General features: G+C 45.2%; 7 protein-coding genes and 1 non-coding gene across 15 annotated transcripts; 6 read left to right on the top strand and 2 right to left on the bottom strand.

Annotated features, from left to right (window-relative positions):
• Window positions 1–2,104: 2,104 nt before the first annotated feature.
• On the bottom strand, window positions 2,105–6,687 carry LOC101764907 (survival of motor neuron-related-splicing factor 30). 7 transcript variants are annotated; one of them, XM_004951306.4, is made up of 8 exons: window positions 6,410–6,687; window positions 4,834–4,911; window positions 4,147–4,254; window positions 3,900–3,979; window positions 3,722–3,797; window positions 3,151–3,336; window positions 2,857–2,985; window positions 2,105–2,650 (listed from the first exon to the last, which is right to left on the bottom strand). In XM_004951306.4, exons 1-8 carry the CDS (start codon window positions 6,473–6,475, stop codon window positions 2,480–2,482), a joined length of 894 nt encoding a protein of 297 aa, XP_004951363.1. In that variant the 5' UTR covers window positions 6,476–6,687; the 3' UTR covers window positions 2,105–2,479. The 7 variants fall into 7 exon arrangements, with proteins under 7 accessions (XP_004951363.1, XP_022684941.1, XP_022684942.1 ...); XM_022829206.1 differs by lacking the exon at window positions 6,410–6,687 and adding an exon at window positions 4,510–4,620 and having other exon boundaries at window positions 4,147–4,408; XM_022829207.1 differs by lacking the exon at window positions 6,410–6,687 and adding an exon at window positions 4,534–4,620 and having other exon boundaries at window positions 4,147–4,408.
• A 4,440-nt stretch (window positions 6,688–11,127) lies between these two features.
• On the top strand, window positions 11,128–15,435 carry LOC101764494. The gene is made up of 5 exons (XM_004951305.3): window positions 11,128–11,443; window positions 11,888–12,766; window positions 13,523–13,723; window positions 13,823–14,018; window positions 14,990–15,435. The coding sequence occupies exons 1-5, from the start codon at window positions 11,312–11,314 to the stop codon at window positions 15,169–15,171; spliced, it is 1,590 nt and encodes a 529-aa protein (XP_004951362.1). The 5' UTR covers window positions 11,128–11,311; the 3' UTR covers window positions 15,172–15,435.
• An 18,729-nt stretch (window positions 15,436–34,164) lies between these two features.
• On the top strand, window positions 34,165–39,831 carry LOC101764086. The gene is made up of 7 exons (XM_004951304.4): window positions 34,165–34,393; window positions 34,487–34,585; window positions 35,420–35,602; window positions 36,366–36,536; window positions 36,612–36,821; window positions 38,466–38,551; window positions 38,772–39,831. Exons 1-7 carry the CDS (start codon window positions 34,306–34,308, stop codon window positions 39,396–39,398), a joined length of 1,464 nt encoding a protein of 487 aa, XP_004951361.1. The 5' UTR covers window positions 34,165–34,305; the 3' UTR covers window positions 39,399–39,831.
• Window positions 39,832–46,654: 6,823 nt separating this feature from the next.
• LOC101763692 (U-box domain-containing protein 4) lies at window positions 46,655–49,574 on the top strand. The gene has a single exon (XM_004951303.3). It carries the CDS (start codon window positions 46,977–46,979, stop codon window positions 49,176–49,178), a length of 2,202 nt encoding a protein of 733 aa, XP_004951360.1. The 5' UTR covers window positions 46,655–46,976; the 3' UTR covers window positions 49,179–49,574.
• Window positions 49,575–51,316: 1,742 nt separating this feature from the next.
• On the top strand, window positions 51,317–55,716 carry LOC101763286 (G-type lectin S-receptor-like serine/threonine-protein kinase SD2-5). Its single transcript, XM_004951302.3, has one exon. It carries the CDS (start codon window positions 52,350–52,352, stop codon window positions 54,870–54,872), a length of 2,523 nt encoding a protein of 840 aa, XP_004951359.1. The 5' UTR covers window positions 51,317–52,349; the 3' UTR covers window positions 54,873–55,716.
• A 553-nt stretch (window positions 55,717–56,269) lies between these two features.
• LOC101762330 lies at window positions 56,270–61,582 on the top strand. 2 transcript variants are annotated; one of them, XM_012848642.3, is made up of 16 exons: window positions 56,270–56,539; window positions 57,023–57,148; window positions 57,343–57,504; window positions 57,614–57,664; window positions 58,134–58,268; window positions 58,364–58,387; window positions 58,501–58,612; window positions 58,976–59,101; window positions 59,201–59,250; window positions 59,516–59,674; window positions 59,782–59,877; window positions 60,195–60,310; window positions 60,439–60,562; window positions 60,708–60,821; window positions 60,911–60,991; window positions 61,085–61,582. In XM_012848642.3, exons 1-16 carry the CDS (start codon window positions 56,474–56,476, stop codon window positions 61,223–61,225), a joined length of 1,683 nt encoding a protein of 560 aa, XP_012704096.1. In that variant the 5' UTR covers window positions 56,270–56,473; the 3' UTR covers window positions 61,226–61,582. The 2 variants fall into 2 exon arrangements, with proteins under 2 accessions (XP_012704096.1, XP_004951358.1); XM_004951301.4 differs by having other exon boundaries at window positions 57,023–57,238.
• On the top strand, window positions 56,801–56,872 carry TRNAQ-CUG. The gene has a single exon. It is a non-coding gene; the product is annotated as a tRNA-Gln (tRNA).
• A 522-nt stretch (window positions 61,583–62,104) lies between the features above and the next one.
• On the bottom strand, window positions 62,105–63,242 carry LOC101761910. Its single transcript, XM_004951298.4, has 2 exons — window positions 62,564–63,242; window positions 62,105–62,462 (listed from the first exon to the last, which is right to left on the bottom strand). Exons 1-2 carry the CDS (start codon window positions 62,858–62,860, stop codon window positions 62,445–62,447), a joined length of 315 nt encoding a protein of 104 aa, XP_004951355.1. The 5' UTR covers window positions 62,861–63,242; the 3' UTR covers window positions 62,105–62,444.
• Between the last annotated feature and the right edge of the window lie 6,437 nt (window positions 63,243–69,679).

Here is a 69,679-nt window from a genome sequence, read left to right as displayed (position 1 = left end):
CCAATGCAGGTGAGCCTGACCCATGAGATCCGTCAGATATCCCGGCTGCGGTTCTCACGTGCAGGTACCAGTACCATTTTGTTTTCATCTCCTTTTGTTCTTTCTGCGGATGGAGGAGTTGCAACTTGTTTACAACTCCGGGAGCACGCCTGCAGATGCGACGCTGGTCTTCACCTTGTTTGTTCTTCAGTACAAAGGGATTAAATAATCTTCGATGAACTACCTGACATTTTGATTTGATCGTCGTGCAGAGCTCCCGGAGTAATGAGTACATGGCATTATGCGTGCTTATTCTTGTTCACATCCGGCTGATGCAATGTAGCAGCAATCAATGGCGTTCTCCTCTATCACATGTGTGTTTGATCTTCCATGGCATGGCCCCTATTTCCACCCCTGCGCTGCGCTTCCCTAAAGCACGTGCTTGAGATGACACTGACGCCAATGCAGGACGGCGCCGGCGACGCCCCGAGGGCCGACGGCAGCGTCGAAGCCCAAGCCCGGGTCGTCCGTCGGGGCGGCGGTGGCGGCGTCGACGGCCGTGCCTGCGGGGGCGACGCGGGTGGTGTCCTTCTACGGTGTCCATCTGGCGACCGCCCCGCCGAGGCCAACTTCCTGGCGAGGTATAAGAAAACGAGTGTGTACGACGGCGAGCTCTGGAACGGCTCCTACTTCAACTACTACAACAGCGGTGGCGCGACGAGCTCATCGATCATGGCGGACCAGCTCGCGGGCCAGTGTCACGCGCGGGCGTGCAGGCTGGAGCCGGTGGTGGAGGAGGCCAAGGCCCGGAGCGCGCTTGCCACGGTGCTCGACTACAACGTGATGCGGGTGAAGGGCGGCGCCGTCGGGGCGGTGAACGGGATGCGGCCCGACGGGCACGCGTTCCAGACATCGGAGGCGTGGACGGAGGACGGCGGCTACCGGTCGCTGCATGACATGCGGCCGCTCGGCATCTGGGCTTTGTCGCCGCCGGAGCCACTGATCAACAGGGTAACAGGGGAACTCAAGCCCATGGACCCTCTCAAGCTCCCCTACAATTTTTGGTGATGGATGAAGGAGAGGAAAAAGAAAGGGCATTGTCCATCGTAACATCAAAAACTAATGTCTACAACATAGAAAATAAATATTTGCAACATAGAAAATCACCGTTTGTAACATCAAAAAATATGTTGAAAAAAATTTTATTAGCCATCTGTTGATGATGAGGAAAAAAACCCGTCACAACATTTGTTTCGTATTGCATGGAACATTCAAATCTCTTAATAAAAATGCAACATTCAGATAAAACACTTGCAACATGTGTGTGAAACATATACAACATCGTAACATCTAGATCTACTTTACAACATCCACATGAAAAACTTGCAATATTCTTCTGAAACATCTGAAACACTTGAAACATACGCTTGCAACATGCAGCAAACCCTGGCAGGAGCACTGCACAGCGGGATTCGACGCTAGGAAACGGTGGAGGAGGATGGCGGCAGGTGCGGCCTCCCGCGGCGAGTCGCCCCCGTGCTAGAGAAGGTCGCGGCGGGCAGGTGTCGTGCCGGCGCGCGAGACGCCCCGCACTAGAGAAGGCGAGCGGCGGGCGGGTGACGCGGTGGAGGCGACCGTGGCGGTCGAATGCCGTGGTGCGGCGGTGGGGAACGTCGCGACGGCCAGTGCCTAGCCTGCCCCCGAAGCAAGTCTGGTGGCCAGCTCTTCGGGAGTAGGGTGGCCGGTGCCAGGCCTTCCCCAGCGCGGCCGTGGCGGTCCAATAGTGGTGGTGGTGGTGATGGAGATAGGAGCGCAGAGGATACGAGAATGAAGATGCAAGTGGATAAGAACAAGGACGAGGCAGCTGCGCAGTTATTATTTCGCTCGGAGTCTAAGACCGTGAGCAATGTTTAATATTTTGAACTTACGTCGGACGCCCGACTCTAAGCATTACCGAAAAAGAAAAGAGAAGGAAAGAAGAAGGCCGCGGACACTCACCGGTGCCCATGGTGGCAACTCTGAATAGGCTGCACCACCGCTTGCCGGCTTTGCCATTTCGACAGCCATGGGATGGTGGTCGGGCGCCCGGCTAGAGGAGAGGACGCGCAACAGAGTTTTGAACAGGTTTCAGAGCAGTAATATATCACGAGGAAAACCGTATAAATTTTACAGGAAAGCTACAATACTCCGGTACAACTTGTAAACTGACCAACAGCTGAGAGCCTGAGACAAGGGAACAGCTCCGGCAAACTCTACAACAGAACAGGCGCACCTCGAGACAGCAGAACGCCAGAATATTTCGTTAACAAAAATGAGCTGGGGGACACCAGAACGCCACGCCACAAACATGAAATCATTGACATATCTGTGAGATTTCTAGATTCGACAAGTTGAACATACTGAACAGGCGCCACTTGGGGGCCAGGTCGGCAATAAACCCCAGACATGAAAATGTTTGGTCATGCTCTCGCTAACAAATTAAGTGACGCATCAGAAGAGTCTATTCCTCGTCATCCAATGCGTCTGCAGACCCACCCTTGAGGTGCAGATGCTTCTCCCTCCTCTGGAAATCGGTCAGGCCTTTGCCACTCCCAGTGACACCCACCTTACCTCTGTGGTCATCGGGTGACTTGAAGATGCTCTCCTTCTTGCGACCGGAGAAGAACCCTACCTGAAAAACGAACCACCCAAATTCAGATGATTCTGTTATGTGATGAGAAGTCTAAACTATTGGTACGCCGATGCTAGGAATGTTTTCAGTCATGACATAACGTATAAAAGCTTGGGGGATAGGCTGGTACCTTGACATACAGACTCCTAACTTAATGGACAAGTGCCTAGCCAAATTAAAAGAGGGCCGAGCACAGAAAAGGCTACCTTTTTAGCTTTCCCCTTGGTTGTTTGAAACTGCTGCCATGCATTCTGCCGCTTGTTTTGTGCAAATTCAAGTTGCTCAAAGCGGGCTTTCGATTTGAAAGCATGTATTTTCTTACGCTTTGCAGCTTTCTGCAAACACAATGGCTAGTCAGAACACATGATACCTCAAGATTTCACTTAGCTGCAAGGCACATTATTTGTATGATTGCAATGTCTCGGAAAAAACTCTCAACAGTAATATACAACTTGATTGTTGTTATAAATACGCTGGAAAGAAAGGGTGAATTCACTTACAACATCCTCAGGATCACTTGGTTCAATACGAAGTTTGGCAGGCAAGCTCCGCGCCTGAAAATCAGATGTGGCTGCTTGTTCAATTTTCCTCTTTATTGCCATTTTTGTGGCTTCAGCTTCCTTTTCAGCTTGTCGCAAAGCATCAGCAGCTTCTTCCTCAAGCAGCCTCACATTATCTGGGTCCACCTATAAAAGACAGTGAAATTAACAATTTGGAATAGCGATATAATTAGCAGTAAAGAAAAATACGTGAATTACTATACAGCAATCACAAGATAAACGTAAAACAGGATAAAGATATAGGGAGGGTGCCATAAGAAACTTTAAACTGTGTAAAATGTCTACAGATGGAAATTAGCTTTGGCACATGTTCACAGGAACAACTAGCCTCACTTACATATTAGCTATAATCTTCTGTCAGCTAATTTGCAAGACCATCACATGAATAATAATATGAGAAACCATTCAGTTTTCTGCTACTAAATGAGTTGCTTTCTGCTCTATACTCATGTATGTATATACCTCCTCTATTTAAGAGAAAAAAATGTTACTTTCTGAAAAGGGAACATACCTCTTCCCTGTTTCCCCAGCCATCGTAGGCTACGTAATATCCATTTGGTGTCAAAGCTTCAACTGTTGCATTATACCTGCAATTCAGCTAATCAACATGTTGAAATGGAATGATATACAAAACATCGAAGACAATATCATATCCATGCAACAGGGGATAGGTATAAAGACACACTAACCATTCCCCATCTTCGCTCCACACGGCTTGCACTCTAGTCCCAACCGCAAACTTATGTGAATGTGAAAGGTCACCCAGTCCCTGCCACAAGACTAATTGTGTCAGAGTAGTGTAGGAAGATAAGAAGCCATGATTTTCAAAATAAGTAGTACACAGAACATTCCGTTCATCTATGTAACAATTCACATGTACTCCTGGTTTATGCAGTTAACAAAAGGTAGCTGCCATCTAATGAATAATAAAGCTACCTCTGACTGCATTCCAGCCGAATAATTCGGCGGTGATAGACCTGCAACGTTCTGGGCACCCTCAGCTTGCTTTGCAGTTGCTAAAAGCTCTTCTGTTAACATAATGACCTGCAGTGGTCACAAAAAAAAAATAGCATTAAGCATCACAAACATAAGGAACGCCTCAGTATTATTAAATATGCGCCCATTATTGAGATCCAACTTAGAACAGCAGCACCGACACCCAAAATCAGGAGGAGGTACTCTAGCATGAGACACAAACCTGCAATCAATCAAGATAAAGGGTAATGGACAACTTGGAAGGCATGGAAGTTTATACATACTGTTCATTACTACTAATAATTTTGCTCAGACAGTCCCTACCATTGTTTTAACCAACCTTCTCACCTTTCAACGCTACAAAAATCTAAATTCCCCAAAAATAAATCTTCTGTTGCAAGCTGCCTGATCATGCTACCTTGCTGCGCATGGCTCCTTGTAACAAAGAAGAGAAAGGAATCGGTAGCAACAGTCCCCAAAATCAGAGAAGAAATCAAATATCCTTTTTTTTGTTAGACAATCAAATGTCCTTTTGTGAGAACCATTAATGCAACTTGCCATTGGAGCAACAGCATCTGATGGGTAGCTACTAACTAATACCAGCACGGGGACATCACAGTATAAAAGACAATAATAAAACTAACTCACCTCCTGAAGCTCTTTCTCCATATCAAGATATTCGGAAATTCCAGGGTCATCCTTTTTCTCCTTAATAAGTTTCTTAACCTGCAATACATGGACACAAGACACATCATAAGTACATGAATAACAAGAAGTATTCCACAGAATAATGAATTTAGTAAAGGCAAGAAAGTAGCAAGGAACTGCAATGAGAAACAGAACAAATAGTGCATCACAGTTGCTTGAAGAATATCGTTTCTCAAACTAAATCACCACAGTTAAAGATAAAGAATGAGATGACAGACAAAGGGTTCAAAAAAGAGAGTAAGGTTCTAGTCTCTAGTTTTAAGCACAGTTATTAGGACCGGACCAGACAAGCAGTCCAAACGGTAAAAGACCGAACCAGAGCCTCGGCCGGTCCGGTCCGGTCCGCCTAAAAGATCGGATAAGCAATCGGGCCGGGAAAAACCGGTTGAACCGGCAGTTTTTAGCAAGAAACCGGTACAGGCCGGATAAAACCAAGTGCAAAGGAGCCAGCGAGGTTAAAACGAGTGCACAGGGAAGAAAATGGGAGGAAAAGAATGGGTGGTGGCGTGGCTTGGGTTCGAACCCCCCACCTTGCCTTCGGCAGCGAGGATAACAACATCAGGCTGCAGCTGTGTTTGTGATTTTGGTTGATAAGTTACTATATTTGAACCGTGTTGAACCGGCGGTTCAACCGCTTGAACCAATCAAACCGCGAACCGAGAGCTCGACCGGTTCATTGTCCAGTCCGGTCCTAATAACTACGGTTTTAAGTATTGACTCAAGTTTAAAATGCATACCATCAAGTCTCTAACTAAACAACTTATGAAATCTGTGTGCTGTTAACGAAATAACCAAATTAATATACAATGTACATGCTTCAATGCGCGAAACAACCTAATAGGCATAAGCACACAGTCATCTACACCAATAAAGCACATGTACTGCATCAAAGGGCCAGTTAACATGTAAACAACTTTGGCCTATATAACTCATGCCACATGATAATTCATTGACAAGGAAGACGATTATCAACCACCCACACATTTGAGATGATAATTGCATTTAAAGAGTGTTATTATTTTTATACTAATGCAATGTTCGGCCAAGTCTGATTGTGGCAAGTCATAACCATTTTTTTCGTTACATGCTAACGCAGCTACAAGTCATACAACATCAACACAATTGAATTACTACCCAACTGCCTAAATCCCCTAAGCTGAATGAACAGATGTACAGTAAAATAAGAACATATGTCGCTCTGAGCTCCTAGAAATCAATCAATAGCAATAAAGAAACAAAAAGTAACTAAACCTAGATTTCGTCAAGCTTACGTTGTAATCTTAGACTACCAACCTTGACAACCAATGAAACCTAAATTGATTAATTTAACTAATCGATCAATAAACCCTAGAACCAGCACAGGAACAACGCCCAATCCTAATCAGCGAACATGCAGCCCGAATCCTCACTCGCAAAACAAGAACGCACCGAAGAAACGCAGACACGACACACGAGCGAAGGGATAACCCCAAGACGGAAGGGGCCAGGCGAGATCGAGGGAAGGGGGAGAGGAGACCTCGCGGAGCTGGTCCTTGTATGTGGAGAGGTTGGAGGCGAGCTCCTCCACGCTCAGATCCTCCATGCCTGCAGCCGCGCAGGGGAGGCGCCGGTGCGGGGAAGGTGTGAGGCCGGCGGGCGCAGGGGAGGAAGCGAGGCCGGCGGCGTGGGAGGAAGCGAGGCCGGAGGGCGCCGGCAGCGGGGAGATCGAGCCGGCGCGGGCGCGGCGGGGCCGGAGGGCGCGGGTGCGGTGGGGCTGGACGGCACCGGCGGCGCGGGGGAGCAGGCGAGGTAGGGGCGGCGGCGCTGGCGTGGGGACGGAGCGCGTGGATAAAGAAAGGAGAGGACGGGGGAGGAAAGAAGAATAAAAGAGGAAGGAAGAGGGAAAAAAAAGGAAAAGAAATATAGGAGGAAAAAAGAAAAAACAAAGAAAAAAAAGGCATCATCACCTATTTTAAATCTGACGGCTACAATAGCGCCATAATAAATACCCATTAATAATCGGTCGCTTCGTTGCAACATCAAAAGCAAAAAGCTGCGACATAAAAAATTTTTGGTTGCAACATTGAAAAAATACGAAAAAATAGTTCAATGTAAATAAAATATTCAGTGAGGAAAAATTCCCACCACAGCATCAAACACATGTTTCACGCAACATTTTCAAACAAATTATCGTATGTTAGGTTGAGGTCAACCTCATATGGGAACAAACATTGCAACGTGAAAAAAAATCAACAGATGAAACATCAAAGGCTAACTGCTACAACATCGAAACATCTCAGAAAATCAATCATGCAAAATCACAAAATACATTCATCTGCAACATCTGCGCACATCTATAGCACTTGCAACATCCAAAAATCTCTACTGCAACACCATGAGGTACCTATTGCAACATGGTCGTCGAGGAGAACTTCATATCTACAAACAGGCTTCTCTTGTGTTCCTTCCATGGTCGTCGATGAGTACTACTCACCACATCTGTCGGCTGTCCCCGCCAGCCTACCACGTGCACACCTCGCCTACTGGCCGCCAGCCTCCACCTCGCACTCCCCGCAGCTACTTGCCATCGCCGCTGTCAGTGTTTAGACCCAACAACCTACTGAGGGGGTATCGGAGGTAGTGTTTTGTGCGTGAGGCTAGCCAAAGACCAGGAACTCGAAGGTGAACTCGAACACACGATTTAGACAGGTTCGGACTGCTTATGTCGCGTAATACCCTACACCTTGTGTGGTGGTTGGATTGTGAGATGTTTGGAGGGGGTCCCTGCCTCGCCTTATATTGCCAGGGGCAGGGTTACAGGTCGGTTGTTGTACAAGAGTACTAGTCAGATTCGACCAGAGAGTCCTACTCTAACTGCTACGAGTAGTTTCCTAATCCTTGACTAGTCCTTGTCTGCCACATAAACTGCGCCATCCTGCACCACAATCTCCATGTCGAACACATCTTGATGTATAGTCCCGTATTGTAGAACTATCTAAGCCTCCCGGTGGGCCCATAGATGTATGGCCGACAAGTCCCTGATTACTTTTTAGCCAAATGCAGCAGTCCCGAGTACTTCTGTGGACATCACCGACTAGTTTGTGGTGCTCCTTGTGAGTACTCCATCGAATTGAGCCTTCGAATGTGCTCGAGTACTGCCATACGACTAGAAGGTGCTCAAGCCTCACCATACCATTCATGTGGTCGTTCGCACAATTTAGGAGGTCATGAGATCATACATACTTGCCGTGATGATCCAAGTACGTATCGGCGAACGTGTTTCACCAACCATGACCAACTGTTGTTATTCTCACTCTCGGCTAAGGCAAAAGCTAGAGGCACAAACTGCTGTTCTGGATCTACAGCAACAGCCATCATTAGTGTACCTTTATACTTCCTGATCAAGAATGTAGCGTTAACAAGTATCACAGGATGACAATGTGGAAAGACACACGACATTGTGAGAAGCACAAAAAATCCTCTGAAGGACGTGCTTAAAACACTATTAATAGTCAGGTTGCATCATGCTGAACGTGTGAGGGAACCATTTTATCCCAGGATTGTAGTAGGCCATAGTGGTGATGACCTTAGGAACCATGCCATATGACTCCTTCCAGTATCCCCATACGACTCCTACCAGTATCCCCAAAGCAGTGCAACGGCGTGTTGTTTCGTCCGCCATGCCTTTGAATACTTGACACAGTATCCACTAAAGGCGAATATGGACTCCACGAGAGATGGTACCGATGTCTCGCTGTCGGCGCGAACAATTCCTAGGATGCGTCGCCCAAGGTATGTAGCTATGCACTGGGCGTGCACTCGCTTCAGCTGAGAAGAATGACAAATATGAGGTTGCACAACTTTTGAAATCCTCCAGTATCCCGTGCTTCTAATTAGGTGCAACCATACACGCCACATGCATCCTTACTTGTATATAACACCATACCTTAGGTTCTTGTCAGAATGAACTACACTAAAAGGTCTATGTAACCTCACTGCGTAGTCAGCTAAGAAAAACTTGAGCTTCTCAAGACTGTTGAACTTCATTCCCTTCTTAATCACAAGATTCTCACTATAGGGTATCCCTTCCGAATTCACCATAGTAGATTTACATATGGATTTGTGGATCATGCTTATGTCCTTAGAATTGGGAACAGATGAGAGTTCGATATGATATTCCTTCAACAACTGCAACTCATTAGAGATGTAATCAAAACATTTATCCACATGATCAATATTGTCTACATCATGCACGGTTGTAGTGTGACTTGCAGCCCATCCTCCTCGGATTGTGACTCCTTCTCCTCAGATTCAGAACCTACTTCCTCGGATTGTGACTCCTCCTTCTCACATTCAGGCATATCACCGACTACTACATTTTCATGTGCGTTGGCCTGAATATCTTGTGCTCCATCCTCCTCCTGACAGTCATCATCTTCGGAACCTAGAGATATGTCATTATTATCTATATTTGGTTCTTCCTACTCAAAAGTATCATTGGGAAAATCATCATTCTCAATGCCCAAGCCAAAATCAGATTGGCTTTCACCTAAACCATGCTGTGAAATTGTTGACTCTTGGGTACCATTCTCAACCACTAACCGGACTTCATCTCTCAAAGCAATATTTACGCTAGGCTTAGAACAAATATCAACTACCACCTCCAAACATACAACATTTGCATGCTCAACTACCTCATTATATTGCTTCCAATTAGACTCGGATGCTAAGTTCATAAGAACGTAATGAGATCTAGCTTTCCCACAACAAAAACGGCCTCTCAATGTCATCTCATCCATTCCACATCCATACTTTCTCATTGCACAGTCAACTAAATCTTTAAAACTTGGACGAGCATCGAACAATTCCACTGCCTCATTCATATTCTCAAACTCCCCATTCTCTTTCACAATCACAGCATGAAACATACGAACTAAACGATCCATCTACAAAATACAAATATAGCTCATTTTCTACGAACAACAACAACAAACTATATTAATTAGACATTTTAGATAAATTAACGTACACATGCCATGTACACTACACCAATACATCAACAACCATATAAATCGATGATGCAACTACGTCTACATGTTAAAATCGTAAGCGGAGAGTTGACTGCGCATGAACTAAGCATCCATTACTACATAACAAACTTGTAAATCATGAAAATAAAACGAAATTCTAAACCTAGTTCACCTAAACACCCTTCGATTTACTAAATGGAATGGTAAAAGAAGGGAATACCTTCCCAACAACGCGAGGATCGATTCCCCCACTTTTCCTACCCCAAATAGCCGGATTTAGGGGGATTTTTTTTGGGGGGCGGCGGCAAAGAGGGTGTCTTAGGTCGGGCTGGAGGAGGAGGAAGAGAGGAGGGAGAGAGTAGGAAGGGCCGGCACGCCTGTCAAGACTTGGCACTGCTGCGCCATGCGGTCTGGCGCGACAAGGATGTCGCGCTAGTGCATGTGGCGCGGCAACGCCTTGCTCAGTCAGCGCCACGCCAGCGTGGCTTGCCTCGTCGCACCAGCGTGGTAGCGCTACCGCGCCAATGCATGCCACGGCCCGTGGCGTGACCAAAAGGGTCACCCAATGCAAATAAAGTTGGCGATGGGTTATTTTTAAAAATATTTTTAAAAAAAGTTAAAAATAAAAAAATTCTGGACATTCCTCGAGAAGCAATCAGCCGGGAGAGGGGCAAATGAACATCGAATACGGACGGGAAAAGGTTCGCTTCCATCATAAATACTCCAGCTTTTTACAGCAAGCTCACTGAGTCGAATCACTTGTACTCAAAAAACATTTTTCCTTCTTTCATACAACTAAAGTGACACGTAAGAGAGGTTCACCGTGTCAAATTGTCAACTAAAATTTGGCCGCTTGTATGACAAGAATCAGAGACATTCTGAAATTTGGCCTAACTAACTCAAAAGATTGGGCTTCTTTTTTGCAAAAGAAATAAAAATAGGTTTTATGCTTAGGGACATCCCTATACTGTATCTGCTGGTGTCAGCATCAATCAAAGAGTATTGAAAAGCTTAGCTCCTAGAGTACTGAAACTGTGCAAAGTCTGAAATATGAATAACCAAATAAAGAAGAAGCACAAGCCCAGCCCAACGGATGAAAGGGCACGAACTCAGACCAAACACTCGGTGGGCCCACTTACCAATGGGCTTTCAGTTGGGCCAACGTGTCATTAACGCAGACGAAACCATGATTATTTTCCAATTAATCCCCTGCTCAGCTAGTTCTGTCGTCTCGCCTTCGCCTCGCTCTCCATCCCATCTCCTCCAATCGATTCCGTCCCAAACTCCAAATCCGCGGCGACCTCAACAGAAAAAAGCCGCCTCCTTTACCAAACGCGGAAGCAAAATTCACGGATTGCCCCACCCGATCGCCGGCGAATCGACCCGACGCGACCCGCCCGAGCGGTCCCATGGCCGGGACTGAGCGGGCCCACCGCCCAATCGACCCGCCGCGGCCCGGCGGCGGAGGCTCCGGGGAGGCCGGCGGCGGCGACTCGCCGGCGAGGTGGGACGACGACGGCGAGCGCGTTGAAGGCCTGGCGGTGAGCTCCCCCACCTTCCTTCCCTCACCCGGTTTCGTCTCTGGGAAGTCTGGTTGCGTGTACGGTTCGTTTAGCTGAGATGAGATGAGTTGGTCTTGCCGAGGAGCTCGTAGATTGGTTGTACTAAAAATAGGGGAATTTCGGGTGCATTGCTTGGCGCCAGCTTAGGATGCTCCAATTGGTGATTATATAGGTTTAAGCGAGGAGCGAAAAGTTTCAAGTTTTTATGGGCGCGTGTGCCTTGTGCTGCGGGGAGGGGGGAAATCCAAAATTGCTTTGCTAGGTTTTGTCTTTTTATTAGCAGGTGGTTAGACGTTAGAGCCTTGCTAATACACAGTGGACTAGTTAAGGTCTTTCTCATGGAGTTCAAGTCTAAGTAGATCAATCATTCAACTTTCCCAGACTGAGTTTCTGTTATAACTCAATTTTGCTTTCCTACTATAGGGACTCAACATATTTGACCAAGAGGCAGACGAGTCACCTGCCAAAAATGGCACGGGCAACAGCCATGATGCTAGCTGCGCCCCCATTGCTAATGGATGCATCACGGATACAACTGAAACTTTAATAGAGACGGAACCAGGAAAATGTTTCTACGATGAACCACTTCATGAACATACGGGCATTTGGGTGCCTGTTTCTGTCCCACCAATGACGGCGCAGGACCGTGAGGAGTGGCACAGGGGGTTTGGTTGCAATGGTGGGTACTTCCCGGAGGAAGAGTTTAGCTGGGAGCTGGATGAAGACAATAAGGAGATGACGATGTGGGATGTGTTTGCTGATATGGTTGTTGCGGCAAAAGATAGAGTGAAATCTGCTGCTACATATGATTTTGGGAGATGCGGGATGTCGGTGGTATCCAACTTCTTCCTCCAAGAAGCCTGGAAGGATATGGCGCAAACACTTGCAGATGCTAATGCTGGTATTGCGAATGAGCTACTTGAGACAGAGCCAACAAAGTGGTTGCCTGACAGTGCTGCTACCTCTTGCATGCTCTGCAGCGTACGATTTCATCCGATAATATGCTCTCGCCATCATTGTCGTTTCTGTGGTGGTGTATTTTGTAATGGTTGTACAAAGGGTAGAAGCTTAATGCCTCCAAAATTTAGAACTTCAGAACCTCAAAGGGTTTGTGATGTCTGTGGAGTACGGCTTGAGAGTATACAACCACAATTGATGAATCAGATCAGTCGTGCGTCACAACTTCCAACTCGGGATGTGACAGACCTGAGTACCTTGAGGTCATGGCTGAACTTCCCTTGGGCACACACAATGGAATACGAGATATACAAGGCTGCAAATTCTTTACGCAGTTACTGTAAGGTATGCCTTTTTCTTGTATTTTTGCTTAATTTGGACTAGTCAGTTCAATACTTTATATGTGTTCCTTGGCCACTTGATTTATCACGTTTTGTTCTTATTGAGTGTTAAACATAAGTTTCAATGTTTCACACCATATGCTAATGTGATTTATCAATTATTATGGTACAACTATTTATGTATTAGTAGATTGTTTTTGATAAGCTGACATCAGGAAACCTTGTTGGGAAGTGTCTATCGCAAGTAATCAAATATGGTTATTTTCATTTCGTATAGTTACTAGTTGGATGAATGATCTGACTAATCCAATTATTATGGTATAAGATTACATGGAATATTATGGTGATTTATTTTACTTTCAAGTTTGATGCAATAATACAATCTGAATACATGATTAATCAAAGCAGTGAAAATGCATTCTTAATACGCAATAGAAAAAAAAGGCAAAGGCATAAGTAGGATGGGTCTATTGGTTAAGTAAATAACTGCTTTATCATATAATGTGTTACTATCTCATACTCTCTTGTACGGGATACTTAAGTCTTTTATATTTTATTCCCCCTGTATTTTTGTATCTCTAGACCGCTTAAGCTCCACTGACAGAAGAATTGAATTATTTAGAATGAGCCAGCTATTGTATTCCTGTGAAATGCTGGAAAAGTATATTTGTGTATTAGTCTGGCTGCAGAACTGCTGATTGTCCATTGTTCTGAGCCTGTCAGGAGTACTATCATTAAAATTTTCTTTCATGTACTTCAGGTAGGAAGGTTGAAACCAGAGAAGGCTATACCTGACGCTATTCTTAGACAAGCAAAAGGTCTTGCTATAGTTACTGTAGTGAAGGTCGGGATGATGGTTACATACAAACTTGGCACTGGGCTGGTTGTTGCTCGAAGGGCCGATGGCTCCTGGTCACCTCCTTCAGCAATCTCCACCTGTGGTGTTGGATATGGAGCTCAGGTGCCCCCCGCTTTTCAAGTGTTCCTTTACATGGAAGGATTTCTTGTATCAAACTAGCACCTTCTAACAAATCAGATATTTGCTTGACTCTCCCAACAGGCTGGAGGTGAGATAGCTGACTTCATCATTGTTCTGAGGAATACGGATGCCATCAGGACATTCAGTGGAAAGGCACATCTATCTGTTGGTGCTGGTGTTAGTGCTTCTGCTGGCCATGTCGGACGAGTAGCTGAGGCTGACTTCCGTGCTGGTGATGGTGGCTATGCTGCATGTTACACATACAGTTGTAGCAAAGGTATGTTTCGAATTGCTTTTAGCTGTAAATTACTGCAATTCATGAGATTAAAACGGAAAACAGTTGACACAGTCGATTTCAAAGGCATTTTTTACTGTTAGATGCAGTATGTGATACTGACTTAGTTTGCTCATGGTAATGATTGTTTAGAGATGTCTGGCAGTTCATAGTTTCTTAATGCACAATTGAAATTAAGATACCATTTTTTTTCTTGCAAATTAGAGAAGTGCACGGCATCTACAAAGTTTTAAGCCTGCTAACATGCACATAAAAGGTTAAAAGGTACACGACACCTTGTTTGCTTTGACAAAATTTTATATTTTTCATCCCTTTAAAGCTTAGTCCTTTCCTATAATTCTGACACTAAAATTACCACCAGAGAGGTGGTTGAGTCTTGGGCTACCGGCATGTTTGACAAGGCTAATGTGGACATTAGCAATGTTAAAGGCCGTATGATAAGATTTAAGGAGTTGAGAGCACAGGGCAATTTTCTGTCACAGAGCCAAGGCAGACAAATTGATGCTGTTGGTGTGTGAAGTCAACTAAATAACTGAATGAAAGATACTATCGCAAAAGGAAAATATACTTATTGACCAACCTTTTTGGTTGATATTTTTGGTGCCACTCGCTAGCAGTAAATATGCCATGTCGCATAACAATTTTTATATAAGAAATCAATTGTTATATTTAATTGTTGAAATTATAAGAAAACAGCTTGTTTGCCCCATTTTTAGATGACAGTGAGTTCATCATATGGTTTTGTTAGTGCTTACTGTCCATGATAGAAATGAGTGACTAAGTTACGCCATTGTTTCATTCCTGCAATCTGCTTAGTGACATCTTTATTTGATAGCAATAATGCATTACTTAATCATTGCAGGTACTTGTGGGTTAATAAGTTTGATCAAATAGACCTATTAGTGATTGTTTTCTGAAACCACTTATTATGTATATTGTGTCTTCCGTATCAGGTGCCTTTGTGGGCTGCGAGTTCAATGGCAGCATAGTATCAACTCGAGACACTGAGAATGCTCGATTTTACGGTGGCCCTGTCAAGGCCTCTGACATCCTTCTGGGATCCATGGCCAGGCCACCTGCAGCCTCCCCTCTGTACAAAGCCCTGCCTGAATTGTTCGACAGGATTGGGAAGTAACCCTCTCCTCCTTTAGGCATCTGGCAGCTGGCATGCCATGCCGCCTCCTTGTAAATACATTCAGGTCCTCGGATTTGCGCTCGTCACACATTCGTTGGAAGCAATTATGCAACTGTACAGTACGCCATTCTTCGACACATCAAAGGTTCCTTTTCGTTCGTGAGTGTTAAGTGGGTTCAAACAACATATCCACTCTGTAAATATTGTACATTGGGTTGACAATTACATCAAGATATGAAAGAGAAAAAGCTTATCCTCCCTGCAGGCATGCTGGTCTGATCAGTTGTGTGGAATTGTGTATCATCATATCATCACTCCTTCCCGGGTGACTGTCCTCTAATACCGGTTTTCGGTTGCCTGCAGCTTTTATTCTTATGCCTATGCCTATGCCTATGCCTATGCTGCTTGAATCTGTGCAGCCCCTCCAGGGGAACTCAGGGGGGCAGTCCATCCCTGACTAGGCTCCGCAGTCCAGGGGCAGTAATGTAATTATGTGATGATATCCTGTTGTGCTATGTAGAGTATGCAGTGGGCAACTTATCTTGCCCATGCTGCCATGCAGTACACAGTACCGCATCAGAGCAAAGGCATTGCCCTGTTCTTCGGATAACCCATGAAAAACCTACACTGAGCCCTTGTTCACTTCCCACAAAACTCCCAACTTTGGCACTATGCAAAAAGAAGATTCCCCATCACATCAAACTTGCGGTATATGTATGGAGTACTAAATGTAGACGAAATCAAAAAATAATTGCACAGTTTTGTTGTACTTTGCGAGACGAATCTTTTGAGCCTAATTAGTCAATATTTGAACAATAATTTACAAATACAAACGAAACGTTACAGTGTTGCTACAGTAATTTGGCACCTCCCAAATTCCCCAAGTAAACAAGGGCTGAGTATCTTTGGTTGACAGTGACACCATACTACGCACTGAACTCAGGTGACATCTGAATGCCTGACACTGACACGGCGACGAAAATGCGTGTGCGATTATGTCAGCACTAATGATACGATGATGTTTAAGATGTGCGGTGCAGCGTGACTGCCACAGCCATGGCACGTTGCAGGAATGCGGGTGGACGGAAGCTCTCTCTCTGGCATGGCAGAGATGTGCCCAAATATTCCTCAGCTCCAGGGAGCCATCGAATGATTGGCAGTTGGGACGAAGTGGATGCGGGATGCCAACAAATGTAGCTGCTCATCAGAGGCTGCAGCCCGCAGAGCTGCTCGTAATCAGTTTCAGAAACCAGCGAAACTGAAGAGATGCTTTTTTTCAACTTAAAAAAAATCAGCTTGGAGAAGATTTTTTTTTGCAAACACAGTAAAACCAAAGAGAGGATTAGCCAAATAAAGCACACAGCAGAGCACAACGCATCTACTTAATATCACTTAAAAAATCAACTTAAAAAAGGAGATGATTTTTGGTAAATCACCGTACAAACAAAGAGATAATTAGCCAAAAAAAAAGCACACACAGCAACAACACACTAGCTTATAACTGAAAACAGAAGAGAAGGCCCTTTTTCAACTTAAAAAAAAGGAGATGATTTTTTTTGCCAAACACAGAAAAAACAAAGAGATGATTAACCAAATAAAAGCGTATAAATTACAACACATTAGCTTATATAACTAAAAACTGAAGAGAGAGGATTTTTTTTAAAACTTACAAAAAAATCAATACAAAAATCAACTAAAATCAGAAAACCCAAAAGATTATTAGCCAAATAAAAGAACATACAGCACAACACATTAGCCTAACTTAATACAACTTAAAGCATTCCATTAGATAATTAAACAGTCTGACACACCAGCTCCATGGTTACATGAAGACGACATCACTCTCCTTACCATACCATATGTCTTCTTACTTTTAAATCACTTGACAACTAAAATTAAACGGAAAGATAAATTTTGTTTTTTTAAAAAAGGGATAACTTTTGTTTTGGAAATAAAAGGATAACTGATGATGGCGAGATAGGCTAAAGCTGTTAAGTAAACGCCAGTCTGCGTTGAGATCGAGACTAAACCCTATAAAGGTAGTAGCTTCACGTCAGCTCACGCGCATCATCTTGTTGCATGCAGCAGGTCAGCGGTCGAGCTCAGCCACGGCGGTCGGCGCGGGTCTTGGAGTTCCCCAGGGTCAGCTCCAGGCCATCCTCGTCGGTGTAGTCCTCGCGGCTCACCTCCCCATCCCACGCGAACGAGAACTCGCGCGGCTCCATCTCCACGTCGCCGTCGCCGTCGCCGCCGCCACGGGAAGCCGGTGCCGGCGCCGGCGCTGGAGCCGGAGCCGGAGCTGGAGCCGGCGCCCAGGGGCCGCCGCTGCTCTGCACCGGCCCTGGGGTGCCCATCCTGGAGGAGGAAGCCCCGGCGGCGAACGACGACGCGCCCGGCGTCCCGAGGGGGCTGTAGGTGTAGGGCCGCGGCGGCCTCCTGTAATTGTTGTTGTTGTTGGCGGCGGCGGATATCTGGATCCCCGCCAGCAGCAGCACCGGGTCGACCGCGCCAGAGCCGCCGCCGACGGGGCTCGGCGGCATGGTGAGGGGCTGCTGCTGGGCCTGTGGGGCATAGCGGCTGGGGCCGGCGCCGGCGGCCCACCGCGGCTGCAGGTTGGCGGCGGCGGCGGCGGCAGCAGCAGCAGCAGCGTTGTCTTCCGCCGCCCAGCGCGCCAGCGTGAGCTGCGGCGGGGAGGCGTTCTGCGGCGTGACAGGCGCGCTGGCGGTGGTGGACGAGCTTGCTTGGCCGCCGGCCTGGGAGAGCCTCTGGAACCACGCCGGCAGGCCGCTGCTGCTGCCGCCGCCGCCGGCGGCGCCGTAGAAGATGCCGCCGCTCCCGCCGCCGAGCGTGAGGTAGGAGGATGACGAGGAGGAGGACCCCAGGGTCAGGCCGTAGGAGGCTGTCGGGGGGGTCGGGGTCGGGGGGGTGGACGAGGCGGGGCTCACCGGAGCAGTGGCGCCAAAGCCACCCAGCACACCACGCGGAGGCCTGGATCCCTGAAACACGTGCAAAACGAACGAACACATTCACAAATCTTGGCACTGACACAGATGAACAATCATCAAAAATCGAAACTACACAGAGAATTATACAACATGCATGCATGAATCAAGATCCATCAACAAACTAGAGGTGAATAAAATTGTAACACTACGCGTCATCATCATCAGCCCTAAACGTGCATGAAACATTGATGGATATGCTCGTCTATACTGCCTGCTAGTCATGGTAGATTAGGACAATCAGCAAACAGTACGTGCGGATGCAGTCTGTGAGCTTAGGAGGGGCTCCCTCCTCTTCCCCTTCGTTCCCTCCGATACCTTTTCTTCTTCTTCCTTCTACCTAAAAATTCATGGAGGAGCTAAGAAGGGGCTTTGTCCAGGCGGCGGTAGGGGGCTTGAGCCCCACCCGCCCCAACGCTAGATCCACCATTATCAGCGAATCGTAATACGACTAGAGATACTGCAAAACTGTACTAACTAATAGAAATATGCAATTCCAGGACACTGCAAATGGATAGGGCATCATCTACTAACAAAGTTTTGAAAAGACATCACAGTTGCGTTCGTTTTATCAAGGCTACCAAAAGAAATCGAAAATGGAAAGAAAGCTAGGGGATTTGGTACGCATGCAAGTCCACACTTTTCTCAGCCTTGATTCTACCATTAACTAAAAAACTGGCATTGCATCATCCGTTCACACTGCAACTAATAACTGAAAGCAACAGCCGCACCTGACACGCATGGAAAAACACACACAAAGAGATCAAGAATAACGATAACAACTACAGGCACACTAACGGGACACGGTAGCTTCCATCTCATCAGAGATGTGGCCGACGTACGTGATGCACTGTCAGCCGCCATGTCGCGGAGCCACACGAGAGGAGGGAAGCTCTCTCTCCTCCCGTCCTCCGATCTCGGAAGAAAGGAGCACGTGCATCGCAAGCTCGCAAAAAAAAGCCGTTGGATTTTCATGGAAAAGAATCGTGGCTTACTTGCAACCGTTCGCAGATGCAAACAACAACAGCTCGATCTACAAAGCTGAACGAAGCAATGCAGGATCGGACGAACAAGAAATCCATGGCGTAACTCGACAAAGAAAACAAGAGCTACTTTACTACAAGATGGCAAGTTAGTAGCGAAGGATGAACATATATTTACGTACCCTGCGGTAGGTGGTGCCGTCGGGCTCGACGACCCAGCCGGCCTCGCGGCAGACGGCCTTGAGCACCTCGTTGTTGTCGCAGTTCCTGGGAAGGGTGTAGTTGCCCTCGGCGCGCAGCGCGGTGTAGATCCTCGACGACACCAGCCGGCGGCGGCGCTCACGGCGGCGGTTGTTCTCCCGCTCCACCTGGGACGGCGTACGCGCCGGCGCGTTCCTCGCCCTCCCCTTGGCCCTACCCCTGGCACTCCCATACCCGTTTCCAAACACGATACCTTTCCCTCTGTCACGATCGCCGCCTCCGCCACCGCCGCTCCCTCCGGCACCTCCCGCTCCAGCGGCCACCATTCCTCCCCCTCCGTTCATCATCGCTCTCGCTCGCTTCGCTCTTGCTACTAGCTCAGAGCTCGAGAAGCATATGAGCAAACTGCTGCTATGGTGGTGCTGGTGATGCCTGGCTCGCCGGCTGGTCCCTCGGCTTTATAGCGCGCCGCCTATAATTGTCAGCCACTGGGTTTTACCACTATGCCCTCGGGTGGGGTACCCACACAAAGCCCAGATAAGTGCTAGGGGCAGGAGGGTAATTAAGCGAGGTGCTACTCCATCACAGCCAGATTTTAGCAGTGATCGATTGCAACTTTAATTACTTGCTAAGGATGGAGGGCTAAGTAGTGATCTGGCTCACTGTCATAGGTGACTGCCTGTTTTAGAAGAGTTGCACAATAGCTATACGGCAGTGACATTGAAACCGGTGACGTACGTTAAACCGTGGGCAGATCGGGCCCAATCAGCACGTAGGGGGTTTATTTGGGTTCGGGTCGGCTCATCCTAAGAGTGCCTGTGGTTCCAATGGGATGTGTAGGGTTTATTCCGAGCCACCATTGCGCAACCATGAAATAATAGCTAGATACGTGCGGGTTTGATTTGATAAAAGAACGCTATTTTTTGCACGGTTGGATGCCGTGGAGGGATAGTAACGCTAAAGCACCTCTAATCGAAATGGAGATAGTGAGAGATACTCGGGGCTAAAAGTGTCACAAACTTTATATCATGTGCGTTACTGGAAAGAACGTATCTGGAGTAACCGCCAGATGCGTACAGGTTTGATTCAATAAAGAACCGTCTCTCTTGCACGGTTGGATTCCTAGGTAACCACCAGGTACGTGCGGGTTTGATTCAATAAAGAACCGTATCTCCTGCACGGTTGGATTTCTAAGTAACCGTCAAGTACGTGCGGGTTTGATTCGACAAAGAATCATATTGTTTGCACGGTTGGATTCCTCGCTGGCAATAGTAACGCACCTCTCCCGAAATGGTAGTAGTAATGGAGACTTAGGGGCAAAAGCGCCACGAACTTTTACGTTGCGTGGTATAACTAGAAAGAATTGATTTATAGCATTAACAGAAGATTTGCGCGTTATTGTGCATGATTGGGTAACATAGGATATGTGTAACTATTCCTTGTATGTTTATGCGATGGAGAATAATTGCGAGACGCGTAGATATCACAAAAAGATCACTTTCCTGAATTAGATTGTTTTCGGAAAATCGAATGGTTTACAACACATGCTCCTTGGCTATAGCTGTAGTTACATTGTAACAGGATGATCCTCGTGATCACAATGTAAACAAACATTTATGCATCCAGAGACCTACAACCGCACGTGCACAACATTGAGCTAGTACCACCAGGCAGTCAAATGTTTTTTGCGCAACAATCCAGTTACTTTCATCCGTGCAAGTCAACACATTGACAAAAACACAAGTATCACCACCTAAAATGAGTCAATGCATTAGCAATGTCTTTGCGGGATAGTAACACACCTCTTATCGAAATGGCAATAGTAACGGATACTCAAGGGTAAAATGTATCACAAACTTGACATCATGTGGTGATATTAGAAAGAATGTATCTTGAGTAACCGCCAGATACGTGTGGGATTGATTCAATAAAGAATCATATCTTTTGCATGGTTGGATTCCTCGGTGGTGATAGTACCGCACCTATTGTAGGCAAGGCAACTGTAATATAGCAAAAGCGTCACAAACTTTACGTCGTGTGACACTATAAAAAAGTACTAATTTATAGAATTACAGGAAGATCTGCGTTATCATTCTTGATTGGGTAGCACATGATATGCATAATTGTTCAACATTATGCGACGGACAATCATTGCAGGACGCATATACGCACGTGCACGATATTGTGAAAAGACCGCTTTCCTTAATTAGACATTGGTCTAAACAATTTTTGGAAAATTGAATGGTTTACTATCGTTTTTGCAGTGGAATGGATGTGTGCAAAGATGTAGTTACTACTATATGTGTGAAGTTGGGATGATGATGAAAAATCGGTATCTTTAGCTAATCTAAGTCATTACTTGCATGGCTCAACGATTCAGCATAATCGTGTTAACAAGGTAACTACAATTATATATAACATCTCCGAGACACACCATGCAACAGAACATCAATGTAACTGGTAAGGTGATCACAGCATTTGCATGATAATACGATTACTACTATACATACATAATCATACTATCCTTGTTTTTATAGGGTAAGAAATGTCGGTTCTATGTATGCTTATATGCAGCTATAGAGTCACGATCACATGTGTGCCTGCCCGTGCATGTCAATAATAGTAAAACTCTCAAATTAGATGTTGATCTAAACTATTTTGAGAAATAAATCAAATGGCTTAGAGCAAATGTTCCTCAATTACAATTGTGCTTACAATTAAAACGAAATGAACCCTAGCGCTAGTGGTCACGATGTTATTGGTTGGATGGCCCAAATATTTGAAATGCATTATAATTCTTGTTTACGATATTACGTACTGCAGTTATAACAACCTCATGACACTATGTAGCAAAACATTGATGAAATGCTAAATTAACTATAACGTGTGCATAATAATGTAACTACTTCTCAAATGTGACGATAATGGTAAAGTATCTCATATTTTACCGAATCGAACAGTTAGAACATACTTCTCTCTCGACTGCAGTTGTGTTTGGATTGTGATGTTACAAACTCTTGTTGTGATCACACTATAATTAAATGGACGTCCGTGTGATAATGGAGCTACAGGCGCTTGTGCACAACAAAATTATGATGACATACAACTCGACAACCAAGCTCTCACCTCAATTGTAATGGAAACCTACATGTACAATTCAACATTTTGTCAATGGACCAAGAACACATAAAACCAATAAATTCTTTTTTAAAAAAAGAGCACCATCATTTTCAAAGTGCATAGCAGGATAGCCCACATTGATTTTTTTAAAAATCTTTGGATGTTAGATGCTTAGAATCGATCTTTTGAACAGAGATGGATCGTCTCGGTTGTGGCCTGTGGGGCTCCTGAGGTGAGCGGGCTGGAGCAACAAGGCACGCAACGAGCCAACCAAGATGCGCACGGCCGGTCTCAGCCCGGTTTGAACTGGTTTTTCTTGGTTCCAGCCTAACCGAACCGTTCCGATCCCTTGGTTTAGCGCCGGCCTTTTGCTTGTAGAGCAGTACGTGCCACTTCGAGTGCATGCATGCGGTTCACTTCACCGGGTTCCATCAGAATCACGTACCATATCTTTTTAGCACGTAATGAATTCCTTCCTCTGATTTACTCTATCACTACCAGTCTTGGTAGTGCCACGATATACGTTCACATTTGATTACTGCTACCACACCTCACTGCAATGTTTAGCAGCCTTTCAATTCACAAGAGAGAGAAAGAGTGCAATATTTAAAAGTCGGCAAAAAATACACAGTATAACTCAGTGAGTACATTTAATTTGAGTGGTTGGCCACTGACGAAGGATCTAGCCAAGACATTGAGAAGGGATAGTGCACTATTGATCATTATAGATTTACCTTGAATTTACACAAGAGATGAAAATAAAATCTCAAGAAAAAAACGAATGGCAGGGCATGCATGCATACCATCTACTGCTCCTTAAAACACTACTAGATATACATTCACGTTTGATTACTGCTACTATACTACCCAGCCCAATGTTTGGCATCCTTTCAATGTCACTAGAGTTTTACCAAACATCCCTAGCAAAATAGAGAGTAAAATTAACATTTGTACTTAGCCAGGGGCGGTTCTATCTGAAAAATCGGGTGAGGGTGCGGCATGATTGAACGTGGAATTCACTTCAGATTTACAAAGGATAGAAACAAATTTTAGGAATGCCACTTGTCACGTATCTGGACTAGCTATGCATACCGTGTGCCACTAGAACACAGTTAGTGTAGAGAGGTAGTGCCAAATGTACACTCACATTCGATTACTGCTACTGTTACATAGTGTCATGTTTAGCAGTCCTTCAATTCACTAGAGGCTGCAATTAAACGCAGCTAAAAAAACATAGAGAGGCACCACACAGAAAGCATTTGTGCTAGCGGCTAGAACAGGTTTGTGCTGGTGGGTATCGCACCGCCAGCAACCTTGAGCCAATACAAATACCGTCTATGCTAGCAGGTGCTCGCCCGCCAGCACGGACCGCTCTCTGCTCGCGGGCGACGTTAGCCACCCGGCAGCACAGATGCTTTCTATGCTGGCATCACCCACCAGCACAAATGATTTCTGTGCTAGCGGGTGCTAAAGCCGCCCTCTAGGAATATGTATTTTCCAATTCAATATATTATTTTCCGTGAGTTATTTATAATTTTTATTTTTCGCCAGTTTTTAGCCGTCAAATTGGTTCCTGCACACGTGTATTCTTTGCATACACATTTTCAATGGATTGATAATCTTCTTTGCTTCGTATGTGTTTTTTAGCACAAAATTAGGCTTCGTGAGCAACTTGCCTAGCAGAGTAAGGAGATCATTGAAACTATTATCCGACCAGCTGAATTTAGCTTTTAGGATTAAAAGATAAAGGACGAAACGCAGCACTGTCCACTTCTTCCCACATCCCTCATACATACGGTCCTTTACTGCCTTCTTGAGTGTCTCGAAATTCTCTAACCCTTTAGCACTCCCTAGCAACACTTCCGGTTCAATGTGGCGCAACATGTCCTTCATATCAACATCACGTTCCTCGTCCACCTATGATTCCACACGCACATCTGTTTGATCACCATTTTGATCTCCACGGTCATAATCATCATCCATCGTAACATGATCATTTTCATTTGCATCATTACCACCCACTTCATCAGAGCTGGTATCGATGTCTGTGTTGTTGAAAGTACCTCCTGCCTCATCATGGTGGGACCAAATTGTGTATCCATCACAAAATCTCACTTTATCAAATGCCTCTTGATGACATCAGTATCCTCCCATACAATATTGTTGCTACAGTCAAAACACGAACAACGTATTTGTTTTGTCTTGCAAATGCGAGCGTGCTTCTTCGCAGCCTCCACAAACTTTGATACCTCTGACATGAATGTATGCGAATGTCTCCGTATGCCATACATCCATGCTCTATGATCCATCTTTAACAACCTACGACAACAATTCTATGTTATATTAACTAATTTAATGAGCTATGCATCGCAATTCTATAAACTCAATTAAATTATGGATGTAGTAACTAATAAGTAGGAAGAAATATGATAAAAAAAAACAATTCTATATTACCCTAAATGAAACTCAATTAAACCATGGATGTAATAATTAATAAGTAGAAGGAAAAAAATCAAACTCAATTATATATTAAATTCAATCAAACTCATTAATTAAAACTATGGATGTAATAATGAATAAGTAGATAAAATATAATCAAACTCAATTCTATATTATATTAAAATGACAAACATAGCATTGCAATGGTTATAATAGTCAATGACTATAGAATTTTATTTTAAAAAATCCATCTCTAAATTATTTTCTCTCTCTTCCCTCCTCCCTTTTCTATAGATGGTAACCTAATGAAGCTAGAAATGATGAATAGAAGTTGAAAAGGAAGGTTGGAATGGCACAAACTTATCTTTTATAGCCACCTCCTCCAAAGAAAACAAGAGCAAAACCTTCCCCCTTAGATTTGGTATTTTTGGGACTTTTCCCAAGCTCCTCTCGGGCAAGCTCCAAATGGAAGGTTGGCTGGGGAAGAAGGTGTTCGCGGCTTTATCTGAGCGGCATTTGTGCTGGCGGGCCACCTAACCCACCCGCCAGCATAGAGCCATCTGTGCTGGCAGGCACTAGCCCGGCAGCTCCGGTCACCTTTGGGCTGGCGGGTGCCAATTCCGTCCGTCAATACGCTAATTTCGATGTGCCAGCACAAATTGTCAGTACAACCGAGTGATTATCCAGCTGGGGGCGTTTTTTTTTCCTTGCTGAGTTATTGAGTGGAGTGAGGGCGCCGCAATATTAAAAATGCTTTGTCTTTTTTCTCTTCATTAAAGTTTACAAGAAGATAACAGAAAAAAAAAGAGAGGGGGGTAAACTTGTCTTTTCATTCGCAACGGTAGCTTGCTTAGGCCGATGGGTTTGCAACGGCTGCCTTTGCGTGCCATATTACTTGCGATGGCCGATGGCTAGCATGCACGTCGCTTGCTTGTCTATCATCGTGCTGATGCGAGGATCGGACCACACACTCACGTCGAACATATTGTTCGTGAATTCATGAGCCGGAGCAATATAAGAACCGGCCGGCGCGGCCGGGGACTCGCTCCCTGCCGGCGGCCGTGGCCTTGGTACCGCACGCGGTGGCGCATGCATGATGACGAAGGCTCGACGACGGAGTAGCCGGTAGGACCGAGAAGCTATGGGTAGAGCACGCCTCACGCGGTCACGCCACACCACCACCCTGCTGCGTGCTGGGCACACTCCACCACAGCTCGATCGATCTGGCGACTGGCGCACACCGCACCGCGCGCCGCTGCACGCACACGCGACTCGCCGGCGGCCAGGTGCCTCGCGCGCGCCGCCGCAACTGATCGATCCGAGCCGCGCGGACGTTAACTTTCTTTTCCTCACCTTTTTGTCGCCACTAGCTTGCTCGATCTGGCGATGGATCAATGATGATCTCGCCCTCAAGCTAGTAGTGGTTCGCGTGTACGCACGTCGTCGTTCAGCTAGCGTTACAGTCTTTTTCATTTGAAACGATCTCAGCTAGCGTGTGGTAGACCTCGCTCTGGATCGTATCGTATATCGATCGACGACCCGGCCATGGGTTCCCAGGGTCACGCAACTGACAGTGCTAAACTGTTTGCTAATGCCGAATGCTAACAGCTAAACTGCCCGCCTGCTTTTCCGGCTCCCTGCGCATTAGCCCGAGATCTCTGGCCGGCGGTATACGTTTTTGAGCCATCATGATCGATCAGTTCATCATCACTTTTGCTTGCCAGTACCGTGTTACGGCCTGTGTTCTGGCTAGTGCTACGGCACGTACAGATAATTGACCGTGTTGTTTGCCTGTACATTCGTTCAGAGACTGCGACCGACTACACACAAACTAAAGTTAGTTTCATTCCTTAGTGATGAATCGTCGTCAAACACAATTCATTTAGTTATATGATGTGTTCCCCTAGCTAGCTAGCAACGTACATCCCGTGCAGTCCTGCACTGATGTTGCTCAGGTAGTCAGGTCCCTTTTCCGCAGCAGTTGTTGTTGGCTCGTTGCATGAGATCCGCAGCCGCTTGCCTTTTCGATCCACTGGTAGTACAAGTACAACACTGCACTGCAAGCAAAGGGAATGGAAGGTGGGGACCACGCACTCACTCCTTGTCATCTGGATCAGTTCGTCAGGTCCTCGTCAGTTACGCTGCCACGCGCCGCCCTGCAGCGTCTCAATGCCGCGCCAGCACAGCACACATGAACGTACAGGGGGAGGAGCTAGGCTTCATGCGCCTGGTACGTACCAAGCCTTAGCTTTTTGGGCCCGCCCGAAGGCCAGTAGCGCGCAGCATCCATGTCCCACCTTGTGCTCGTGTTTTTTTTTTGTTTTTTTAAAATAAAACTTGAGGTGAACTACATTTTGGTATCACGTTTAACTTCTCTACTTAACCAGGATGTTGTGCAAAGTTTTGTTTCCTAAATTGTTAAAATTTGTTAGAACGGTGGTTAGAAAAAAAAGAACTGTCCATCCAGAAAAACTGTAAAGTGTAAAAAAATAGAAGGTACTAGTAGGCCGGTAAGTGAGTTGTTGGGCACCTTCCATTCTATCTCAGTCACCTTTGTCCAAAAACGAAATGAAAAACCTTTGCCTGCACAGCGGGAGGGTAAAACAAATTTGCACGCGAATCGTAATGCACACCAGTGGTTCAGCACGCGCCTGCGAGCGTGACCTCGCCCGCGGATGACGACGACGGTCTCCGAGGGACCAGGTGCTCTTTATGGATAGTATACGCCTGCTGCAATCGGTTATATCTCTTCGTGTAAAAATCGTCGGTGCATGCAGTTGTAAATTTCTTATGTACAACTACTACTACTTGGCCTTATTTCTAAATGGAAAGTACACACAGTGATCATCGTTGAAAACAAATTAAACAATGTAACCGAGCGTCCGAGCCGCTTGTACAAGAGCTAGAAACAGCTTGTGTGGGCTGCTGGATTAGGCAGGGGCACACAGCTGCACAGAAGAGGATCCTCTGAAACTTTCAATCTCACTGCCATACGAGTCCCATCGTGTTTGGACCTACGGTGACGGGGTGACGTAGAAGACACAAAGTTAAAGGATCTTGTTCCCAGCCGCACAGGTTTGCTAGCCGAGTCCGGACTGCAGAGATGGGGGTGGAGCCAGGGGCGAAGTCACGTTAGGCTTGCCGAGTGCATGCACCAGGAAAAAACGATTTCAGTAATTAGCAACTCAATTATACCACTTGTGCACTCCCTAAACTCCAATTAGGTGCACCACCATCCGTCCATCCAGCCCATCAATAGCCATGCAGCACAACAATCAGCAGCTTTCAGCAACTCATCAACCAAGCGTCCAAGCCCACGATGAATTTTGCAAGGGGCGTACATCCGGAGACTGGAGCAGCTGCCGCATTCGTGTGCGCTGCGCGTGACGAGCTGCACTAGAACACAAAGCGTCCGTCCGCGAAGGAAGCAGCTCGCTCGACCAAACGCATCATCCAAGCCCCGGAATCGTAGAAAGGTGGAAGAGGGAGGCGGCGCTCGCGTCATCACGGTTGTTGCGGTACTCCTCCTCGTCGGAATCGGCGCCCGAGGCCTCGAGCGATCATCGTCAGCTCCTATTTTTTGTTAAAATCTTTGATCTTGAGAGAAAATAGTAGTCCATATTATGTCCATTGCTTTGCCGATCAACTTCAACTAGTGGTTGTAGCTGTTGCTAGAAAGCATACATGCATTGCTGAATTTTTTAACAATATTTCTACCTTATTGAATGTGGTTGGTGGATCTTCAAAGAGAAGGGACATGATTCGAGATATCAATCTCAAAGAAGTTAGTAAGGCTTTGGAATGTGGGTTACTTAATACTGGGACAGGATTTAATCAAGAACAATATCTTCAAAAACATGGAGATACTCGTTGGAGTTCTCACTATAAATCTCTTAGAAGTTTAGTTAATTTATTCCAAACAATTATCGAAGTGCTTGAATTTGTGGAAAAGGAAGACAGGGATGGAAAGGCAAGGGGTGTTCTTGTGTACTTCCATTTTTTTTGAGTTTGTGTTCTATTTGCATCTCATGTTGACTATTTTGACTATAACAAATACCTTGTCTACGGCATTGCAACGGAAAGATCAAGATATTGTGAATGATGTTAATTGTGTGAGATCTACTAGAAACCATTTAGATCGAGTTCGACGAGATGAGTGGGAGAAAGTACTTGAAGTGTATGAGTTTTGTGATAAACATGATATTTCCAAATTGGAAAAGGACCGAGGCTTACATTGATCCAACCAAGCTAAGTAAAAAAATAGGAATTACTAATAAGCATCATTTTCAAGTTGATTGTTTTAATGAAGTTCTTGATTGGTTGCTGCAAGAGCTTGATAGTCGTTTCAATGAGACTACCTCTCAATTGCTTGTATGTTCAGTTGCATTCAACCCAAAAGATTCATTTCATGATTTTAATGTGTTTGATAAGCTTAGATAAATTATATCTTGCTGATTTTGATCATATGGAGTTGAGGGATCTTAATGCTGAGCTTTTCCTTTATATTGATGATGTGCATCAAGATGACAAATTTGCCAACATACATATAATTATTGAGCTTTCCTAAAAAATGATACAGACAAGGATACATCTTACCTATCGTTTGGTTTTTCGGCTTTTGAAGTTAGTACTTGTATTGCCAGTGGCCACAGCTACAGTTGAGAGGATATTTTCTGCCATGAAAATTGTGAAAACATAATTGCGCAATCGTATGGGTGATGAGTACATGAATCATAGTCTCATTTGCTATGTGGAGAAAGAAAAAATGTATCGCTTCAGGAAAAGTGGAAATCGAAAATACTAAGAGGTAATCAATTGATTTCTTACCATTTTTTCCATTGGTGAATCAATTTTTTTCTTATAATATTGGATCATCTAATTAACATTTTTTTAAGTCATTGTCTCGTCAAGGAGTCAACTTAATAGTGTATTTTGCCAATTGTATTCCGACCATATAATATTTTGTTGGTGTTTATTAATATTAACTATCAAGAGTACCAGATTCTCCATTTTGATAAGCATTTTCTTTGACTTTGTATACATTGGACAAAGTGACTCGGATCCTCCAGGCTCTAGCTTCGCCCCTGGGTGGAGCCCGGAGGCATGGAGCAGCAGCTCTCCATTTTGATAAGCATTTTCCGAAGAGCAGCTGCCCTAGCGCCTGCACGTAAGGCACATCAGAATACATACCACTGCACCTACCTGCTGACCTACCTGCCATTTTCCCGGTCCAGCCCAATCAAGGCGCTCCAGCCTCTCACCCATCTCAGGCCCTCACACGTACGAGTAGGCCACTAGTATTTGGCCCATTTAAGTGCTAATTATCGGCAGCGAATGGTCCTGCTGTTCTGATGCAGCTTTAGCTGGCGCAACTCGAAGACAGTCAGGATTGGGAATTTTGCTGTTTTATACAGGGAGCACAGAATCATGGACTTTGAAGATTCAAGCAAGGGTGAAGGTGGAATCTGTTCTCATGGCAGAGCTAGCTGCTCTAGCCTTGGCTGCTAGAGTAGCAAAATATTTGCAAATCCAGCACATGTGCTTTGCCACAGATAGTAGCCAAGCTGTGCAACTTCTACAGAAGGATCTGGCATTTGCCCCTTGGAGGCTTCGACAAGTGCTTTCAGAGTTCTTACAATGCCAAGGTCAGCAACCTCGTCAGGTAGTGAAAATTAGACGTCAGGAGAATTATGCAGCTCATTCACTTGCTGTTCAAGCCAGAGCTGTGACTTCTTTCACCTCTTGTAAGGGGGTGTTTGGCACACAGGGGTTAAAACCCCTGTCACATCGAATATTTGGATACTAATTAGGAGTATTAAACATTGGTTAATTACAAAACTAATTGCACAACCCCTAGGCTAAATCGCGAGACGAATCTATTAAGCCTAATTAGTCCATGATTTGATAATGTGGTGCTACAGTAACCATTTGCTAATGATGGATTAATTAGGCTTAATAGATTCGTCTCGCGATTTAGCCTAGGGGTTCTGCTATTAGTTTTGTAATTAGCTCATATTTAGTCGTTCTAATTAGCATTCGAATATCCGATGTGACAAGGCTAAAGTTTAGCCCCTGCCTCCTAAACACCACCTAATTTCTCCTGCTCTTGTGACTTGCATCAGTTAGGTTGTGTAGGTTGCTCAACGCTCCAGAATGTATCCTGGGGTCAGTACGACCTCATCAGTGTACAAATACGCTTGAAATGAAATGGAAGTCCTTTGCCAAAAAAAAGTGCTAATTCTCTAGCGAGCTATCTTGCGAAAGGTAGGTAAGCAACTCATCTAAAGTCCATATAAGCCCATGCACAATATTTTTTTAACATCCATCAACATTTGTTGACAATCATCAACATTTTTTTAAAAAAATCTGACTTAATTGTTATCAATATTTCTCGATATCAACCAACATTTTTTTATATCTACCAGCCTTTTTCTCTAACTTTTTTTACATCCTGCTCAACAATTTTTACATGCACTAACTTTTTTTTCACTCACCAACATTTTGCTCAATATTTTTTTTACATTCATCAACTTTTCTACATAAAAAATGTTAACATAGTTCATATAAAATGTTGAGATAGTTTGTTGGGTCGTTATGGGCCAGTTATTAGGCTACTACTAGATGCATAGATATCTATCTTCCGGAGGATGGATAGGATTTCTGAATTCTCTAGACACCTAAGATTTCAATGTTAAATAGGATAGTTAAATATGGGCTTATTGCGACTAATTTGTACATGGATAAGAGCTAATTACGGTTAGAGCTAATTAGCCTAGAATTAGCTAACGTTTAGTCTATTTTAAACTTTAGACTATTCAAACAGGGAAAGTAAGTCTGCCGTCACGTCGCGCCACAAGCCATCAGGCCATCGGACTGGGGGCAAGCTCCGGCAAAGAAACCCAGCCGATCGGCGAGGACGCCGACCGTGCGTCCCACGTACGGGGTACGGTCACGTACTGCAGCGCACGAAAAAAATTCACGGATTCGGTCCGGCCGATACCATCCAGTACATGAGATTCGATCTCAACTTGATCAGCTTGCAATCGAGTGCATAAAACACTGACCACCTATAGTATACTATAGCATCTATGCATTAGACGATGGAGATTCCATCTTGAAAAAAAAAAAAAGATGGCGAGCCCACTAGCTTGATTGAATATTTCACGTAAAGGACTCACAGTAAACATCCTTAAAAACCAATTATTGTGTAGTTTTAGGATTCCCCAAATGAATTGTTTCACATGGAATAGTATGATCCAAGATCCCAAGTAGTAGAATGTAAAACTTTTTTTTTGTTCTTCAACGTACAAAGGCCCTGTTTGTATACGCTTCTCCTAGCCACGCTTGGATTATAATCTAAGTAAAGATTTTTTCGCTTCTCGCTTCTCGTAGTTCAAATTTCTGAAACGGCTTACCACATAAGCGAGAATCGGTGGAAATAAGCAAAGCGTTTGGTGGGATTCTCACTTATTTCCACCGATAAGCCGTTTATAAGCGGAAACAAATAGGGTCAAAGAATCAGCAACGCGACCAAAGGATAGAGGCCACGTGCCCCCCTCCCCCTCCCACACACGCACAAACACACATATGGTGAAAAAATTTCAATGGGCATGTGTTGACATGGGCAAGGAGAATGAAGGTTCTACTAGAGCTATATGGGCGGATCATTAGATGATGGAGTTTCTATCTTTTTTTTAAAAAAAAAGCGATGGTGAGAGCCCACTAGCTTGACAGACTCTTACAGTAACCACCCTTCTTTTTTTTCTTAACAACATAAAGAACATCCATCCATCTAGCTTCCCAATTGTTTATCATAATGTAAATTGTTCCACATGAAACGTACGATCCAAGTAGTAGAATGTAAAATCAGTGGTGAAAAATTTCAATCTCGCTTCTGTGAACTTCAAAACACTTTTACACTTCATCTCCAGGAGGATCTAAGTGTACCGAAACAAACTAGTGCATGTGATGTCCAACTAGCTAGCTATTCAACATGCAACAAGTAACACATCAACTATGATCGTAATAAGAATCCAAGTAATCTCAATGTATATTTTATTTTTACATGTGTAATCTTTTAAGAAAAACATGCTTAAACAATAAGGTGGATGTAGTCTAAATACACGTTTAAGAGTTGTTTGTACACATCTTTACAATGGTGGATGCAGCAAAGAATTTGAGGGAGGCAGGCTAATCTCCTCCTTCCTCCGTATCTCCATTTTTCTTCTTTCCTCCTCATATTCCTCCGATCCATCTCATCACCATTCGCTCCTTTGCCCATGCATCTTTAGCACTATATATTCACTTGACATGACAGTATTGGGTATAACACAGTGATACAATACATGAATACATGATTAGCTTTAGCTAGCACCTCTTCATTTCCCTGTCAAGTAGTAGCCGCGGCGGGGGGGGGGGGGGGGGGGGGGGGGGGGGTTATGCATCCAAAAGGAGCGTTGAGTTTATCGGGTATGGCGATCCGTACATTTCCATATAACTCCCTTCTTCCCCGACATGTATTTGCTATCCAGTGGAAACCGCCGGAAAATGCTCAAGTCGCTGGCAGCGACTTGTTTACAAATCAAAGGGCGGTGTTGTAAATTTTAAAGGGCGATTTACATGTAATATGTGCAAGCGCGTGTGCGCCCAGGAGTCCTCCAACGAATTAAACTTGGGACTCGTTTGACTGGGCTGTCCATGAGCTCTCGTTCGCTTGTTTTACCACTTGGGATTCCGAAAGCATAGCCCAAGATTGCTGCCGCCGCCGTCATTTGGGTGTGGGCCTTTTGGGCCTTGTTGGAACTACTACTAGCAGTAGCAGGCAGGCAGGGGGCCTAGCCCGTCCCTCCCTGCTTTGCACATGTAATGCGCAGCGCGAGCGCACAGTGGCATCAGCCATCATCGCCCATCGGGCACGTTGTCCTATGGGCTGCACAGTACGAGCCCATTTCGCTTTTCGCGACCGTGTAAAGCCCATTTTTAACCGCAATGTAAAAAACCTTTCGCGACAGTCTTACGGTAGTAACTCTTGAGCCGCACATGGTCGTAGCTGGGCCCCTGCACAGATCTAGCAGATGCGACCGGTGCCGTCATCACTGCCGACCATCCACTGCATTAATCCCTGCCGCCGTGACGAAACACATCCCCGAGCGAACCCGGGCGCCGTCCCCACGACACGCCCCGTCGCACGCGCCGCGCCGCGCCGCAGCACCCTCCCTCCCTCGCGTCGCGCAACACCAGGCAGGGCCGACGGCCGAAAGCGAAAAGCCCCTTTTCCTCTCGCTTTCTCCCCCCTCCCACTCCCAGCCTCCCTCCCACTAGAGACGAGACCAAAGACCCACGCGGAGCGGAGCGGAGCCGAATCGAACACCCACACACACACACTCACCATGGGACTGAGATCCCTGCTCCTGCTCCTCCACATTGCCGCCGCCGCCTCGCGCTCCGAGGCGGCCGCGTTCGGCTCGCCCACCACAGGTGATGAGTCGCGTCGGGGGTTCTTCGATCTCGCACTCCTTCCTCTTCTCTTCTGACTCACTGCTTGCTCCGGTCTCTGGGGGCTGGTTGCAGGCAGCATCGTGAAGCAGCTCTCGTCGGTGGTCAAGTGGCCGCGGGGCGCCGCCTCCCCGCACGGGGCGGCCAAGCAGCCTGCCCACTCCCAGTACGCCGGTGAGTTACCCGCGCCCTAATACACAGGGGGTTTGCTTTCCTGGGGGATTAGCTAGCTAGCGGGTTTTTGCGCGGGGATAGAGGATACCAATGTTGCCAACCCTGCGTTGCGATTTGTTGCTTCCTCTGCTGCGATTAGCCCATGTACGGCGCTCGCGCTGCTGTAACCTGTAAGTCTGTGACTGAGAGCAGAAGACCAGGGGGGACAAATCGGTTGTACAAGGGATGGGATGGGGGAGATTTGAAAAAAAAATGTAAATCAGAATCTCTTGGATGGGATAAGAAGCTTAAGCTGTTCAGGAGAAATGAGAAGTATACTTAGACAGTGACGCGACCTGGGCTCGCCCTCATCAGTCAGAAACCACCCCTGTTAGAGTAGCATTTGCTCTTCACTCTATGCTAGTACATGATTTTTTTTGCGTCTCTGTAATGCTGTAAGCAGGCCTTCCACCTAGATATGCTTCTGTTCAGATTTTTCTTATCCAACTACATGTTGTAAGCAGGTCTTTTGCAGCTTCTAAAAGCAAAAGTATCTCGCACTGCTACAGTGTTACTGACTCGGTTCTGTTTGGGTTCAGTTCAAGTGGCAATCTATTTCTGACCTAACTGCTAACACAAACCTACCTCCCAGCCAAGTTCAAATGGGCGCTGAAGTTCAGTTGTCCCGTTTCTAGAATGATGTTAGCCGAGTCTAGATCCAGCAGGTCAAACTGATCTGGTTTTTTGCTTCATTTATGGCCCAAGGCACTGAATACGTGTTACAGGTGCCAGCAATTGGAGATATTTGTGTTCTTGTTTTATCACTTGGTCATTGTATTTGGCTGTTTTTCGCAGATGTGCATGTGGGTGTGGCGCTGCAGTTTGAGAGCGGCTACTTTGTCGAGACGCTTGTTGAAGGTGACAAGCTTGGTGTCACGCCGCACACCATCAGGGTGTCCCCTGTTGAGGGTGGGGAGCTCCTTGCGGTAGACTCAGCACATAGCAACATTGTGCGAATAACTCCGCCGCTGTCTGAGTGTATGTTCTCTTCCCACCACCTCATTGCGGTGTTTTCTTCGTTAAATTTCTTTTTATATACTACACTGTACTTTATATGTGGCTCATGTGGTATCCTTCTGGTGGATAGTGGCCATAATGTCACAATCCACACTTACCATGATTATATGTTAGGGAAGTTTCAAAGAACAAACTACCAAATACTATTCTTCAGGCATACTCCCTCTGTCCCTTAATACATTTGTAGAAAATATTAGCAATATTTATATTTTTAAATAAATTAATTATGAAAATAGATTCAACGATCTATCTAATGATACTAATTATGTATCATAAATATTAATTTTTTTTAATATATATTTGGTCAAAGCTGATTACGTTTGAATTCTCGGGAAGTGAGAACGACAGATAAAAAGGGACGGAGGGAGTATCTGTTAGACATATCAATGCTAATCAGTGCATGCTAATATTTTGTGATCTTTCTTTTTAATTACTAAGGGCTACTCTTTTAGTAACAGTGCTTGAATGTCTGATATTTATATATTTAATATCACACTGTTCTTAAGGCTCAATGCACCTTACTGTGACCTGATCCCAGTCACCTGTCTATTTTCCATTCATACAGTAATAAGTGCAGTTCAGGTCTCGAGTTAACTTAGATCATGCATATGTAGAGAAATGCTATGGAAAAAGATAACAAAGAGAACTGTGCTTAAACAAGTATCATCCAAATGTTGTAAACATAAGTCCAGCAGTGTGGACTGATAATATAGGAGCTCTGCAGATAGCAGGGGAAGACTAGTTGCTGGTTCATTCCAGGGGCATTCTGGTCACATAGATGGTAAACCAAGTGATGCCCGATTCAAGCGCCCCACAGGCGTTGCGGTTGATGATATGGGAAATGTCTATGTTGCTGACACTGCAAACTTGGCAATTCGAAAGATTGGGGAATCAGGTGATCAATAGTTTATTAGATATGTGATTTATGCATTAGTTATGCCAACAATTAGTGAATGAAATTTCTGTGCAGGAGTGACCACCATTGCTGGTGGCAAATCAAATATCCCAGGCTATAGGGATGGCCCCAGTGAAGATGCAAAGTTCTCTACTGATTTTGATGTGGTGTATGTGAAGAAAATGTGCTCTCTTCTGGTTATTGACCGTGGAAATGCAGCCCTTAGGAAAATTGCTCTTCCGCAAGAAGATTGCACTTATCAGGATTCCTCCCTCCTATCTTCAGGTTCATTCTCTTTCACTTTTTCTATTAATTGTGCAGTGTATGTCGATGTTTCTGATAAGAAAAGGGTAACTATCCAACATGTCATATTCTTGAGGTGATGATGTGCCAAGTGCAATTCCGAGATGGTTAGTTGGAAAACAGGAGAAGTAAAAATATGCCAAGTGCTGTGTTGACACCTTTTCGTGGTTATGTGCAAAATTATTACATGTATCCATGATACTATATATAGGGATTAAACACAGCAAAATCATGAAATCATTTGGTATTTACTATTTAGATCTTTCCCTTTTAGGACCAAATTTTATATAAGGCTCCTGGTTTATACTTTCTTGGCTCCAATAGGCTGGTAACAAACTCAGACCCCCATACGGGAGTACCACAGACTATGTTTTAAAAAACTGAGGTGGCAAGATGGGAGTGAAATCAGAAGGTTGAAGAAATGCTAAATAATCCTATGCTGACTTCTAAATAGCATCCACTGAATGTCTGAATGTAATTTGTATAGTACCATATAGTCCATTTAAGAAAGAGGATACTCCTTAGTCCTTATATGCCAGCAGGATAACTCTCCAAGCTATGATCTGCCATAAAAACACACTATACCGTGAACGCTGTCACCGTAATTTTGTTGCGGGTTTAGGCTTCAAGTAGATGTGAAAAAACCATTTTGAACCATGTCATATTCTTGAAAGACAAAGAAAAAGGAGATTTCTGGTGGTGCCTATGTATATCATATGAGGGAGAAGAACTGTATTGGCATTTTTGTTGTATTGGTCCCCTTCTACTTTTCCCTTTGTTTCTTTTATTTGAAATACGATGATGTAAAGCTATCTTTTCATGCCCCACTTGATGGATAAACTTGTAGTCCTGATGGATCAAGTTTAGGGAAACAGGGATAACATGTCTGCCCATGTCAAAATGCTGACTGAGGTATTTTTTATGGCATATAAGGAACCTTTTTAAGAAATGCAGGTATAGTGTCTCTTGATCATGAAATGTTTTATGTAAGTTCTTTAAGACGTTGTCAGGTATAGTTATTCACCTTTCTAAATTCTTTATGAACCTCTTTAATTAGTCATGATGTAGATGCAATGTCACTTTCTCACCCTTTTAGAAGACCATAGATGAAATGATCACTTTCTCTCCCTTTAAGAGTATAGCATTGATGACATTATTACTTTCTCATCCTTTTAGAAGAACATGTGAAACCATTCTTTCCATCCACATCTGTCCTAATAGTATCAAAGCGGTCATAGGTGTACATGCTATATTGTGATCTTAACGCTAAAGTTTATAGGGAACTGTAACTTGGGATGATGGGATCTACCATATCCCTATATCTCACATGTTGAGATTTGCATGGAAAATTCTTGATTCCCATGTGGTCCTTGATAGACCTGTTTCTCTATAATTAATGTTGTCATCGCTGGATACCATACGTGTAGCTAGCTGAATAATCGATCTTTCGCACCACTGGTTTATCTTAAATGTGATAATCCGAATTGTGATTTGTGATTAGTAGTTTCATGATGATTATATCTGGCAAATGTATCAATATTGATGGCTAGTCATTCATTTGTTGATGTACTTGATCTAGTATTTGCAAAATTTAGTTCCATACTTAATCATTTGTACTGTACACAGATATCATATTGGTCATCGGTGCTGTTGTGGCTGGATATATCTTTTCTGGTTTCCAACATGGGTTTGGATTTTCAAGCTCCGAGAAGGTAGTTGTTTGTTTACACTTGTTCAATATTGTCTATTTCCATATGTTTTCCCATATGAGATGCATATTTGTAATCTCAATGAAGCACTTGGTTTCGAAGTGTTTGTAATCATGCTTAAATAGCATCCTGTTCTTTCTCAATATATAGTGGGCCGCAAAAGAAAATATTTGTAATCCTGCTTGCATAGTAATTTTTATCTATTGATGCCAATCCAATCCAGGTAGAGGCACCTGAAAACGAGCAACACGAGAGCAGCACTCTTGGGAAGCCACCTCTGGTTGTGGAGAGCCTGAAAGAGGAACCAGGAGCTGGATGGCCATCCTTGGGGACGCTTATTTCTGATCTCTTGAAACTTGCTATCGAAGGAGTGGGGAAGTTACTTCTCAGCATTGTCCCGAAGAGGAAAACAGACCTCACTCCACTCAAAGACAGGCTCGTGATGCCCGAGGACAGAGAGGAGACCTCGACAGCGCAGAAGCTCAGCAGCACGCCAATGAGGCCCGAGACGCTCCACGCACCTAACGCTGTGACCGAGACGGCCCCAAAGGCCCAGAAGAGCATCAAGCCATCCAAATTCAGGGACTCCACCCTGTCAAGCAAGCACAGGTCCTCCAAGAGGCAGGAGTACGCCGACTTCTACGGCACCTCCGAGCCCGCCGCGGCGAGCGCCAAGCTCCCAAAGGACCGGCTCCGCCACCGCCACAGGGAGAAGAGCGGGGAGGTCCCCTACGGGACCGCTCACCCCGAGCCGAGGCCCGCCGAGGCGAAGCCGGCGGATTACAGCGACCCGAAGTATGATCACTACGTCAGGAGCAAGTACGCTGCCGAGAGTGGGTACAGGTACTGAAGCTAGCCTCCTCGCCGTCCCGCTGGCGAAACAGCGTGACGAAATCTTACGCCGGCATCTACCTGGCAATGTTGTAGTGTGAACCTCCACAATTGCAAAGTGGAAGTGCTGCTTATGGTGGGTGCCCATGAGAATGCGGCAAAGTAGTGATCCTAGTTAGGTGGGTGGGAAGTGGGAACCTATGCCGACTGGCATCCAGTTTCGGGATGCCCAGGTGTGATCTTGGCAGAGAGCGACATGTAGCCTAGCGTTAGTTTTGATCGGCAGTTAGATGTATCCATCCATCATCCATGGTTGTGGTCGCCTGTGACCTGCGGCGCGTGTCGGTGCCTGACTGGAGGCGACAACTCGTGACTGCCAGGTAAATAACCCCTTGCCGAATCAGTGATCCACAGGTGCTGTTGCTGCTGTAAGCCCAGCTGTTGCTGCTGCTTGGTAGGCTTGCTGTCCCTAAAAGTGTGTGTCTCTGAAAGCGAGGCCTCGTTCCGGTCGGGTCCAGTTCTGTTGTGCGAAAGCTGTGGCCATCCGAAACCTGACTCGGAAAGAGAGGGCGTCGCGTTGAAGATGGTGTCGTCGTGTGTGGTCTCTGTTCTATTAGTACGTTCTTCCATGGCCGGCGTGCCCCTGCCGAACTTTGGTCGGGTCCATTCCGCATGTGGCGGAACGGGAGAAATTCACTAGTGGCAGGCCAAAGCGAGGGAGACGAGCTCCTTTTGGAGAACTCCGATGTCGCGAGCGGTGGCAGTCAAAGGGTGCTTTCCTTTGTTTTTTTGGGAGGGGTCCAAAGGTAGGCTCGCTCGGTGGATGAGCTGGTCGCGACGCGACCGATGTGTAGTAGGCCGTTACGTAGACCGGCCTATCACGACTCGTATAGTGACGGGAGCGGTGGCTCCGCCATCATCATGTAGCTGGACGCCACTCTCGGGAGTTGGGATTGGAACCTTCGCAAATCCGGCGGTCTATCCTCTGCAGAGGCATGGAACAAAGATGGGAGAGGTAGGTGTCATCCAAATGTTGGCATGCACGACGGAGCCCTAGTGGTCTCCGGCAGCCCAATTTTTTAGAAGAGCCGCAGGAGCTGTCGCTCGCAAGTTGCAAAGGTGTTCATGCCTACTGTATTTCTTTTTGGGAAATCCGGACGGCCAGGACGTCAATGGTCAGGCGTTAGTTCGCATAAGAACATGCCCGCAGCCTAACAAGACCGAAACAAGGCCGGAACAAACGGGAGGCTACACGCCCTCTCGGGCACCAGAGCATGCGATGAGGCTCCTTAACGATCGAAAGAAGAAATATGGGCCTGGGCCTTGGCTACTCTACGCGACTACGCGTCGATTTTCAATGCACCGCCACTTGGATTTAGCAGCTCAGTAAAGAATTTAGAATTGCACTACAAGTCAGGCGGGCTGGTGGTAAGTGGCGCGCACGCAGTTGCATCTCATCTCATCTGACCCCGGCATGTGCCAGCAGCAACGCTCCGGTGCATGCATCCCAGGATCGCCGGTGGACCAGACACGCAAGCAAGGGATTTGGAAATTCCGGAGCCCGGCCCGGCCGCCAGGCCAGAGAAGAAATTGCCGTGGCGGCGGCGGCGCATTTCACACCGCACCTGGCCGCCGTCAGAACGCCACGACGACGAGCCGGACGGATGGTTGGTCGGTCCTAGGTTGTTCACTTTGGTCTTCTCCGGTTCGTCGTTGCTGATCCTCTGTCAGTCGAGCTGTCCCTGATTGCGAAGTTGGAGCGGTGTGTACGATAACAACTGGGATCGTTATTTTGGTCTCATGTTTTGGTCTCTAGGACCAGGGTGAAATTTACATAGCTATAGAACTGTAGCAGAGGAATGATCTTATGGTGGGCAGAAATGAGGAAGCAAGAAGGTTACAAGCAGAGGACACCACTGCCACGACGAGACAAACACTAACAAACAGATGGATGCGGCGGACGAACTGAAACCGGAAAGGACGGCAGGACGGCGAGCCCATGATCCCAAATTCCCGATAGACGGCGTGCCAATCAAGGTTGGGCCCTGGTAGCTATCTACGGCGGACGGCGCCGTTGGTCCCTAGAACACTCGACTAGAATCTCACACCTAAGACTTGTGACATGAGCATTTTAAGCCCGGCCCGGCTGGGCTTGCGGGCTGATCCGAGCCCGATGGGTTTTGGTCCACCCACGCTCGCTTCCGGGCTGGCTGTGGTCAGCGAAAACAAAGCTAAAAAATCGAGCCAGCTCGAGTCCACTCAAATGAATAACTTTACTTATTTTTCTACTTAAAAAAGAACAAGCGGCCGGAGCCCAGTTCCAGAACTTAGTCGACAACGCCCATGGAATGGTTGTGAGCACACATTTTCAGCTCGAAATGAACCTAGCTTTTTTCATCCCGGTCCGCAAAATACTTAGGTCTAATGACATGGTGAAGCAGTGATAAGGCAAATAATTGCATGATCTAAACTATTGACATATTACTTTAAATCATTATTAATTAGTACGGGATGCATGTCAAACTTTCGCCGGGATGAAAAATATATTTTTTAATATAAACTTACCCATTACCATCGGAGAGACTAGTTTGCCCCTGTGCCATAGGGTACAAGTTCAAATCATTTGAATGGTTTGGGCAGAAGATCTGAAAAATCCAACGGAAAATCGTCCGAGTCAATTTGGCGCTACCGTACCATAAATCCTGACTCCCAATTTATTTTCTACCCAATATATAGAGGCGTAGATATATAATTAGAAAATGTTGAATTTTCAGAGAGCACGATACCGTCCAATCCAATTCTCGTCCTCGTCGTACACTTGGAGACGACGATTACATTTCCTCATGTGCCGCCTGCATAATTGACTACGGAAAAACGGATCCGTTCAACGGCACGTCACGTCAAGCCATCAACTCTCGCAACCCTGCATGTCTTCTTAAATTAGCAATGTGTTGAACAGTTAAACCACAAACATATTATAATATACATATACGTATACGTATATGCACCAGCTCAGGCTTCATCTAGTAGGAGTAGCTTGTATCTCCCAGAGTACTCGCAGCACGCTTCGTCCTGCTGATCGATCGATTCGTCCAAGAAATCAACGGTAGGTACAGATCGCCCCGTAAAGAATTGATTGATGCAGTTGCTACCTGACGTTTGGACTTTGACGGCTCCCATCCATCACCTACACGAGTTTTTGACATGAATGAACAGAACAGTAGCTTGAATGCGTACAGCAATCCCCAGCCGTACCCGGACCTGACTATTCTCCTCGTGACCCGTCAACGAAAACGACAGCGATATATCAAAACATCTCCCAACCAACGCTGGTTGATTGAAAGAAATTCGTGTAAAATGGACCGATTTCCCCTGAAATTTGAGAGGGTCTAATTTAATCATTCATCTTCTCTTTTCTCGAAAGCGGTGTACAGTCACGCAAGTTTCACGCGTGCACACCCAACCTTATGATTGCATACACGCATACTATTGCACTCCTATAAATGCAAGAGATATAGATCAGTAGATTTCGAGATTAACAAGATCATCAATTCATCATATATGCCTGGTTGCAAATGAGCATGCCGCCTATATTTAGAAAAAAAAAACAATTAATAGTTTCGGACTTCCAGGTGCGATTTTTTCGACCCAAATCTGAATTTTTTTTTCTCCATCTGGCCCGACTTTTGCTCAGGTCTACTAACGACTTCACAAAATACATGAACTAAAAAATATTTGATAAGTTTTTGACTTGAAACAATGGCAGAAGCAAGGTGAGGACAGGCTGGGGGCTTAGGCCCCCTAACACACTTCAATCTCCACTAAAAAAAAATTCAAATCTCAACTATGAAATTGCACTTTGCACTGTGTTGGCGAGCGGCGAAGAAGAAAGAAAGGAGAAGAGGAATGTCATATGAGTTCTAGATGTTATCCACATTCCATAGTCAATATCCTGTGTCATCTCCTGAAACGTGGCGTGGCTAATTTGGACTAGATGATTGACTTAAATAGTTTAGGAACTTCAAAATACAATTTCGTAGTATTGGGACTCGGGCAAAGTATATGTAACTAAAATATCCAGAACATAAAGATTTTTTTTTTTGAAATTGAGAACAGATAAATAGCGCATCGCTGAAGGGCTCTTTGTGGCGTTTTGCGTTCGTGATGTGGCCGACCGAGCACCCACTCAGCATCCGATGGTGCCGGGGACAAAAGGGGTCCTGCCACAGCTAGATAACGCACGTCGTCAATAGCGCAAAGCCAGAAATGAAATGGGATCCGAGACCTACCTCTCTTTTGTTCGAGTGCCTTCAACCCCTTTTCCTTTTGCAGAAAGGACTCGAGATTTTTACGAACACACAGATAGAGAACAAGCTGACCATGGGTGATGTGGGCCATGGCCATGGCGGGAACTGCACAGTGCGATTTGGCTCGAATCCAATGAACTTGGCTATTATCTGATTCAATCCTCAAGATAAGCTGCCATTTGTTCGTTGGCAGTTTGGCACAGTGTTTTCGGTTGCTTTTTTTTTTTGGGTGTGTTCCTTGTTACTCCAGGTTTGGTTTTTGCTTTCAGCGTTAAACATTTGTGTTTTTCAATCGTCGGTCATGCCTAACTTCCAAGACTTAGGGGTGTTTGGTTCCTCCCCCTAAATTTTAGTCCCTGTCACATTAAATGTTTAGATACTAATTAGAAGTATTAAATATAGACTATTTACAAAACCTATTACATAGATTGAGACTAAACGGCGAGACGAATCTATTAAGCCTAATTAGTCCATGATTTGACAATGTGCGGCTACAGTAACTATTTGCTAATTATGGATTAATTAGGCTTAATAGATTCGTCTTGCCGTTTAACCTCCATTTGTGCAATTAGTTTTATAATTAACTCATATTTAGTCCTCCTAATTAGTCTCCGAATATTCGATGTGACACGGACTAAACTTTAGCTTGAGGAACCAAACACCCCTTTAAGTTTGGGCTGCCTTGACTTAGGGGGTGTTTGATCTTTAGTCCTGACTAAAATTCATGTCACATCGAATATTCGGAGGCTAATTAGGAGGACTAAGTATGAGCTAATTATAAAACTAATTACACAGATGGAGGCTAATTCACGAGATGAATCTATTAAGCCTAATTAATCCATCATTAGCACATGTTTACTGTAGCATCACATTGTCAAATCATGGACTAATTAGGCTTAGTAGATTCGTCTCGCAAATTAGTCTCCATCTGTGCAATTGGTTTTGTAATTATTCTATGTTTAATACTCCTAATTAGTATCTAAATATTCGATGTGATAGGAATTTTAGGAGGTGATCACCGAATTCAATGTGTCAAATTGTGTTTCTGTATGAATTAGAAAGCATACGAAGACCATTGGTTCTTAAGGCCACAACTCTACACCAACTTTATACCAAATACAGTACACAAGAAGACAATTAATAATTGGGGCTAACTGCACCGAGCTAACAAACACATGCACTTGCTTAATACATTCCCTCAGTATGTTGTTTTGGTATTTTCAGATTTATAGTTTTTTACTATGTACTGTATCTATATGAATAATAAACTATTAACCTAAAAGTACTAAAGTGATGTGAGGTAGGTTTACTTTATAAATAAAGATAACATGCACGAGCAAGGAATAGAAGATAGCTCGAAAACAAATGAAAAACAGAATGTGTCAATTCCAGACTGGACCAAACAACAATGGAAGATCCAGAGCCAACCTCGACGCCCTCCCTCCCTCCCCACAAAAGGAAACTCCATTTGAAGAAATAGCAAGAGGCAGGCAGACTCCGCACCATAAAAAAAAAGAAAAAAAATATGAGCCAGCCTTTTCATTTACTGCACTCAAATGCAGGAACACCACTCCCTGCTCTTGTGGTCGTACAGTACCAGCGGCTGAGGTGAAGCCGTGAAGAAGAGATTGCCTCGGGGTGGGGTGAGTGACGGTGACGGATGACGCAGCAGGGCCGGTGCAACGGCACAGGCCACAGATGAGGTGGGCGACGCGCCTGGCCTGCCTGCCACCGCGCAGGCCCAGGTCGTTTTCCTCTCCTTCCCCGCGGCCCCACCCGCCTGCCTCTCTGGCGTGGCAGACTGCGGACGTTGACTTTCTCAGCATCGTATGCGTACGAGTCCCAAACCAAAGGTCACGCATCCCTAGATTTCCAACCCTTTTGAAAGCCTACGCAGAGGCTCCCGCAGCCCTACGCCTTGGTTTTCAAACAGGCCTGTGCTTTGACCACTCTACCCCTGTTCAAGTCCTACGATGCTATGCTACTACGAGCACCAGTTGCCCTCCATTTCATTTTTCACGAGCAAAAGCTATTTCCATGCAGGATAGGAGCCTGTGAGCTGCGATCTTTTTGGGGAGACTAGTGGTGGTGCAGAACACATCTGTGTGGTGAATCAAAGGGAAAAGGAAACTAGTGTCACTTGGCAAAGCGCCATCGGCATTGTTCTGCTAAGTGGTAGGACGGTGAAATTCGTGTGTCACTTTCAACTCCACCTTTATATATTGAAAACAATAGTCTAGGTGAAAAAAATATGATCCTTTCAAATACCGTGTGATCATAAGCAATGGGTAAATATCCATGAGCATGATGGCTTCAAGGCATAAATATTGCTCAGAAACAAATTCCATCCACCAATAAAAGACATGAGACGTAGTACTTCTTCGGTCCTTAAACAATTTATTTGTGGACAATCTATAGTTTTCGACCCTATTCTCCTTGCTTGTGGTCGGGCCTGGAAAGCATAACCAAAGACCATTTTAGCCTCTGCTTTTTATCTTCCCTTCGACCATGATATTCAGAAAGTTTTTAGAAACAGTTTAGTTTAGATAAAGGATTGTCAAAATAAAATTGATTGAATGGTCACATGAAAATCCTCTCGTTTTTTAGGAAACAGCTGGAAAATCTGGAGTTCAGCAAACAAAATGTTAAAAAAATGACAATGTAAAAAAAACCAGACATGCAGCTGGGGCCCAGAACGTCAGTGAGGCAGACTTCAGAACCTCCCGATCCCTCCAGTACGCGTAGCGTTAGCACCCGGCACGTCACGACTCACAACGCGCGCCGCTTATAGAAAAATAAAAAACAATAAAAAACCGAAGGAAACTAAATAAAATTGAGAAAAACCGTGGATCCCAATGGAAACCGAAGCGAGCGAAACGCCCGAAGCGAGGAAGGTTGACATGTCAGCGGCTGGCGCCGTGGGCCCACCGCTCACCTCTAGAAGACGAAAGCCGTGGTCGGGGTCGGGGCCGCCTCCTCCTCCTCCCCCCTCTCCCCCCTCCTCTCCGCCTCCGCCCCGCTCGCGGCCGGCCGCTTCTTCCCATCCGCAGCCGGCGGCGCCACCGCGCAATCCGACGCGAGCGGTGGTTGCGCCTGCGCTTGAGCGAGCGCGACCATTTCCGCGTGTCGCCGCCCGTCCCCCACCTAACCTAACGCCCCACCCCCGCAATCGATCGCCTATCCGCCTCGCCTCGTTAGGCGGGGGAGGGGGCCGGTCAAAGGAAGGGGGGAGGGGATTCCTCCGAGCCAAGCGAGGGGCCTGCCTGGGCGGTCCCTGGTGCCCTTTGCCCATGGCCGCCGCGCCTGCAGCGTCGGCCTCGTCGCCGGTCGAGTTCCTGCTGCGGCGCCCGCCGCCGCGGCAGCGGCGGAGGCCCCCACTGGCCGGCGCGTTCTTCGCGCCCACGGGGCTGTCGGGCGCGCCGCTGCTCCGCGCGCTAGCGTCGCTCGCGGCGGACCTGCTGGCGAGCCCGCGCCCGCCGTCGCAGCGCCGGAACCTCGACGCGCTCATGCGGCGGCTCGCGCTGCTCTCCGCGCTCCTCGACTCGCTCCTCCTCGTCCTCGGCGACGAGGGAGAGGCCGCCTTCTCCGACGCCGCCAACCTCTGCTTCCGCGAGCTCTACGTCGTGCTCTTCCGCGCCGACCTGCTCGTCTCCTACGTCGCCTCCGCCGGCCGCTCGTGGGCGCTGCTCAGGGGGCCCCACCTCGCCGCTTCCTTCCGGGACCTCGACGCCGAGCTCGCCGTCGTCCTCGACGTTCTTCCCGCCGCCTCGCTCTGCCTTTCGCGAGACGCGGCCGAGCACCTGGACCTGCTCCGCGCCCGCTGCCGCCGACGCGCGCCGGGTCAGTACCACGACCTCGCTGAGGCCGCTCTCCGGGACCGCCTCCTCGCCGCCCTGCGCCACTTCGAGCTCGGCCAGCCGCCCGACCCCTCCAAGCTCAAATCCCTCCTCGCCCAAATCGGCATCTCGGACGCCGCTTCTTGCCGCGTTGAAATCGACTACCTGGAGGAGCAAATCCTGAGCCAAGAGGAGGACACCGACCTCCCCCTCATTGGTGGCGTTGTCGCCTTGCTCCGGTACTGCCTCTTCTCCCTCTTCGACCCCGGCAACACAAAGGTGTTGCGTGTTTGGCCATCGATGGGTGACAGGCAGCGGCTGCTCTCGTGGAGCAGCAGCGACGACAGCTCCTTCTCGGTGCCCAAGGAGTTTTCGTGCCCGATTTCTTTGGATTTGATGCGCGACCCCGTGGTGGTCTCCACTGGGCAGACGTATGACCGGCCGTCGATCATACAGTGGATCGAGGAGGGTCATTCTACCTGCCCCAACTCCGGCCAGGCCCTCACCGACAAACGGCTTGTGCCAAACCGGGCGCTCCGCAGCTTGATTTCACAGTGGTGTGGAGTGCATGGCTTTCAGTTTGATTCACCGGAGAGCAACGAGGGGATGATTGAATGTGTTGCTGCATCGTGCAGCAGCAAGGCAGCAATTGAGGCGAACAAGGCCACAGCAAGGATTTTGGTCAGGATGCTGAGGGAGGGATCCGATAGTGAAAAGCCAGTTGCAGCTAGGGAAATCCGGTTGCTGGCAAAGACTGGGAAGCAGAACCGGGCATTCATCGCCGAGTTGGGTGCGATCCCATTGCTATGCAGGTTGCTGTTGTCGTCGGATTGGATGGCACAGGAGAACGCGGTGACTGCGCTGCTCAATCTGTCGATCTATGAGCCAAACAAGATGCGGATTATGGAACAAGAGGGTTGCCTTCGGCTTATCGTCAGTGTGTTGAAGAATGGGTGGACTACGGAGGCCAAGGAGAATGCTGCAGCAACGCTCTTCAGTTTATCCGTGGTCCATGATTACAAGAAGAAGATCATGAATGAGCCAGGGGCCGTAGAGGAGCTTGCCTCTATGCTGACCAGAGGGACACCAAGGGGGAAGAAAGATGCAGTGATGGCACTCTTCAACCTCTCAACACATCCAGAAAGCTCAGGTCGGATGCTTGAGTCATCTGCAGTTGTTGCTTTAATCGAGTCACTAAGAAATGACACCGTGTCAGAGGAAGCTGCTGGCGCTTTGGCTTTGCTGATGAAACAGCCCACCATTGTGCATCTTGTTGGGAGTTCCGAAACTGTGATCACTAGCCTTGTTGGATTAATGAGGCGAGGAACTCCAAAGGGCAAGGAAAATGCAGTATCAGCTTTATACGAGATATGCCGTAGAGGTGGATCAACATTGGCACAGCGTGTGGCAAGGATACCTGGATTGAACACAGTAATACAGAACATCACACTCACAGGAACAAAGCGTGCCAAGAAGAAAGCAAGCTTGATTGTCAAAATGTGCCAGAGAAGCCAAATGCCATCGGCATTGGGGCTAGGAAGTACCTTGACAGTGGTTGATCATTCATTGGTAGGGAACAGCACATTGAGGCGTGCTGCAAGCTTTGGCAGTGGGGAGTTGTCAAACCCTGTGTCAATTTCAGTGCCCGTGCCCTAGATGGAAAAAGTTTCCATTACAGAGCCCACATAATTGTCACATCTGGGTGAGTTTTGTCCCCAAAATTCTTTCATTTCATGCTCAAATGAAGGTATACAAATTTAATCCAAAGAATCAAATATATCAGATGTGCCTGTGTGTATTTGGTTGTGAATAACTGTGCAGATATAGATTTACAGGTAGAATTCCAGCTTGATGTTTCCTTGGCAAGCTTGGAAATTATTTATTTTTTTGTTTCAGTTTTAAAAACACCGAATATGTATGCTACTTGTTGTAAACTGTTCACATAATTAGTAGTTTACTTTGAGGCAACATTGGAAAGAAATGATATATCATTTCACCGATGGACTTGTAATAGAACAGAGGATGAATTATCGCAAACGTATCTTGAACATATACTTGTCTTGCTTTTTGATCTCGGGACAAAAATAAGAACTGGTGCTGGTTCTAGCATAGGAGAGAGAATATGTGCCAATCTGAATAATATCCCCAAAAAGGCAGAACGTCTTGATTCTTGAAGATAATCTTAAGCTGAAGACAACCTTTTTGGCAAAACAATTGAGCTCTGACCAGAATCTGAATCTCCAGAAAGATATTATTTGAAGATTCTGTTAGAGTGCAGAGTGCGGTATATATGTGTCCAAGACAATCTCTTGCTGAAATTTGTAAAAGACTCCAGCTTAAGAGAAAAAAAAAGATCCGTTGGAGAGGAGCTGAGTATCAATCAGATGAACAAAGGTTTCAACTTGTAATGATGTTGATCTGGGGGTTTCACACAAAAGTTTGAATGGACAGAGTGCTTGCCAGGACCTGCAGGAGCGAGGCGCCTCCAGCAAGAAGCTCAGCAGGTAAACAGAATGGAAGAAGGCATCTGATCTGATGGTAACCCTTGACGTTCACATATCACCACTGGTTATGGACTGCTTATTTCAGGTGGCCCACAGGCCACAGCCTTCCATTCTGCAGCTGTGGGTGTGTTCTTCATGAGAAACCGTGTGGAATATTTGTGCTCCCAGTCCCAGATGGAGATTTGCCCACACCCATTTTGATACTTTGTCTGTTTGCATGCTGCAACAACCGGACAAGTGGATCATATTATGATATGATGAGATTGCAGACAGACTTATTCTGGAGAAACATCCTAGTTAGGCTGAACCATCTATCATGCCCTTTAGTACTTGATTCTGGCCCCAACAACAGATTCTCTTAGGTTCTGCAGCAACTTCTTTCCAGCATGGCATTTCTGTTCACTGAAACTTTCTTTTACTTAATTAAATTCACTGAAACATTTTGGATGCAAACGCCAACCTTTTAGTAGCCGTTTAGAAAGTTCAGAGAACCTTTCCAGACTTCATGGATGTATGAATCATCAGCAAAAACTTTTTGTAAAAAAAAAAAGGTGTTCAACAATTCTCTTGTTTGAGCAGAATACTCCTGGAGGCCTTTGCATACTGCTCACGTTATTAACCTCATTTCTAAACGAAACCGTGTGCCTTCTGCACCTTTCTGCCTGGAAACAGAGAAAAAAAAAGGCCCGCCCGTTCATTACGCCGCAGCTTTGTCCAGTTTCACACCACACGATTCTTCGATGCGTCCAGAGTTCAACCAGACCAGGTCTACAAGGTTGCCAGACTTGTCCACACCTGGAATCATGTCGATGCCAGTCGCCATGTGACTGGAGGTTTCCAGTTGATCATTTTGTTAGGTTTCGAGCTGGACTCACACTTGACAGGAGGAAGCTGGGTGTGTTGTTTCCTTTCTGAAGCTGATGTGGATGCGCCGGAGCAGGCTGATCATGGAACTGCAAGATACGTATCAGGAGAACTGGAATTGCTCCAAGAATGATTGTGTGGTTCCCTCAGGAGTTCAGGTCACTAACAGTCTTAACATGTAAAGCCCAACCCACAACCACCGTTCACCGTCTTCAAACCGCCCAGGGCAGCAAGTGAAGTTGACAGCTCTGGGAGACTGGGACACTAAAATTTGACGTGTCCATGGTTAGAATGAGCAGATTTTAGCTCCTGGATGATACTTTCATGTAAAAGACTACTATAAATCAAAGCACAACCACGTGAATGTATTCTCGAAGAATACATGTTTACACTTACGTTACGTCCATACTGGAGAGCCCGTGTAGTCTCGCCGTCTCTGTCGTGTTCATCGTGCATCCCACAACTTCCTTGATAGTTTCATTCCGTAAACATTCAGAGGCGACTGCAGAAACAAATATTTTAGCTAAGAAAGTTGCATTTTTTGCTTGTTCTCAAGGAAACTGAATACAAACTGCTAATTGTATTCCTTTCCAGCTGATCGAAGCAATCTAGGCATGACACTGGAAATATGCAATTTCAGGTCAAAGTTTGCTAAGACTTTCTTTTCCATCACAAGTAATCAAATGCTTCATCAAGTTCGTCACAAAAAGTTCCATTAGTGTCCATTAAGGGAACTCAAGAGTGAAGATACAGAACCAGGGCAGGGTGACCAAATAAAATTGCTTGTGGTAGATCATTGCTGACCCAATTTCCTTTTAAAATATACAGGTACTAATTAACATGATAGATCATAAAATAAGTCAACTCTCACTGTGGGCCCAAAATTGATCAGGCCACTTATGTCGGTGAGGAAGTTGATTTGCATCGAGTGCTCTACATGACTTGTTTAGTTCATAGAGGGGTACTGCTCTACATGACAACCTCCGACAACCGGGATAATTCTAAACTATCTAATCCAAGCTCGCCTGATTGCTGGACCTGATTTTTACTCATTAATGATAGGTCTCAGTTGAATAACATATGGTCAGCTCCAAGGACAGTTTGGTTTTCGGGCAGAAAATTTCATGATTGTCTGCTAAAACTTCAGTAACTGGATTCAGAACAAGGACCAATGGTGTTGGAATTGGCACAATGCCATGAACCTCGTCAAACCCTGATGCCAACGACCATCAGAGTTTTTGTTTCCAGTGTACTTTATGTTTGCTTTTTCAGGACTTGAATGCCACTAAGTCTCCACTCCTCCCCATATCCAATTCTTTAATCTGATGCACGGATGCTTGTCTTTGCTGAATTTTCAGACAAGCTCTAAATTCCATGTCTCCCCCACCTCATTTCTCTCTGAGATCACCTCTCCTTCCATTGTCCATACCAAAAGATCACACGATCTGCAGAGATCTCCATGTCCAGTTCAAGTACTAAGAAACCTGCCATGCTTGGAGTTGAAAGATTGCTACTCCTCTTCATGCTGTCCATTCCAATCTCCCAAGCTTGGTCCATTGATTACCCTAGCCCCATTGCCAACCTTCCTTCTCTTTGGACCAACAATGAAGCTACTATCCCCTACAATACAACCTACGATGATGGTTCCACGATCAGAGCCATTCTTGTCAGGCAGAAGCCTGCCGGGTTTGGTCCATCCTTCGGCTGCGGCTTCATCTGCACTGCTCCCTGCAATGTCTTCCTCTTTGCAGTTTTCTTCATGTCCATTGGTGATGCAAGCAATTCTGCCTTCAATGCAACAGCCACGCCAAGGGTCGTGTGGACAGCTAACAGATACCGTCCTGTGAAGGAGAATGCATCAGTGCAGTTTACCAAGGATGGAAATCTCATTCTCAGAGACTTCGATGGTTCGTTAGTCTGGTCCACGAATACAACAGGAAGCCCTGTTGTCGGCATGAATCTTGCTGAGACTGGGAATCTGATTCTCTTCAACGTGATGGGGAAGACGTTATGGGAATCATTTGTGCACCCAACTGACACACTCCTCATTGGACAGTCATTGTGGCAAGGGAAGAGGCTTAGCTCCACTTCCTCGGTGACAAATAGTACTCAAGGTCAGTTTTACCTCACCGTGCTCGACAATGGCCTCTATGCTTTCATTAATGCAGATCCTCCACAGCTCTATTATCAGAAAAACTTTAATATTACTGGTGCAATAGTTCAATCAAAGACGAACATATCCTCTGATCAAGTGAAGAATAGTACGGCTTACATTTCCTTCTTACAAGGGAGCTTATCAGCATTTCTCAGGTTCAACAGCACAGATATCAAGTTATTCGATATCTCGCTGCCTTTGCCATCATCGACACAATTCATGAGCCTTGAGGATGATGGGCACCTGAGAGTTTATGGATGGAACGGTATTTCATGGAAAACTCTTGCTGATGTTCTGCATGTGTATCCTGATGAATGTGCATACCCTACAGTATGTGGAGAATATGGAATCTGTTCACAAGGACAATGCAGTTGCCCAAGTGGAAATATTGATGATGACCTTTTCCATCAGTTGGATGACCGGCAACCTAACCTGGGCTGCTCCCTAGCAACCCCTCTGTCCTGTGACATGATCCAATATCATAAGCTTATAGCACTGCCAAATGTCACGTACTTCAATTTTGCATATAATTGGACAACAGATGAAGAAAGCTGCAAGGAGGCATGCTTGAAGACCTGTTCATGCAAGGCAGTCTTTTTCCGGCATCAAAATGTCTCTAATGGTTCCTGCTTTCTAGTGCCAAAGATTTTCTCACTCATGAATTACCAGCCAGAAGTAGTTGGATATAATTTATCTGCATATGTCAAGGTGCAGATGTTACCACCATCATCAAGTAAGAAAATAAATCCAACTGCTTACCACATCGGTGTTCCTGTTCTAGTTGCAGTCGTCTGCCTACTCATTCTCATGATCAGAAGAATAATAGTGAAGAGGATGGAAGAGGATGATCCATTTAAAGGAGTGGCTGGGATGCCTACACGGTTCTCCTACAAACAGCTGAGAGAAGCAACTAATAACTTCAGCAAAAAGCTGGGACAAGGAGGATTCGGGCCAGTATATGAGGGAAAACTTGGAAATGTCAAGATTGCTGTCAAATGCTTGCGTGACATTGGCCATGGAAAGGAAGAATTCATGGCCGAAGTCATCACCATTGGTAGCATCCATCATATTAATCTTGTCAGATTGATTGGGTACTGCTCCGACAAATTCCACAGGCTCCTTGTGTATGAGCATATGAGCAACGGGTCTCTGGATAAATGGATCGTCAGAAAGAACCAAAGTGGTTCACTCAGTTGGGCAACTCGATATAAAATTATCCTAGACATTGCAAAGGGCTTGGCCTACCTTCATGAAGAATGCCGCCAGAAGATTGCTCACCTTGATATCAAGCCGGGAAATATCCTCCTTGATGAGAAGTTCAATGCAAAGATCTCCGACTTCGGTTTAGCAAAGCTGATTGATAGGGACCAAAGCCATGTGATGACCAAAATCAGGGGAACAAGGGGTTATCTAGCACCAGAATGGCTGTCATCAACAATTACTGAGAAGGCTGATATTTACAGCTTTGGTGTAGTTGTGCTGGAAATAGTGAGTGGAAGGAGAAACCTGGAAAACAATCAGCCTGAAGGAAGCAATAATCTAATTAATATACTGCAAGAGAAAATCAAGATCGGGCAAGTTCTGGATATAGTCAGCAATCAGGATGAAGATATCCAGTTACATGGATCTGAAATGACAGAAGTAATCAAGCTAGCTATCTGGTGCTTGCAGCGCGACTGCGGTAAACGACCAGCCATGTCGCAGGTTGTGAAGGTCTTGGAAGGTAATATGGAAACAGAAAGCACTTCAGGCTATGCAGCAACAGCCAGAGATGATATCTGTGATGCTTCATCCCCTTTGTCCCCAGTGCCGGTGTCTGCAAGATGATATGCTATAGGGAAAGTAGGAAAACAAGGCCACTTGTAATTTAGTCGCAATTATCGTGTGCAGTGCTTCTGTAAATTTATCTCCTAACATTTTCAATGTGTGAATGGAATGTGAAGTTTTATGCATTCACAATCTTCCAAAAAGCATAAAAGAAGAGCATAGAAAGTTCCAACTTAACTTTTTTTTGTGCTTCAATAAGCATAACATATCAATGGAGTAGTGTCGTTTTCTGCAAAACATCATGCCAAATGAGCCCCAAAAACTGCTTCATGGATAGCGGCTGCAATTCAGTAAACAGCGCAAACTGCACACACTTTTGAAATCATGTGCTATCATTTTTTTAAAAAACTTTTTGACTAGTGTTTGAGGTGAGATTGTATGGTAGCTAAACGAGCAGACATGTGACAAGGGCTCTGACAGACAATGATGATGAATGGTGATGGTATGTCCCAGAACATTGGTGGCTTGGTGGGTTATGTAGAAGCATGCCATTTGTCTTATGTTCGGCTAGTGTTTGTGCAAAAAGTGCGAGACCAGGTCATTCGTTGTGTGGCATTGCAACATTTGATCATCCTATTGTCTTCAAACAACTGCAGTCCTGAATGTGATGATATCTATGCTAGGGGTGGTAAAGGGCCCTTTAATTTAGCCTAGCAAATTTAAAGCTCAGACTCAATAAGGGCTGGGCCATAATATTATATGACCTTGAACTAAAAATAGATAGAGCTGAATTGAATTGTGAAGGAGGTATGCTGGCCATGATCCATTACCACCCCTAATGCTAGTTATTACTAGAGAAAAAGAGGGGCACGAATCAACCAACACGGCTAGCTAGCAAAGCATAGTAAGCAACTCTTAGCCAGTCAGCCATGGCAGTGCCAGTCACCTTGCCAACTCTTACCAAGACGAAGGCACTACTATACGGCTCATAAAGAAACAATGCGATGGCAAAGGGACGGAGGCGTGTGCGGGGAGCGTACCGCGCCGTCGTCGGACAAGAAGGTCGGGGCAGTGCCCGGCCGCGCATTTCGTCGAGCAGCTCGTGGGCTGGCCTGCAAACTGCCCGTGGAGAAGTGGAGCGATCCATCTCGCACGTCAGGGAATGGTCAATTTGAATAGCAAGACGCACCCGAAACTACTAGTACTGGTATTTGTATGGCCAAATTTGAGGCTGAGATGGCCGAAATTCCAGGAGAGCAGCATTCAAACCTGCAATTCAAGTAGGGCTTCGAAATCAATGATGAGGATATCATTCCCTCACTCTAATGGAAACGTTTTCCAGAACGTCACGTTCACGACGCACGAATCTCAAGGTCCCACTGGACGATTGCAAGTGCCCAAGGCCGCGCTGGGAGAGCCTTCATCGTGGCCTCGTGGGCGCACCACCACGTGCACGCACCGGACCGCAGGAATTTGTGTGGTCCGCGCCTCCCCTTCCACTTCCACGGCGCTCCCGCGGCATCCCCTGCGTCGTCATCGTCGCGGCGCGCTGCAACCTAAGCCTAACTGCCTAAGCAGCGGCCTCCCAATGGCGTGGTGAAGAGAATCCCCTGCTGTCCCCTTGCTGTCGTGTCGTCTTTCCCAGGGAGAGAAGAAGAAAGATGAACTGCTCCTCTTGCTGCGGCGCCGCCGTTTCGTCTGTTCCGGTGGTTCTCGCCAGGCCGCGGGTGAGTGAGCTCTCGCCCCCCTGCGTCGATCTGTTTTCCTTCTTGCTGTCTCTTTCCTGCGCGTGCTGAGCCGAGTTCATGTGGATTCATCGAAATCGAGTCCATATTCGATAAAGATATGTGCAAACCAAACCCTCAGATGCCGCCAAGGTCGCTAGGGATTTGCCATCAACAGCGGAAGCAAGTAACCAAACACTTTAGTAGACCCTTCACTTAGGCTGTTACGAATTTATAGTTTACTAATAGCTCAGTGGCATCAAAGGTCCCATGGTCTAGCGGTTAGGACATTGGACTCTGAATCCAGTAACCCGAGTTCAAATCTCGGTGGGACCTAATTTTTCATCCATTTTTTTTAAATTTGTTATTTGATGAAATCAGGTTGACTAGCTCAGAGCTACTACATCCAACTATTGAGACCAACAATTCCTGCTAATACGAAGTGCCCTGATAAAATGATATCTGATATTGCTCTTTTGTCATCAGGTGAGGTTTACTGCTTCCTGCTCCACAAGAACAGACCAGAAGGTGCTTTTCCTCGGTTCAAAACGGTTTCCACGGTTCACATACAGCCCATCAAGACGTGCGTCATCACGGTTGTCACGGAGAGAGGTAATAGCTTTTGCTGGGCAGCAGTCTTGGGACATCGGCAGATTTGTCAGGACTTTGTACTTCTTTAACGGCCCCCCAAACCCTCTCAAGGTTCTGTCAGTAACTTTTGCACTTTCTGTTTGCTGTCGTTTTACAGTCAGCTTGGGGTTATGAATGATGTCTTTAGCTCTTGATGTTTTTGCTTTGCCTTTTAGATTGTAGAATCCATCATTAGCAGTTTCACTGGCTCTGCTTCTACTGAAGTGCCCAAGAAAATGGAAACATCAGATGTGGTGCTGGTCACTGGAGCCACCGGTGGTGTTGGGAGACGGGTGGTTGATATCTTGCGGAAGAAGGGCGTACCAGTTCGAGTATTGGTATCATACTGTCAACCAAACTCATTTTGGCTTTTCACATTTTCCATTTATCACATGAACTGTTGCTCTAATAATCTCTATGATATTTATTCCATTTTTCTGACTTCAGGCTAGAAACCAAGATAAGGCAAGGAGCATGTTGGGGACGGATGTAGATTTGGTATGTTACTTAGTTTAGTTGAATTTCTACATGTTGTGCTGCGGGATTTAATATCAGTCAACCGCGCTTCTGCACCTACTTCAAAGCAACCAAGTAAATTAGCAACCCAATGGCATTACTTGATACTTTTATTTAGACAAAGGAAGCTTTAATGCCAAAATAAATAAGGTTCCCAAAAGATTTCATTTTGGCAATACTCAATAGTGGTCAACAGTTACGTCGCCTGGCATAGATGGCGCTGTTACATGCATCTGAAACCTATCTGTTGGAAGAAAAGAAAGCTATGGAAGTAGTCGGTATTATATGAAACCAAATTTGGGTACAGATTTGATATTTCTGACATGTTATTTGAAGGTCAAAATAAAATAACGTGCAGAGATATGCTGACTTATGACATAGCTCTTCTGATCTCATTGCCTGTGGTTCATAAACTTCATATTTGAAGTTACCAGCTTACTTCTGGTTTCAGATCATAGGAGATGTTACAAAGGAAGATACACTCGATCCTAAGCTCTTCAAAGGGATCAAGAAAGTAGTGAATGCAGTCTCTGTCATAGTTGGGCCAAAGGAAGGTGATACACCAGATAGGCAGAAGTACAAACAAGTATGTCATATGCCCAATACTCTATGACATGTAAAGTTTATGCATTCTACCATCTGGCTACAATGGTATGACACTTCAGTCTCTTATTCATGCAGGGCATCAAGTTTTTTGAACCTGAGGTAGCGCATCAAGAAATCTTCTCATGCATAAGTAGCGCCTGGTTCTCCTAAAAATTGTAACTTTTGCTTTATGAGACTCCAAGTTCACTACATTATATGTTTTTTCCAATCAGATCAAGGGACCTTCACCTGAAATGGTAGAGTACATTGGAATGCAAAATTTGATTAATGCCATAAAAAATAGTGTTGGACTAAGTGAAGGGAAACTTCTATTTGGGCTCAAAGGTATATATTTCGTTGCTTGATCAAATTAAAAATTTCTATTCTACTTATTTTCATATATGCCATCTGGCACTACTATGTTCACCAATGACCTCCATGGTGCCACAAAAGTCACAGTTCGTACAAAGAGATACCACCGAGTGTAACACTGACATTTGGACCTGGGACCACAAAATTATGTTCCCATAATTACATATAATTGATCATTTGGCTATTGTTGCATAGCATATTACTTCCTGTTGATATTAAAACTTAGAGTAAATCCCTTTTTTTTTCTAATCATGATGGTTCTACTTCATGTCAATGTCTTGGTTACTTTTTTTACAAGTTCATGAATCTTAGTGCAATATTTTCATTTTTATGTAGGCAACTTATCTGGAAAGATCGTGTGGGGAGCTCTTGATGATGTTGTAATGGGTGGTGTTAGTGAAAGCACGTTCCAAATCCTACCAACAGGAAGTGAAACTGGTGGGCCAGCTGGGTTGTTCAAAGGTATTTATTTTATTTCTTCAACCTTGTATACGAGATGTTGCATTTGCTTGAAATGTTGCTATTGTAAGCTTACCTTTCCTGTGCATCACCTTTATCTAGGTACTGTATCTACTTCAAATAATGGTGGGTTTACTAGTATAAGGACAAAGGTAATTACTTCCATATATTATGGGAAAAGAAAATTACTGCTAAGCATATGATTGTTATTTATGTGATATGTTGTTTGCATTCATCAATTTTATTCTATGTTGTTTCATGGAAATAAATGAAAATTTTCTTTCTGGCAACATAAGCAAGTGTAAACTATGGAGGCACTCAATAATTTATAACTTTATTATTACTTTTATCTGCCAGTGACTCCTGTTTATAGTGATGTTTGATTGTTAACAGTATATTACCTCATTCGGACTGCAGAATTTTACAGTGCCAGAGGACCTGTCAGCATATGATGGTATTGAATTACGAGTTAAAGGTGATGGACGACGGTATAAACTCATAATTCGGACTAGCTATGAATGGGATACTGTTGGCTACACAGCAAGCTTTGACACCACTAAGGGAGAATGGCAAAGTGTATGTCATGCTATGCTTTTTTTTTTAGGAAATATGTCATACTATATTGTAAATATCTTCATTATTTGTTTCAGTGACTTAGAGCTATGTTCTTATTCCTTGATCAGGTTAAAGTACCTTTCTATTCTCTGAGACCTGTATTCCGTGCTCGTACTATGACTGATGCTCCACCATTCGATGCAAGCAATATCACTTCACTGCAGGTATCTCTGTTTTTTTTTAAACTTTGAATGTTAGAAGTATGTTTGTGGGTATGTACGGCAGCCCTTTGGGCCTAGGGTAGGCTGCCGCACAGGCCTCTGGCCTTGTGCCCACCCCTGGGATAGATGGATAGGTGATATGTTAATTAGGCAAGGATCTCCGTTGATTGGTTCTATTTCTATAAACCCTAGGACATCCTTGCCTATATAATCTGTACGTGCTTTGCACCTCATAATCAATCTATTATCTCCCCGAGCCATATTGCTTTCATTGAACACTCGGTAAACATTTATCTAACATTAATTTGATAATTTTGTAGCTTATGTTCAGCAAGTTTGAATATGATGGAAAACTCAACCCAACATTTGCTGAAGGTCCATTCGAACTTCCCTTTTCAAGTATTAGAGCATACATAAACGAGCCAATCACTCCAAGGTATGTCTATCTAGTAGTTTTCAGGAGATGACATCAGTTCAACAATAGAATAAATTTAGCTACTTCATTTTCAGTTTCTTTCTGGAACTATTCAGTACTAATTGAGCTTGTTTGTCTTTTATTCACAGGTTCGTTCATGTGAGTTCTGCAGGAGTTACAAGACCTGAAAGACCAGGGCTAGATTTAAGCAAACAACCGCCTGCTGTTCGCTTGAACAAAGAGCTTGGCTCCATCTTAACTTATAAGTTGAAGGTATGCTCACTGCCTTAAACTCATAATTATAAAAGGTGAATGCCTTCTTATTTCCCTGGCATATTATATAATACTTTGAAGGATATCTACCATGTTGGTTACCTTGAAAGTAGAAACCCTTATACCGTCTGAGGTGTCATTTCAGGGAGAGGATTTAATTAGGGAAAGTGGCATTCCATACACTATTGTACGACCATGTGCATTAACTGAGGAACCAGCTGGAGCTGACCTTATATTCGATCAAGGGGACAATATCACAGTACGTACAGGAAGCACCATCGTCATGACATCCCAATGAGCTCTTCTTTTTCCTTTGATCGATTTAATAAACTTCTTGCACCATCTCAGGGAAAGATATCAAGAGAAGAAGTTGCTTGCATTTGTGTAGCAGCTCTGGCAAGCCCAAATGCAGTGGGGAAAACTTTCGAGGTTAAAACTCTGCAACTTGTTTCCAAGACTGGAACAGACATTATTGTTAATTATCTTTGGGAGAAAGCTAATGGTGGCAATTCTTTTGATCAGGTCAAGAGCACTGTTCCATTCAGTGAAGCCTATGTGATTGACCCTTCAAATCCCCCTCCTGAAAAGGACTATGAAGTGTACTTCAAAGAACTCAAAGAAGGCATCACGGGTAAAGAGGCACTAGAAGCGACACCTGCTTAATTCTGAAGAATTGTTGCATGAAGAATATTATCTGCTTTTGGTAAATTTTGAAATGGTAATCCTCCACTTTGCACGCCTTAATCCATCTAGAAGATAGATGGCATTATAATGCTGAATTTCAGAGATCAAGCTCAGACCAATGAATATTCCGGAGAACTAGCAGTGCATCCTAAAGCTGAGCTGAAACCTGAAACTCATTATTTATACGTGTCAGTAGCTCTAGTGTTTGATGATTTGTGCTATAATCCTGATGTTGCATACTTTGCATCCATGATGATTTTAATACTAAAGGGGAGATTCTTTGTGAAATATCGATTTTGATATATAATGTAAAAAGAGCAGGCAGTGACAATATAATCTGAAATTACCAAGAGAAACGTGAGTCGCATAGAATTGCGGGGTGACATCTGGATGGTAGATCTAGGATGTGAATCGAGTGTAGAGCAAATCATATGCCTGCGTATTTTTTATGATTATATACCTTTTTGCTTTCCTTTTGACTAGATTCTCTAGTGGTTGTAATGTACTTAGATAGACCATTTTGTAAAGTCAAATAAATTATCAAGACCAAGGGGTTTGCAAGCCCTCTTCATTTTGTCAGTGTTTCAGAACATCTATGCATGATCTTTTGATGTGCAACCTGTCATCAACATAGTAGGAAAAAACAAACATGAAAATGGAGGATTTATGGGCCAAGCCCATATAATAATTCTCAAAAAAAAAAAAATCTCAAAGGCCTATTAAAGTTGGAGGTAGTATATCGTCTAAGTGGATGTGGATGCTGAGGGCTTTTCTCCCCGTATGTATGGATCAGCTCCCTCGTGGAAAAGAGAGGTTTGCAGTTCCTCTTTTATGATCTTCCGTTGTGCAAGCTGCATCTGAGAAACGGTAACAAAGCTCAATTTTCACAGCAGTGAGAACAGGGTATGTTGATACGAGTCCCTCAAAAGGAATAATTACAACACTACGCAAATTTTGGTGCATTTTGCAAACTTATCAGAATTCTGAGCAAACTAATTAGTGGACACACACAACATTACATACATGCCCACAAGCATCCTACATTCCTACTACTATCTTTACATTTCCCAGTACAAAGTATTTTTCTTCAAACAGAAGTGCAAACAAACTATTTTCATCGCCAAATTAAAGCACAAAAATAGTTACATGAGCAGACTCCAACTAAACCGCACAAGAACTCACGAGCCCTGGATGGATGTCACCAGCAGCAGAACACCTGCATCAGAAGACAAGAACAACAGTGTCAGCTAGGGGAGCAGAACACCTGCAGCAGCTAGCCTTGGACATGCACAATGGAAGATAATGCAGAGAGCTCACCGTGCCAACCTTCCTCCTCCAGTTCCGGCGGCCGCGCCTCCCCCGGCCCCGGTGCGCGATCGCGAGGACCTCGGGCCGCAGCACCAGCGGCGACCAGAGGCCGCTCCGGGCGTACTCGAAGCCGAACTCGCCGGCGTCCTCGAACTTGCCGAGGAGCTCGTCGGAGACGTCCCTCGGCACCACCTGCACCGTGCTGCCGCCGCAGCTCCCCTCGGAGGAGTCGTCGTCGTCCGTGCAGCCGTCGTGGGAAGGCGACAGGCTCATGAGGTCCAGGAGCGATGGTGACGACGACGCCATGGCTTGTCCTGATCAGGCAGACAGAAAGAATGCATAGGGGAAACAAGGACGGACGGGTGGATGGATGGATGGATAGGTGAGATAGGTGAGCTGTTGTGCTTGCTTGGACGCCGGGCAAGATGCCTGTGGGGCTGGGAGGGATGGAGATTGGAGAGAACACAAAGAATCTCCTGCCGGCTTTGCTGTTTTTGGTTCCTAGTTCAGGATGGTGATAGGACCTGATTTGTTGGTTTCAGCGTCCTCTGTTTAGAATGTTGAATTTAAAAAAAATCGCGGGAATTATGTTGCTATTATTTTAGACACTGCCATGGTGTGATGTGACGTGGCATGCATGACTACATGATTAGGTTTTGGACTATCTTCTTCACCTATATTTATTTATATATAATAGTTTGTAAGTGCTGGTTATATATATGTGCCTTTGTTCTCCTACCTTCAATTTCAGTCAGAGCAGCCATTGTTGTGTTCATGAGTGACCACTGACCAGCTAGCCGATCCATGGAACTTTCTTTAGGTCCTTCATGTGATGCACCGCTGTGAAGATCAGATCTGCAGACGTTGCCATGCATGATGGCGGTGCAAGCAAATAAACGGCACGCGCACGCACAGCCCAACCATGGGATGCAAAAGGGCTAGCTTTAAACTTGTGCTTATTTTATAACATGCCGTCAATCGTTGCATAAAATTAAATTGTGGTGCACACCAACAGTTGACACAAGGCATTAGATGCTCTCAAGTCGTGCCATGTACTTATGGGATAGCACGTGTTTTTGGATCCCTTGATCTGATCATATCACCTTTTTAAAGGGAAAGACTTTCCAATCCAAGGTGTTGCGTTTGATACTCTATCAAACCAAATGATGTTTTGGATTGGGTGCAATCAAACTACTATAGCCGTTGGGTTTTGTTCACTAATTTTCCTTTCATATTAAGGTCAAAAGTTTGGAGCTAATAAGGTTATATTTGCCTCAAAAAATTAGTAGCTGCCGGATTTGCCTCAAAAAATCCACGGAGGCACGCTGACCTGACGCCCAGCTCCCGAGCATGAGGACTAGCGACCTGAATACGGCGCTCAGCTCCCGAGCGCGAGGACTGGCGGAGTAAGGCGCCCAGCCCCCGAGTGCAAGGACTAGTGGAGCCACAGAGGCACGCCGATCTGAATACAGTGCCCAGCTCCCGAGCACGAGGACTAGCGGAGCCAAGGAGGCACGCCGACCAAAGTAAGGCGCCCAACCCCCAAACCTGGGAGCCGACCGAGTCGTGGAAGTACGCCGAATCGCCTCCCGTCCCGAACCAGAGAGGTCCCCCGGGCAACGCCGCACTGATGCGGTGGATTAGAATGAACCGGTAGATCAATACAAGAGGCACACGAACAGGACAGATAAAACTAGATGAAATTGTAACTCACAATTCCCGTCCAGTGGTCACCAATGATAATGAGTAATTTTATTATCAAAAACTGTTCTCCTTCCCAAATCTCCTTACATATATATAGCTATAGACCACGCAAGGCCATTAAGATAACAACTGAAAAGCATAGAACTGATACATGTATGCACGCAGGACTCTTAAGTTTTATTGAAAAATAAATACTATAGCTACTAGGCTTCCCAAGGAAAGTAACTGACACATTATTTGAGTTTATTTGTCTGCATCATCCTCCCTGGGCAAAGAACTCGACCTCGAGTTCGTGTTGCCATCATCCAGCGGATCACCATGATATGGCAGGTGTTTCACATTAAACACATCAGATGTACGCAAGTGGCTTGGTAGCTTGAGCTGACAGGCATTATCATTGATCTTTCGTAGAACTTTACATATCCAATCTTCCGTTGACTTAACTTACTATACTGTCCAGCAGGAAAACGATCTTTGGTTAAGACAGCCCACACATAATCGCTAGCTTGAAACACAACGTGTCGACAATGTTGGTCAGCTGCAGCCTTGTATTTAGCATTGCTTTCACAGAGTCGTTGTTGAACTAACTTGTGAATCATTCCAAACTCTGCAACTAAATCATTAGCATTCTGGTTTTTCTTCCAAAAAGAAAGCAGAGGTGTTAATTCGAGCACACCATTGGGAACTCGACCATATACTACCTCAAATGGAGAAAATCCAGTAGAACGATTTGGAGTGCGGTTGAAAGCAAATTCTGCATAGGATAAAACCTTGTCCCATTGTTTTGGTTTGTCACCAACAAGAGCCCGTAACATATTGCCCGAGCTCCGATTCACAACCTTTGTCTGACCATCTGTTTGCGGATGATAAGCAGTACTGAAATCAAAGTTGTCCCCATTTGCCTCCACAAAGATCGCCAAAAATAAGACATGAACTTAGTGTCTCGGTCAGAAGTAATACTGCATGGAATACCATGAAGGCGCACGACCTCACGAAAGAACAAATGAGAAATTTGACTTGCATCAGATGTCTTCCGACAAGCTATAAAATGAGCCATCTTGCTGAACCGATCAACCACAACAAAAATAGTCAACACGGCGCTGCGTACGAGGAAGGCCTAACACAAAATCCATGCTCAGATCTGTCCATGGTCCATACAAGCCTGCATTGGTAGTTGTTCCCTTGGAAACCTAGCAAATATAATACCGCTGAACAAACATTTCCATATCTCTACGAGCATGAGGCCAAAAATAGTGTTGCAACAATATTTCAACACATTTGTCCCTACCACAATGTCATTTATTGTGAATCTCCGTGATAATCAATTCCTGAATAGAACAATCAGGAATACAGAGATGAGACCCACGAAAGAGAAGACCATCATGGATAGTATACTAAGCAGACCTCTTGGCTTGTGCAAAGCTGTAAATGTCGCTAAAGTAAGGATCAGAAGCATAGAGCTCTGGAAGCACATCAAACCCGATGACTTTAGTCCTTGTCATGCTTAGGCAATGTGCTCGACAACTCGGTGCATCAGCCACTCTGTTTTGTGCACCAGATTTGTGCTTCAAAACAAAGTTATATTCTTCAAGGAAGCTAACCCATCGTGCTTGTTTGTAATTCAAGGTAGCTTGACTTCGAAAATGTTTAAGTGCTTCATGACCGCTGTAGAGAACAAACTCATGATGCAACAAGCAATGCCTCTAATGTTGCAAGGCCCGAACCACAGCATATAATTCAGTTTCATAAGTGGAATATCGAAGTTGTGCTCCTGTCAATTTTTCACTGAAGAAAGCCACAGGGTGAGATCCTTGATTGAGAACAACACCAATTCCTACTCCAGAAGCATCACAATCTACTTCAAATAACTTGTCAATATCTGGTAAGGCTAAACAACCAGCAGAAGCAATTTTTTCTTAATCTCCTCAAATGCCTTACGTGCATCTTCAGTTAGTACAAACATTCCACTTCTTTTCATGCAGTCAGTAAAAGGGACCATAATGATGCTGAAATTTCGAATGAATCTCCGATAAAAAGAAGCAAGATCATGAAAACTACAAGCCTCTGTTAAAGTACGTGGAGCTGGCCAATTGCTAATAGCTGCAACCTTATTTGGATCTGGTTCTAAGCCTTTTGCTGATATAATGAAGCTCAGAAAATTCACAGAAGTAGGCAACAGCTCACATTTCAATAAGTTGGCATATAATTGCTCACGCCTTAATGCAGAGAGCACTTCTCTCAAATGATGTAGGTGTTGATCCATGCTACTGTTGTATATGAGTATATCATTACAATATACAGCAACAAACTTCCAAAGAAAAGGCTGTAACACATGATTCATCAACCATATAAATGTACTAGGGGCATTAGAGAGACCAAAAGGCATAACCAGCCACTCATAAAGGTCGTCTCTTGTTTTGAAAGCGGTCTTCCATTCATCACCTAGATAAATTCTCAACTAGTTATAACCACTCTTCAAATCAATTTTGGAAAACATCACAGCACCTACCAGGTTACCCAGCATATCATTGGGTCGAGGAATAGGAAACCGATACTTAATGGTAATCTTAATGATCGCTCGAGAATCTACACACATATGACAGGTTCCATTCTTCTTTGGTGTCAACAATACTGGAACTGCACATGGGCTCAAACTAGGACGAATAAAGCCCTTGTGAAGAAATTCTTGCACTTGTCTGTTCAACTCATTGTACTCTGTTGGATTCATGCGATAAGCCGGACGATTTGGCAAACTAGCTCCTGGTACTAGATCAGTGCGATGTTGAATGTCCCGCATAGGAGGTAATACAGATGGGAGTTCTTGAGGGAACACATCAGAAAATTCTCGAAGCAACCCTTGTGCCTCTTTGGGTACTGTTATGCCATCTCTCTGCTCTGCAACTAACAACAAGTAGATATCTTCTCCATGTGCCTCATGCAAAAATTTCTTGAAAGATACCAGAGTGGTAGCTCCAGATGATTCCCCACTATTTGACGCGGATAGATCTTCCATATTTACTGGATTCAACACAAACTTTTGCCCATTTTTCATGACAATATATATGTGCTTGTGGCCATCATGCATCGAGTGTGGAATAGATTCCATATTCGCCAATCTTCATCATTCTTTGGTCGTGCTACTAATGCACGCTCCATCACAAGCATCAGCCCTGTATCTCCTTCAAGTTCAACCTCATCCTCCTATTTTTCATCATAATTGTCATATACAGGGTTGTCTTGCTGATGACTTTCTTCATCAAATTCAGCCATTAAGCCCTTACCATCCCTACTGTTAGTCTTTGGACAGTCTCTCTGCAGATGGTCTGAAGAGCCACACTTGAAATAACAACCAATCCTAGAATATGATGATTTGGGTGCCTCAGTGGTTCCCTTGGCCTTGGGTGTAGAGCCTGTAGATCACATATCTCTGCTGCCAGTAACCTCCATTGCTGATGTTGGATTGTTAGACTGTGGACGAGATGGAGTGGTATTTGAACACCATGCTCACTGTTGTTGTTTCTCAATAGTGACTGCCCGTTGATATGCCTCTGAAAGTGTGAAATTTGTATGCAAAGCTAACACATCTTGGATCGATTTACGCAGGCCACCAACATACCTTACCACCAATTGGCTTTTAGAATCACTTAAGTTGTTACAGGAAACTAACGGGTAGAACTGATTTGTATATCATCCACACTCATAGTGCCTTGGCGAAGACTTTGGAGCTGCATAAATAATATTTCCTCGTAATTGAAAGGAAGAAATTCCCGTTGCATCTTTTCCTTCATGGCGAGCCATGTATCAATTTTTCTTTTGCCACGAACTCGTCAACTCTTCTCTAGATTCTTTCACCAAACAGAAGCATGTCCCTTTAGTCGCATTGCAACTGCAGGGACATGCTCTTCCCCAGGCACATCTGCATATTTAAATATATGTTCAACCTGATCCAACCAATCCACAAAATTTTCAACAGAGAGCCCTCCTGAAAACTCGAGTAAATTGACTCTAAAACAACGACGCCAATTGTCTTCCACGTCAATGCTGCGCAAAGTGATTTACTTCAGGACGCCTCATGTCACTTTATGAAGAGCTGTTACTGTTATAATCAGCGTCTTCCTCACCCTGGTCTTCTGGCCTGTCCCTCCATCGTCTAGTGTCAGCCAATTGAGCCATCTGAATCTGCATGGCCTCCATTTGTTGTACTATGGTTTGCACTTGACGTCTCAACTCCTAATCTTGATCTCTCAGTCTGGCATCAATGTCCCGCAGGTCGCGATGACGGCGGGGAGTCTCATCATGAGACTCCTCTCCCTTAGCGTCACCATCCCAAGCGTCTCGCTGGGGTGGATGACCTCGATTCCTTCACCCTCCTGCCATGGACTTGAACCTCCGCTCTAAATACCAACTGATGCAGTGGATTAGAACGAACTAGTAGATCAATACAAGAGGCACACGAACAAGATAGATAAAACTAGATGAAATTGTAACTCACAATTCCCGTCTAGTAGTCACCAATGATAGTGAGTAATTTTATTATCCAAAAACTATTCTCCTTCCCAAATCTCCTTACATATATATAGCTATAGACCACGCTAGGCCATTAAGATAGCAGCTGAAAAGCTTAGAACCGATGCATGTATGCATGCAGAACTCTTTAAGTTTTATTGGAAAATAAATACTATAGCTACTAGGCTTCCCAAGGAAAGTAATAGCTACTAGGCTTCCCAAGGAAAAGTAACTGACACATTATTGGAGTTTATTTGTCTGCATCATCTGCATTATGCACCCAGCCCCCAAGCCTGGGAACCAGCCGAGCGACAGAAACACGCCGAGTCGCCTCCTATCCCGAGCCAGAGAGGTCAGCTGGGCGGCTGGAGGCACGCCGAGTCATTTGTAATGGGAGCCAGACGAGCCATGAAAACACGTCGAGTCGCCTACCACACCTAGACCCCGAGCCTAGGAGCCAGCCGAGCCACGGAAGCACGCCGAGTCGCCTCTCACCCTGAGCCAGAGAGGTCGGCCAGGCAACGGGAGGCACGCCAAGTCGTCTGTGGCACCCGGCCCCCGAGCTTGGGAGCCAGTCGAGCCACGGAAGCACGCCGAGTTGCCTCCCGCCCCGAGCCAGAGAGGTCGGCTGGGCAACGGGAGGCACGCAGAGTTGTCTGTGGCGCCCAACCTCGGAGCTTAGGAGCCAATAAAGCCACGGAAGCACACTGAGTCGCCTGCCACACCCAGCTCCCGAGCCTGGGAGGTCGGTCGAGTGGCAGGAGGCACGCCGAGTCGCCTCCTGCACTGTAAAAGACAATACAAAGATTATGTAGCATAACGTAGAACATTTAATAATTGAATAACTCGGTGTTTTATTTGGTGTAAAGGTAAATTCTTGTGCGTCCTACTCTTGTAGGTTAAGTAATTTCCCCG

The sequence above is a fragment of the Setaria italica genome, chromosome I (genome assembly GCF_000263155.2).
Source record: "Setaria italica strain Yugu1 chromosome I, Setaria_italica_v2.0, whole genome shotgun sequence".
NCBI lineage: Eukaryota > Viridiplantae > Streptophyta > Magnoliopsida > Poales > Poaceae > Setaria > Setaria italica.
This window is presented reverse-complemented; position numbering and strand designations above follow the sequence as displayed.

What these genes read in the sequence shown, in the direction of transcription:
- LOC101764494 (XM_004951305.3), top strand. Translation starts at nt 11,312, where the DNA reads ATGGCCGGGACTGAGCGGGCCCACCGCCCAATCGACCCGCCGCGGCCC. An exon ending in AGCGCGTTGAAGGCCTGGCG is followed by an intron (nt 11,444 to 11,887) that starts GTGAGCTCCCCC and finishes TTCCTACTATAG; the next exon opens with GGACTCAACATATTTGACCA. An exon ending in CTTTACGCAGTTACTGTAAG is followed by an intron (nt 12,767 to 13,522) that starts GTATGCCTTTTT and finishes CATGTACTTCAG; the next exon opens with GTAGGAAGGTTGAAACCAGA.
- LOC101764907 (XM_004951306.4), bottom strand. Translation starts at nt 6,475, where the DNA reads ATGGAGGATCTGAGCGTGGAGGAGCTCGCCTCCAACCTCTCCACATAC. An exon ending in TGGAGCGAAGATGGGGAATG is followed by an intron (nt 3,798 to 3,899) that starts GTTAGTGTGTCT and finishes GCTGAATTGCAG; the next exon opens with GTATAATGCAACAGTTGAAG. An exon ending in CCAAGGGGAAAGCTAAAAAG is followed by an intron (nt 2,651 to 2,856) that starts GTAGCCTTTTCT and finishes TTCGTTTTTCAG; the next exon opens with GTAGGGTTCTTCTCCGGTCG.
- LOC101762330 (XM_004951301.4), top strand. Translation starts at nt 56,474, where the DNA reads ATGAACTGCTCCTCTTGCTGCGGCGCCGCCGTTTCGTCTGTTCCGGTG. An exon ending in GCCCCCCAAACCCTCTCAAG is followed by an intron (nt 57,239 to 57,342) that starts GTTCTGTCAGTA and finishes TTTGCCTTTTAG; the next exon opens with ATTGTAGAATCCATCATTAG. An exon ending in TGGGGACGGATGTAGATTTG is followed by an intron (nt 57,665 to 58,133) that starts GTATGTTACTTA and finishes TTCTGGTTTCAG; the next exon opens with ATCATAGGAGATGTTACAAA.
- LOC101763286 (XM_004951302.3), top strand. Translation starts at nt 52,350, where the DNA reads ATGTCCAGTTCAAGTACTAAGAAACCTGCCATGCTTGGAGTTGAAAGA.
- LOC101761910 (XM_004951298.4), bottom strand. Translation starts at nt 62,860, where the DNA reads ATGGCGTCGTCGTCACCATCGCTCCTGGACCTCATGAGCCTGTCGCCT.
- LOC101764086 (XM_004951304.4), top strand. Translation starts at nt 34,306, where the DNA reads ATGGGACTGAGATCCCTGCTCCTGCTCCTCCACATTGCCGCCGCCGCC. An exon ending in TCGAAAGATTGGGGAATCAG is followed by an intron (nt 36,537 to 36,611) that starts GTGATCAATAGT and finishes ATTTCTGTGCAG; the next exon opens with GAGTGACCACCATTGCTGGT. An exon ending in TTCCTCCCTCCTATCTTCAG is followed by an intron (nt 36,822 to 38,465) that starts GTTCATTCTCTT and finishes TACTGTACACAG; the next exon opens with ATATCATATTGGTCATCGGT.
- LOC101763692 (XM_004951303.3), top strand. Translation starts at nt 46,977, where the DNA reads ATGGCCGCCGCGCCTGCAGCGTCGGCCTCGTCGCCGGTCGAGTTCCTG.